We start from the raw sequence: 63,424 nt of genomic DNA on the forward strand, positions 1-63,424 counted from the left end.
CCCCCCCCCCTTCCCTGCTCCCTTTGAAGAAGTCCGGCTAGCAGTGCGACCCTCGAAAGTTTTCGCAGCTCGGCAGAGCCACGTGATATGTGTGCGTGTGTGTGTCATTCCCCCTTTCCTTCTGTGCGAGTGCGTGTGGACAATGCTGTTCTAAGTGCCGCTTTCTACTGCAAGAAAAAAAAAGTGAACGTACCACTGACTAATTGAGTGAATCTACGGCGTGAGCACAAGGAAACTGCATTTTTTCAGCGATGGTTTCGAACTGGATGAATATGGAAAAAAAGTACTGTCTTGGACGTGTTTTCTGCTTGTACCCCTTCGTGAGGCTGACGATATTTGAGTCCAGAACTGATGAGAGTGTATGTCGCAATATATGCGGCAACATATTCGAGTTCCGCCTGTAGCGGGTACTTTTTAAGAGAGCATCACTTCTTCAGAGGGTCAATGACGTCAAAAGCTCCTATTCATTGGTAAGGATGCGGATAAGGAATAGTGCAAAGGCTCGTGCAGATAATATTGCAGAACAGAACCTTCAGTCATGCTTCACATGTCACTAATTGTGTACCAATTGTGTGGCGAATCAAAATACGTTATTCATTACAAACGATTTTTTTAATTACTAATTTCAATTTCAATTACTAATTTTGATTGATTGATCGATACGATGAAAGAGCTCCGTATCGTCCGTTCCCTGGCTTTTATGGAGTCCAAAAGAGCCCCTCTCAGAAATTTCATCAAATTAGTCGCAGGTGGTCGTTGTGATTAGTGGCTTCCAAATCACTAGGATTCATAGGTGGTTGCGTTATGGCAACGATAAAAAAAATAGTGAGCCGTGAGGACACTCGTGCCTTTGAAAATGAAGGAGAGCGTATTGCCTTTACAACTACCTAAAATCAAGAAATCACTAACTAATATTTCGTAGGAGTGCATTAACATTGAAAATACACTTGTAAGTGAAAATCACTATTGGGACGCCCCTATGTGGCACGTTTCCTCCAATCGCCTCCTTCTGTTGAATTACCACCGGCAGTTATATTGGCAAATTGAGATTCCGTACAAAAACGTTCCTCGTAATGTTCGCATGCGAAACACGCAGTTTTAAGACGCGCATTGACAGACCTCCTGCCCTACCAGCGATGAACGGGAACTCGTCAACCCCGTGGACTCCCAGAAGAAGTGGTTTTCCCTTGAACGAAGATCTCGCTTCCACTTTCAACCACATACACATAGATAAGCCATGCTTTCATATTAGTGGAACAACGGAACAATATTTTTCTACTTCATTTTTTCACCATCGCTGCATTCTAAGTTCCTGTGCTTGGCAGCCAAGCTCGACAACAAAGCGACAATTACAGCAGTTTTTTGCACATGTGTGGGAACGTGTAATAATGCATATAACGTTTGAATGTCACTGAGGAAGATCGTTGGATAGCGATTTTATAGGGAGTTCTAGTCGATCGGAAGGTGTTCACGATAACGGTGCCGACAACATGACAGACCATCTTGATTCCTTTGAAGTGGATAACATCACGTCGCGCTTGTCCTTGAATTAATAGTTTCCCTTATTGTATCGTTTCCGTAAAATGCTTTCGGTCGACTAAATCTCCCCGTTATTACCCGGAGTGAGTGTTTGCTGAATTGTGCGATAAAGTCCGATGTGCCAACAAATATATTAGTCTAATTTAGTTGACCAGCGTTCACGAATCAGTGCACAACATTTTCTATCGTCTTGCTCTGCATTAGTAATTTCAGGACGTGTAAAAATATTGCTAGTAGTAGCATTCCTTGGTGCCAAATGGGACAAGATACAATCTCCATCCGTGCTACGTAGGACGGAGGCAACGGCAAAACCGAGTACAGGACTGACTTGAGAATCTGCCCTTATCGCACAACTCAGAAAACGCTGTGGATGAAACGACGTAAGTAATGCAATGCGTGGTCATTGTGTGACACTGTGCGTCAGGAAATGGATCGTCGATGTTGTTCCGATCGCAGACAGCTACGGGGCACATTTCTTTAATGAACAAGGCAAGTCTTTTGCTCCCTCTGCTGCAGCTTCTAAGCGTGTGGCGGCTTACTTGCACAATAAACAAAATACGCGGAAAGAAACAACGTAGATCTAAGAAGCAAACTAGAGCAAAAAGCGGGGAGCAAAGGAGATTAAACGGGAAAGAAATTGATTGACTTCGCTCCCACCGTGCAAGAAACTGGACATGCCGCCATTTTACTATTGTTGCTACCTGAGACTTCGACAGAAAAAAAAAAAAAAAGAAAAGTGTTCAGAAACTGATTACCACGTGGATACAAGTCGTTTGCATGTTGCGTGCAGGGATATGACGACGTGCTTCCAGTTCCATTTCGCTAGGTGTTGCTAAAGGATACGTCACCCTTTAAGTTAACTGCTACAGTCGTAATTCTATTGCCAACACACAGCCCCAGTCGATCGCACATGTATCAGAGTAGTTTGCTTTTGCGTGGATGCTCCGAAATTCGCTTGAAGGTCCTGAAAGAAAGTCGGCAATGTACCTGATATAAGACTTTCTCTGTGATGCTGACAGAAACAAAATAACAATAAATATCAAAATAAAACGAAAATTATGGATTAAAATGAAAAAATCCTCGCGACTATCAAATGAAAGGTTCCTCGCACACGTTTTCTTCTCGTCTTCTTACATTTGTGTGCGCACAAGACTGTCTTGTTCTTTAAAGAAATTGTTGTCTTTACGTCACTAAGTGAAAGTCTATACACTCCCACATGGTGTCTGAAGTAAGACATTTCCGTGCAGAGCACCCTCTATCACGGTAAAATGCAGAGGGTTTAAACGGCTGCGAATCTACAAAATATGCTCATCCAAAACCTCATGCAACCACGCTCAGATTATTGTTAAAATTAACCACATACCCCACGCTCTGAGTTAACAGTTGCTGAGTTAGTTTGTAGATGGACAGTCCAGTGTATCCTTATCTCGTCACGGGTCGTGAGATAAGAGTTCCATTGCGGTTCCGGGAGTTGTCACCGAAGTTGGCTGTATGGTATAGTGTGACTGTCTAGTAACATCGATAGAACGAACGCTCCAGAAATGGTATGCGGACTAAACCGTGAGAGCAACACAACGAGCTAGAAAAGATAAGAAGTACTTGTAATTCATGACACGTGTAATGATAAAGATGCATCGAAGTGCCCGTTAAACAAAGATGCCAGTTATTATGTACCAAGTACCAAGGGGGTACATCTGAAGCTTGTTTCGTCCGCGATCTTGTTAAACACCCTTTACCGAGGCATTTAGGCACAGCCTTCTTAATGTTTCATTATTCTCGGGCTTTTATGTGTTAAGTAACTGTACACACTTCCATGTTGCGTCGTCGACAAAATAAAGCGACACCTGATCCCGTTTTCAAATGTGAAATTTAGCCTCACTGTGCCTGATGTTTATGTAAAATGTTGTGGAAATCGGTTAAACAACGACATTGCCAAGATCAGGTTTCTTTGGGTGGAGCGCGAAGGTGCAACACAAATGCTTGAAACGGGCACCACGTTCTCTAGTGTTTAAGGCTGTTGTTTGCCCTGTTCATTGTAAATTATGAGACGGTAAGTGGGAAGTAAGTGGGAAGTATGAGGTGCTCACAGGCAGATAACGCATTTTCATGAACGTTCCAGGGTGCCGAGAAATTCCCTACTTGTCATTATTCAAACAATCTTGGGCATATTGTCTAGGCTACACGGCAAGTAGAACATGAAGCTATAGGCATGACATAAAGCAGCAGCACAACAAGACAAACAACGAGACAAACAGGACAACAAACGGGACAACTGCTAACTCTCAACTATATTATCATACCGATATGTGCCGCGATACTCTCCAGCGTCGTTTGCAGCACGCTCTCCATCTCGCCAAGTAAGAAAGTAGCGATGGCGTTTTCGCGCCACCCTTCCCGCAAATACCCGATATATGTGGAGGGCTCTGCCTGCAGCTTGTCTCCCACGTCCGCAATCTTGGCATCACAATTGACCGCGGGCTCACGTGGACACGACACATTAGGGCGATAGGTGTGTAGCAGCAGACGTCAACGACGATGACGATCAGCGAGACATTGCGCGTGGTCGTCGGCGAGAGTTCAAGATACTCGGCGACAGGCAGGCAAGCGACATACCTCCCCTGCCACCGCATCAAAGCAGTACTCCACGGGCCATGTCACCGTCCGACTCCCTCCATTTTGGCCACGCAACCCAAACATATGGTTTAGTCTAGCGGAGACTCAGTTCCAGCTGGCCGGCATCTAATCTCAGCTGACCATGTACCCCCACATCGTTGCAGGTCTCCCGCCGGACATCGCTATGGAGGTGTCCGATGTTCAATCTCCTCCTGCAGAAGATCTTTACGCCCGACTCAAGTGTGCGATCATTGAGCGTACCTCCATATCCGAGAGCATGCGTCTCCAGCAATTGCCTACTGCTGAAGAACTCGGAGGTCACCGCCCGTCCCAGCTGCTGCGGTCAATGGAAGCTTTGCTTGGGTACCGCGCGCAAGGGTTCGAAGGCATGTCCTCCGGGAGCTGTTCCTCCAGCGGCTTCCAACCCAGGCGCAGATGATCTTGGTCCCGACCTCAGATGCCTGCCTCTTCACCTTCACCTTCACCTGCCTCTTCAAGATCTGGCGCAGCAGGCTGACAAAATCATTGAGGTTGTTGGCCCTGGCGTTGCTTTTTTTGTTGAAGCTCCTTCACGCTGTTCGCCTCGCCTGCCTTCCGACACCGCGCCCCAAGATCCGATAGCCGCCCGCCTGGATACCCTCTCCCAGGACGTCTCCGACTTTCGCGAATGTGTAGCGGCACTCTCTCCCGCTCCAGGAAGATTCAGACGCACACCTTCCCCCGCCGCCGCCGTTCCCGAAGCCGTTCCTACCGAGCTCGTCGCCGTTCACTTTCTCCAGCATCCGGCTACCCCTCTTCTGCACCCCTGTGCTGGTATCATGATAGCTTTGGCGACCGTGCTGAGCGACGTACACGGCCTTGTGGGTGGTCAGGAAACCTGCCCGGGGCGCGCTGAGGGCGACCAACAGCACCCCCGTTCCAACGTCCAGAACTAGTCCCCTCTTCTACATCACCGACCGCGTCAGCAAGATGCGCTTTCTGCTCAACACGGGTGCCGAAGTCATCGTTCTACCTGCCACTGCCTGTAATCGCCGAAAGTTGCCTATCTTTCATCTCACGGCGGTCAACCACACGGCCATTCCAGTCTACCGCCAGCAAGTTCTTGACCTTAAGCTTGGCTTACGGTGAAGTTTTCCCAGGCTCTTCCTCGTAGCCGGTGTCACGCAAGCCATTTTGGGAGCAGATTTCCTGCAGCGTTTCCACCGCACTGTCGATCTACCACGCAAGCGGCTCCTCGATACCTCGACCAGTCTCAGCGTATCACTTCTTGCTGCGGCATTCCCGACAATCTCTGTCGCCGCTATAACGCTGCCCCCCATGCTTCCTCCCTATGCTGCCGTCCTCCAGGAGTTTCCAAGTCTTACTCAACCACCCGACTGGAAACGTCCTGTAGCCCATGATGTAATCCATCATATTGAGACCACCGGACCACCAGTGTTCGCTCGGGCTCGTCGACTGGGCCATGAGTAGCTGAAGATCGCTCGGGGCGGAGTTCGAACACATGCCCGCAATCGGTATTGCTAGGCTCTCCTCCAGTAATTGGTCTTCCGCCCTGCACATGGTACCCAAGAAAACCGGAGACTGGCGACGCTGAGGAGTCTATCGCACTTTGAACCTGGTCACAGTTCCTGATTGGTATCCGCTACCGCGTCTGCAGGACTTCAACGTCAACCTTCATGGCGCCACCACCTTCAGCAAAATTGACTTAATGAAGGCATGCCACCAAATTCCCGTCGCCCCTGAGGACATCAAGAAAGCCGCCACTACGACCCCATTCGGCCTGTTTGAGCTCCCGCGTATGCCTTTTGGTTTCCAGAATGCGACTCAAACCTTTCAGCGGTTTATAGACTGTGACTCGCGGTCTTCCTTTCGTCTTTGCATACATCGACAACCTGGTTGTGGCCAGCGCTAGCTTCACTAAATAAGCTTCGCTTCAGAGTATCGACACTGAGTTCCAAGAGCGAGCATGCGCCATCTTGTTTCCGCGCCATGGTAGCTACGCGCGCGCGCACTTTAGCGCACGACGCCAATCATCTATCATGTGTGGGTGAAATGTTCCTTTCTCTTGCAACTAGCTCATCAAGGTTGACGGCCTTGAGCTCCCCTTGACATCCTCGGGAGGTCCTGGTGGACAATACATGGATTATCGCACAACAATCATATACACGCTTCTCTTTCCCAAAGCGAGCATTATGTTTAGAGATGAGTGCGGGTATGAAAATTCGTACCCGCAACCTCACCGCAACCGCGGGGGCACGACCCGCATCCGCAGCAATGTCATTAGCTCAACCCGCATCCGCACCCGCACATCCCGACGCGTATCCGCATACCTGCCGATATACCTGCAGCCCAATGCGTACGCATGTTTCAGTTATGCCACATGATCGTCACAGCACGAAATGATTTATTGATGCGGGGGATAATGTTCCAACGTGTAGGCTGTGGCGACTGCTGGCAAGGTTGAAGCATGAAGGCATGGCGAAGAGTACCAGTCGTGGTGTCGAAATATAGCAAAAGTTACCATATGTGGCAAACAACAACAACAACTTTATTTTGAGATGATGAATTGGATATGGAACGTCTTGGAAAGTATTTTAGGTCAAATGTTCGCAATGAATCGGGTCATACACCAAAACCCAACGGGTTGGTTTTGCGTCTGCGGGTATTGCCTGTATACCCGCGTAATCCGCAGAGGCAGTGCGGGCCTACCCGCAGATTACCCGCAACCCGCGATGACACGAAGATGTGTACCCGCGAAGAACGAACTTGTGCTGGTACCCGCGGGTATACCCGCACCGCACTCATCTTTAATGATGTTAGCCATCTTTGATTCTCAACTGGGGATGGTACCGGTGTGGTGCGGAGACAAAATGGCGCTCCTGCTCTCCTTTGGACCTCAGTGTCGATACTCTGAAGCGAAGCTTATTCAGTGACTAGCCGGCGCCACTCCGAAGAAGCACGTCCAACATCTCCGGCTCTTGTTTTCCCGTTTTGCCGAGTAGTCGTTAATGTGCAGAAGTGCGAGTTCGGCGTCGATTCCACGGAGTTCCTCGGATACAGAGTCACCAAAGAAGGCATTGCTCCCCTTTCACATAAAGTTGAGGCCATCACCAACTTTGCCCGACCTCAAACCATTCGGCAGCTCCGCCGGTTTCTCGGCCTGGTAAATTTCTACCGGTGCTTCATACCTCACTGCGCCGCCGTTCTCCGTGCACTCTAAGCTCTTCTTTGCAAGCTGTCACCCCGTACGAAGTCCTTAGCTTGGACCCATGAAGCTCACTACGCCTTCCAGAGGATTAAGGCCGCCCTCTCTAGCGTCACGTTGCTCTACCATCCGAAGCATGCCGCGCCTACCGCACTCATGGTTGATGCCTCTGGTACCGCCGCCGGTGCCGTGCTCCAGCAGCAGTTCGAAGACTCCTGGCACCCTCTCGCCTTCTTTTCAAAGAGCCTCAAGCCTATGGAGCAGCGGTACCGCACTTTTGGCAGAGAGCGTCTCGCCGCCTACCTTGCCCTTCGCCACTTCCGACATTTTCTTGAACGCCGCAGCTCCACCATACTCACGGACTACCAGCCCCTGACTTACGCCTTTCGTTCTGCCAGCAGCCGGTACTAACCTCGTGAAATCTGACATCTTGCTTTCCGGGCCGAATTCTACGCGGACATCCAGCACGTCAAGGGCTCGCAGAACTCCCCCGCTGACGCCTTGAGCCGCGTCTCGACTTTGGCAGCGCTATCGCAATCAATATCTCCTGAGGCACTCGCTTCTGCCCAAGCCGTCGACGAAGACCTCAAGCATTTCCGTACGCGCCAGCCTTGCTCACTGAAGCTGCATGATATCTTCCCGGCTCCGACCTCAAGCCTCATTGTGACACCTCCACCGGCCGCACTCGGCCTTTCTTTTCCCTGGTGTCCCGTCGAGCCGTCTTCTCTTCCCTTCACGACCTGGCGCATCCTGGTATAAAGTCCCCCTAGAAACTTATCTCTGAGCGCTACGTCTGGCCCTCCATGAACACAGACGTTCACGCTTGGGTTCGCATTTGCCTTGCTTGCCAGCGGTCGAAGACGCACCGCCACACCCTCACCCCGCTTGGCTTGTTCCAGCCTCCTGATGCCAGATTCGTCGCAGTCCACCTTGACATTGTGGGCCCGCTTCCCCCATCATACGGCTATCGCTAGCCCCTCACCGCGGTCGACCGCTACACACAATGGCCCTAAGCCGCGCCCATGGCGGACATGTCGGCTGAGACTGTCGCCTCCACCTTCCTCACGATGTGGGTCTCCCGCTTTGGTGTGCCATCGCAGGTCATTACCGACCGCGGCCGCCAATTTGAAAGCCGCCTCTTCTCGTCTTTTGCGGTGCTACTCGGTACCTCTCGACTTCGAACGACTTCCTACCACCCGGCGTCCAACAGCCTTGTCGAGAGGTTGCACCGCCACCTTAAAGCCGCACTCACTGCACATGAAGACCGAGACCACTGGGTGGACCAACACCCTCTCCTGCTCCTTGATATCAGAGCTGCCCTCAAGACCGATTTCGGCTGCAGCTCCTCCGAACTGGTGTATGGCTGCGCTCTCCGCCTTCCCGCCGACTTCTTCACGCCCGGCACTCAGACCCTCGGTCCTTCACTGGTTCCGGACCGCCTCCGCCGTACCTTTGCGAGTCTTCGCCCCGTGCCTACCCGTTCCAGCTCGACCCGCCAGCCACATGTTTTCAGGACCTCAGCACAAACCTCCCACGTCTTCCCGAGCACCGACGTCGTCAGGAAGCCCCCCTCTGTCCCCCCTACACTAGTCCGTATCCCGTCCTCCAGCGGTCCGAGAAGACCTTCCGTATTTCCATCAATGGACGTGAGGACACCGTCTGCACGAACAGGCTCACACCAGCGTTCGTGGAAGACGCTGTGTCATCTACCGACACCCCAGCCAGTGGCCTATCCACCATCAACCCCTTTTCGACCCAGTCTCCTCCTGGCCGTCCACCTGTCGTCTGCGCAAGAGCGTCACCTGGGCAGACAGCTCTCCGCTGCCTCTAGCGGGGGTGACCCTGTAGCAGCAGACGTCAACGACGGTGATTATCAGCTCCGCCGTTACAGCACACGACGCGAGCATAATGTTTTTCAAAAGAACATTGCGCGTGGACGTCGCCTCAGACTTCGAGGCGTTACTGTTTCGCCCACTCGGGATCTGTCTACGCCTCAGGTGCAACAACAAGCTAGTTTGTCAATGTCAACCCCCCCTGGATTAGCGGACAGGTATCACGTAATATTGAGGTACTACGTAACGCTTTTGACAGAGGTTACTAATTACAATCAGACCTGTTTTGAAGAATAACAGCAACATCTGTTGGTTTTTCTCTCACCGTGTTTCCGTCTCGTCTGCTCATCTGGTATTACCCACGGCCCCTGACTGAGCAGAGTGACCAGAAGAACAAACCAAAGCTGTGAAAGTCGCTTGGTGGTCGCTGCTGTGTGCAAAACCTCGCATCCAGGCGATTTCTACAGATGTCTGGTAAATGTTCTGGAGTTCCAGGTTGCACAAACCGTGCACCTTCGACGACGAAGCGCACATTGCTGCTTGTCACGACCTGAGAGATGGCTAACCTAGTCTCAATAGATAACGCGCGGCACGCCTCAGGGTTACCCGCGTCTTGCAGCCCGCAAATTTTGCTTGGCGCAGCAATTTTTGAAGTTACATTACTAAAAAAAAAAAAAAAAAAGGCTCAATGTACAGCAGAGCTATTATGTATCTTAAACGTCGAAGTTACAAGCAGCGTTGGTTACCGAAAATACTATTGTTTCCGGTTCCGGTTCCGGTAGCTGAAAAACTCAGCTTTTCGTTTCCGTTTCTGTTTCCGTTTCTGGACGATTTTCGGTAGCGGTTTCTGTTTCTGTTTCCTTTTAAGAATTTCGTTTCCGTTTCCGAGGTAATTTCGGTACTGGTTTCAGGTTCTCATCCGGAACTCGTACTGTCTGGTTTTGGCTTTTTCATGTCAGATATTCTAGCTACATAATGGATGCAAAAGGACAGCCACACCAAACACAAACACTCAAGACTTTAATGCAAAGTTCGTCACGAATCTTATACACCGCAAGTAGATACCTCTCTAGGCGCTCGTGCGCGAAAATAACACGTCCTCCAAAACTTTCGCGTCCATCTTGCTGCGCAGCGCAGTGGGCTGAACACGAAAGAAAGTCCCGAAAATAAACGAATGAATGAATGAATTAATTAATTATGACTGGAAGAATAGTGCGGATATATATAATTTTCATATTAACGCGAAAACACTGAGGGAAACGTCCTGCGAATTTGGTTTCCGTTAACGTTACCACTCTTGAATTTCGTTTCCGTTTCCATTTTCGTTTCCTGCTGAATTTCGGTAATTACCGTTTCTCGTTTCGGTTTCCGGTAGCCAACCCTGGTTACAAGCTTTCCGAATAGTACTCAGTTTGTATATCTTTACCATTTACTTTACGGTCCCTTGTTCCTTGGGCTAGGTGTAGGCCGCGATAGCTTTGCAGTTGCTTCCACGACAACTGCAACGCCATGGCGGCCTGCAGCTAGTCGAAGGAACACCGCTAACCTGAACGAGTCCTGTATGCCTTATTCAGAAATTTTGAGCTCCTGTGTCGCTCCCACTGAGCTATGACTCGCAAGGAACCCCGTACCTCTTGTGCAACATGCTCCTCATTGCTGTCCGTGCTATCATCGCTGTGTCTCTAGCTTCTCGAGGACTTCCTCAGGTATACGCCTTTCTGGCCATGGAGCCTGTATTGAAGAGCTCTGCCTCCTTCGGGAACACATCGTACGACCATGAATAACCTGTACAGATAGACTACGATTGTGCAATGGAACGCTAGGGGGCCTGTGCAGCAACATGAGTGACCTACTGTACAAGTACCAGTTTCTAGTTCTAGTAAGCAGTGAAGCTAAAGTACAGTCAACTTTTCGCGTTTCACAGTACTTTACAAAATCTCCCATCGGCCTGCAGGCCCGAGCCGCGCCATGCTTTGTGTGAGGCAAGAGCTTCCTGCGATACTCGTCCAGAATTCACAAACGGACCCCTCTGAGTTTGCGCAGTGCAAGGTACGAATGGTGCCGTGAGGTCACACGTAAGGTTTGTCTGCCCAGTGTGGCGATGTTGCACGTGCCGCAGGGTAGAACTGCGAATAATTTCGAGCACCTGGGGTGCTTTTGAAATTGCGCCGGAAATCTCCGACACACGGTGCTGGAAGCAATGTTTACCTCCCCCACATTGCTACCGTCCTCGGCAGGGATAGAACCCATGATCTTGAGATCAGCAAGCCAACACGTTACCAAATGAGCTACCGAGGCCGGCTGCAAGGTACGGCTCAGCAGCACTATGACATTGACTATTGTCAGCGTTTACCTACCTCCAGCTACCACAATTCCTGAGAGTATGCTGCGAGAGATATTCTTCGGACTTCCCACAACTTTCATGTTGAGCGATGACTTCAATGGGTAGCGCTAGAACTGACACCAGGGGGCTGAGAGCTTAGCTCAATCCGTTCGCAGCTGCTGTGACCGATCCCCAACGAGGGCTGCCGTTCCGGCTGCAAGGCCATCATACAGTGGATCCAGAGTTTCAACGACGACTTCTCCAGCTGAGAAGACGAGTCGAGAGAATGGCGCGACGCTCAGGCCTACTGGAGGACATATTGGATGCTCGCAAAACACATGCAGTCGCAAGAAGACACCTGATCCGATTAGATCATGGGCAATGGCGGAACTTCTGCGACACCCTCACACCGTTCACGCCAGCAACTCGTATATGGAAGGTCGTCCGAGGGCTCCAATCCCAGCCAGCACCAGAGCTCCGTTCAAGATATTGGCCATGAACCGCGCTGCATCGGAAATCCAGGTAGCTGATGAGTTCTGCTGGTACATATTGCGGCCTTCTTAAGCGTCTCTTCAGCCGCATCATGAAACCATTCTTGCTGAACTACAATGAGCTCATGAAGACACAATACATCCTACTAATTCCGTGCTCGATCGGGAAATTCACCATGGTAGAATTACGATCCGCCCTTCGCCGCTCGCAAAATCGCACTTCGGCGCGACCCGACTCCATTTCCTATACCATGCGAAAGAACCTGAGCCAGAAAGATATCCGTTACTTGTTGTCTATCTTCAATAACTCATGGTGCTTTGGGAAGGTTCCCGAATCGAAGGAGGCCATTATCATTCCGTTGCTGAAACCAGGAAAACCTCAAAGGATATGATATCCTTCAGACCAGACAGCCTAACCAGTTGCATATATGCAAAGTCATAGAACGCATGATTCTTCATCTTCTGACGTGATGGCTCGAGTCACACCACAGTCTGCCATAATCCATCTCAGGATTCCGGCGCTCCCGGATGGAACCTTACCACCTACATCGACCACGAGCGCACACTCCGCCGCATAACAGTTGGTGTGTTTCTTGACATCAACAGGGCATGATTTCCCTTGCCAGGCCACATTCATTGAAGGGATGTAGTACGCACTTGTAGCGCTTTGGCCCATTAGCCTCCTGGAGGAACCGTTTTTTCAACAGCGGTAGCCAATCACGAATGAGTTTTCAGCGGTCGTAGCCATGGAGACGAACCATCGTCGTCTGCGAGTAGAGATTGAACGTCCCTGCCTACTGAATGGGAAAACTTTAATACAAAGCGCAAGACGGTCTCATATCTTTCTCAGGACTGATTTTCTGGAAAGCGTGTTACACTTTTTGTCTACAGGTTCCAAGTTAGCTGCAATAATTTCCGAGTTCTTAAATTCGCAGAACGGCGATTCGCAGGAGCAGACAAATTCTCACTTTATATGTCCACGTAGCTAGTGAAGGAGTGAGAGGGGCAATACGCATGCCTTCTGTATCTATAGGTGGCGTTGGCTCAGTCCGGTGCTATTTAACATATTTCATATTTCTCATATGCAGACGACGTTTGCATCGGGATGTCGGGCAACTCGCGGCCTCAAATACAGCAGCGCCTGCAGAAAGTTCTGGACACTGTAGCGAGATTCTTGTCAGAAAGAGGTATGGATATCTCGCCAGAGAAGACCGTCGTCCTATCTTTCACGCGCAAACGCACGACGAGATTCTTCTTACGCCTGGGAGACTCTGTCCTGAACACAGTCAAGCAACATCGTTTTCTGGGCGTGACTCTCGACGCTGGTTTTACTTGGTCACCGCAGAAAAAAGAAACAGAAAGAAAGGATCGCCACAAAAGCCAATGCTTATCGCACCATTCTGTGCTCCTTGGATGGCATGAGATGGGGTTGTTCCTGTCAGTCTCTCCTGAGGCTTTACAGATCTCTGGTGACGCAGACGGCACTCTATTCTCTTCTCGTTCTCCATGGGCTCTCGGCCGCATCGGAACTCAAGCTGCAGAGAACACTAGCCAGAAGCCTACGTACTGCTGGGCCTACCTCGAGCAGCTTCAGACTGTTGCACATTGTTGGAAGGAAATGAACCACCTGTACAAGTCCTCAGGGTACAAGAGACACCGCGCCATTACCTGCATCTGCTGACTCGTCATGAAAAACATCCACTAGTCCGGAAGCTTAGTGGCCGGTGCCACTCTAAGTTTCACTCGCTCGTCGCCGAACACGTAGACCGGCTACCCAAAAACTTTGAACCGCCTGCACCCCCAATGGCTGCACCATGGATATTGCGAGACCCAGTTGTATCTCTCACTGTGCGTGAATGTCCAAATAAGCAAGCCGCCAATGCGGATGTCATCAAACAGCGAGTCCTGGGGATAATGACAGAGGTTCACAGCTGCCACTGTCATGTCTACACGGATGGGTTACGTGCATCGGCCACTTCTTCGTCCGCCTTTGTGGCACCCGAGAGAGGCGTTGAGAGGCGTTATCGCCTATCCCACGTGTCATCATCTGCTGCTGTGGAGATTCACGCCATTACCCAAGCTCTTCGATACATTAAGACAGCAAATCGCAATCGTTGGGTCGTGTACTGCGACTGCAAAATCGCTCTATCTGCGCTACGCGCCATACTCATCGGGCGCTTCGATGGTGTATGACACTCTTCTTGTTCACGACGCTGTTGTCCAGAACGGTCACAAGCTAAGTTCCGGTGGGTACCCAGCCAATGCGGTATCCCTGGTAATGAAAAGGCTGACTGTCTCGCTACAAAGGCACATAGTATGCGCTGATGTCGTGCTATTCCGTTCACAGCGCACGACGCCTGCCGACGACTACGCAGCGTCACGTACGACGTTTCTCGTCGACTGTGGTTTGCAGACAGTGGCCATAACCTGGATGTTCTGCGACAGATGGACCCTAACCCAAGGTCTTTCATGCCTCGCGGCGTACCCCGATTTGCTGAGACTCTTATTCACCGTATTCGAGCTGGCGTCTCGTTCTGCCGTTCTTTACTGCACAGGATGGGTCTGGTTGAGTCTCCGCTGTGCCGCGAGCGTGATGTGGTGGACCATGGGGTCACGTCTTGCTGGAGTGCCGCCACTTCAGTTCAGAGAGACAGTCACTCCTTGCCGGCATTTTATGCATGACTGACCGCCCCGTGGAGCTGACTCATTTATTGGGTCCTTGGGATACTCCGCGCAATCAACAGAAGGCAATCAGTCAGCTGGTAGCCTTCCTGAGTGAGTGGTCTCACAACTGCATTGTGAACAATAAGTGCGAACATCCTTTTAGTGTGAACTGCCGACACCGTATTTTGTAGATCAGTGGTGTGCTATTTTGCTTTCCCACTGTATTGTTTGAGTGCCCGTGAGTATGTGAGGGATCCCGCTGTGATTCAGAGTATGCAATAGCAATACAGCTTTTGCAATGGAGCAGGTAGCACCTATGGTGAGTTGCTGAAAGCTTTAAGGTTATCTTATTTTACTAATTTCCTAACTAACTAACTACAGTCTCTTGAATGACCACGTCACGTCGCTTAAGAAATCGTTAGTTGTGACGTTGCCCGCCTTGCGATGCCGACTACGGCAAGCAGTTACATCACACCTACCTCCACGAAGTGATCAGGCTTTGTTTACTTAAGGTAGCGTTGGTTATGCGCTCGTAGCTCTTGTAGGCATTGTGGCGCGGTATTGGTGCGGCCATTCCGTCTACGTCTCCGCTGATCGGCAAGGGTAGAGAAAGATAAACAAGTCTAGGCATATTGCCGTAGCTTCGTACGTCAAGGGATTGTACCTTAGAACTCATTTCGCGATATACGTCAACGGAAGCGCTCAATAAGCGAAATATTTCTGAGCAGTGTTAAAATAAAGTCACATACGACTCACACAGGCAATATGTGGCCAACTAAACTTAGATATTCAGTTGGCGTTGTCCATGTGATGTGCAGGACTATTTTTTACTCATCAGAAAAGGGCTGCAGGTGCTTATAAAAAGCTTCTATGTCGAGTTTTCCTGCATACATTATCAAGGCAGGTAAACTCATCATTTACGTTATACGTTCTTTTTTTTTTGTAAATATATCCCCCCCCATATCTCATTCGCCGGATACAACACCAATAAAGTGCCCCTGTGCGGAATTTCGAGGGTTGACGATCGGGCTTGCTGGTACTGCATAATACTATACTCCTCATAATATAGTTCGAAGCGCAAAACGGTATACGGACACAGGGCGGAAAGACAGACAGACATACACACAGGCGCTTACTTCCTCCTGTTACTGAACACAAAATCAAGTTATTGCGACACTCCTCCATTGTATTCCTGTCCTAACATTCAGAGATACCACACTGATAGAGATACCCTGACAGAGAAACAGATGTTGTACTGATACAAGACTTCCATAGCCTCATTATTCGTTGGGATTCCACTCTCTCCCTCGCGGTTTTATTTCTGCTTCTCCCGTTAGTTGTGCTGTGCCAAAGTTGCGCGATAAAATAAGCGCAGTGCCACAAACAGTCGGGAAGGTTGCTTAGGCATCCATTGTTGGGAGTGTGGCTTTGATCCGATCCTGAGCGATGGCACAATTATCTGAAGGTGAAATTAAAACCACGAGTGAGATAGTGCATGGAAGCCAAAAGAATAACGAGGCTGGGGCAGTCTTGAATCAGTACGACGTCTATATATCTCTGTCAGATAAGGGAGTGTGGCATCTAATGGTATCTATGGCGCTCTGCATATGAGCAGATTTCTTCACTCTTGGCTCGCCTCCTCCTCGCTCGATCTCCGTATGACGTAGTATCGAGCGCGCAACGGAAGTGCGTAATTCCCGTCCTCATGACGACGCCCCTGTAGACAGAGGGCGCGTTAGGAAGGCTCCCGAGCGCCGTATCCCTGGTTCTCAGGGGAACGTACCCTTAGTGTCTCTACTTAATGGTGTTCGTGAGGATATCCGGAAGACGAGCGCCAGAGCCGCTGAGTGCGCGCCACCTACCGAGCTTTCTTCTGTCGTCTGCTTTTAAGTAAACAGCAGTAGACCATAGCAGTCCTCTGTAATCGTATCACTATTTACCGCCGACATCCGATGATTCCGGAAACACAAAGAGCATGGGCGGTTGCAACGTGTTGCAACGCTTGCGCCATTTCGAAAGTCAGTACACCGGAACATGCGTCACGCTCCGGAACTGGCCCCGCTCTTCCCCAGCGTTCTCCGTCTCCGAAGAAGGGGAGCGCAGGGTGCACCCGGGAACGTGCATCGGAAGTCACCTTGGAGGTGTTAAGTGATCCCCTTAAGGTGGGAACGTTCCTGGAGCACGGCCCTACCGAGCCCAGAGACGCTGCGAGCGCTGGGACGCGGCGCGGCGAAGTGAAATGAGTGGAAGCCACTGATCTCGATTGTAAAAGGCTGGATGGCGGATAGGGAGCGCGAGCGTGAAGAAACCGGCCGCCATCTTACTGTACCCACAACAGTCGCCGCAGCGATCATGGCAACTTCTTGCAATTACGGTCGTACCAACTGTACTGGCAGGGTTACAGGGCCTAAATTTATACAGGTGAGTCACTCTTCATCAAGGAATAAATAGGCGTCCATTCTGTATATTTACTTGACCATTATGAAGTGTTTTTTTTTTGCCCAAAACGAACACTGGATGCAGGTTGCTTGATCGCTCTTCCGACGTTCAATCGAGCACACTTGCATTTTACCCGGCGGCAAATACAGTTTGAGTGCATAATATGCTTGAAAGAACATGTTACACTACACAGGTAGTGTTGTCATCAATATATGTGCGAGCACTCGAGCGCTTTTTTGCATGCATTGCTAGCATGGTACACGGTGTTCTTTGCGGAGGCAAGTGCCACATTCATTTCTTTGAATTACCTTCGCGCACAAGTTCGGTATTACGTCATAATGAGACCACTATTGTCACAATTTTTCATCTATTGGTATTGTTTTGTGCCTTGGTTTGATTTGTGACAAAGAATCCTACGTAACGGTGGTGTGGCGCGACTTGAATAACGCCTTTGTGTCTGAGCTGTATCGTCAGCTTGTTACGATAGTAATAATTTGTAGCGTGTCGTGCTATTTGTAGCAGTTTTTAAGGCAAAAGTGGTCTCTCAATACAGGTTTCGTCATGGGGGCTACCTAGTGAATAATCTATGCAGTGTGATACGGCTGGGTGTACAGGTAAGTATCACGTTCCTCATCCACTGGTTTCTACTTTACAGGAAGGAACAACCTCAGTGCACGCACTGTGGTTAGCCTCTCTGAGTTTTGCATATTTTCTTACATGTTCACATCAGAAACACACCTTACACTTTAGGCTCCTTCACCGAGGAATATAATAGTTAAAGATTATAATTCTTTTTAGAAGAGTTCCCCATGTTCTTTGTAGAATAGTTTTTAATCTTTTTAATTTTTAGAAGATACTGGGATTGTAAACCATGTTTTAAACTGATGTTTTAACATTTGTCCAATGCATTTATTAAACAACATATTCATTTTTAACTGGTTGCACCCAAACCAATGTTCTGATGTATTATTTCCTTTGTTGTCGATGCACCATAAAAATTGGAATAATCATCATCAATGCAGGTTACTTCACAGCTGCCTCGACATACTCAAGAAATGGGTGCAGAACCTGCGTAATGCCCACAAACTCCACAGCACCTCCAGAAAGTAAAGGCATATGTGTCACATGGGATTTTTAAAGGCATTCACAGTATATAATACCTTGTATGAACTGCTGTAGATCTAAGCAGCCTCTACAGTACACTCTCAGAAATTAAAACTTGTCAGGGAACAGTGATAATTATTCCAGTTAATAGGCATGCACATGTACACTATAAGAAGAAAATTATTTATTGAGAATGCCCTACTGTTGATCACACTCATGCAGCTGTAGGTTTACCTTCGGCCTCTTGGAACTCTTTGTAGTTGCCTTAGCAGCAGGGGGAGTGTCATCCAGCATGTCAACTACTTGCAGAAATATTGACGTATTTAAGATTATGACACAGTTTGAAGGGTTTCAATTCAGGAAATTTGCAGTGGCAGAGCCTGCCAGAGTGAAACCTACTGAATATTTTATGGTGTCGAAGTGGCAGTTCCTCCAGGATAGGAATATCTTAGATGGGAGCAAAAAGCTTGAAATTAACAAAGTGTTGTTTGCATTAAGCAATTTGTAATACACTGAACACATAGGCAGCAAAACAAAAATTTAAAATTCAGCATGTATGAAAATTGGGTGCAACAAATTTGCATAATGTACGTGTACATTGTCATTCCTGAGATATATATTGCCATTGTAGCAAGGTCACAAAACAATAAATGTAGCCTTTTGCGACCTCCCTGCACGTTCATTGTATCCTGAAACGCATAAGTGCAAGAAATAAATCTTCAACTTGAATAAACTTGATGTTGTATAAACTTGACATAAAATGTTGAATAATATAATGAATGATATAAAATATTGAATAAACTTGAACTCGTATATTCTCTTTACTCATCATCAGTGATCTTCATTACAAAAGCATATCGTGTTAGACTTTTTTGTTTGCGTTTCACAGACTGAGTACACGAGGGCCAAAATGACAAAATCACAACTGTTTCAAGCTCCAAATACTCCTGTTGCAATTTGAAGACCATACGTGGAGCTGCATTTTTTGGAACATGCTCCACATAACAAGCATGACAAAGTCGGCACTGGATAGCAGGACCCCGTCCCCAAGCAGCTTTTCTCACGCTGCAGTTGTATTCAACAAAAGCACGTGAGTGCTGGAGAAGGACATTCAGTTTGGCACAATCGCGCCTGCAAATAATCAGAACAAATAAAGGGAGAAGCAAACAAACATAAAGGGCTGTACTTCAAAAAGAGACAAGGCCTGTGTCTCAAGGAGGTGTTACCCCTTTCTAAGTGAGTTAATTGATTAAGCTTACATCACTACCTGATTAACTGTCCTAACGAGTGTGATCTAATTGCGTGAAGTAATTATTTTGGCTGCTTCGGTGTGTCCATATTTGCGAGGCAAAGCACCGCTGTCGTTTACTAAAAGACTCTTTCTAAGGCGATGCTTGATATAAATCATACTAAACGCATACACGGCTAAAACATTGCGGCTGTGATTCTACAGAACGATCTCTTTCTGCCATGCGAGTATATCTTTTCCCGGACCATTCTTTATGGAACAATTTTTGTCCAGAACGCAGTACGGGATATTATATACATGGTTGTTGTTAACCTCAAGTCGTTTCTTATTGAAATATTGGCTGGGAAACGTGCTGTAGTACAATCCCCAGCGCTGCACTGCAGTGACGGTCTAGTTTCGGAATGAAAAACATAACGTAATTAAGAATCGAACGGCAGGTCACCTGTGAAACACTGTTAGGATACATCAGTATACTGGCACCTTACAAAATTGTGTGATGACAAACAACGACCAATGCTTGCAGCGCAATAAATACTCACAATCTCTGTTGCCTCCCATTGTTTTCTATGGGCACACACAGCACTTTAGGGCCCACCATCATGGCGGCCCGAAGGCACGCCTCTCCCCCACGAGCCCCTCTCCCATGCGCGATCCAGCCTTTATACATAGAGATCAGTGGTGGAAGCGATATGACGTAGAACCATAGAGCAACCGGCCAAAGCGTCACTTCCCGCCTACTTCATGGAGCTACCCGGCATCGCTTGGCGCCACGGTCGGCGGGGACCTCGGAAACGGGAGATTTTTAAAACTCGGTAGCATAAAAAAATATTCAATTCGCTAAACAGAGGTGGATCGAGACTGTGGATGCGCATTCAGACTGTGCATGTAAACAGACGATGCGCATCAAGGCAAGAAGAGAGGATTATGGGAAGCGGCGTTCGGCAGCGGGATAGTTGCGTCGTCTGCTACTCCTAGTCGGGATCACAAAATGATGATATTAGGGAGTTCGCAGCCAAGCTCTGTTTTGGATATGCAGGTTAGTCTACACTAAGAGAAGCAGCAGGGCTTGCAGCCGTAGAGCAGATTTCATCCTGAAGTACGCTTGAAAATGGGGCGTAGACACTACGTTTTCGACGTTTCAGCGATCGGTGCGAAGGTAGCGGAACACCGGAAACGGCAGTATTTGCGGAAGTGCGCCTCTAACTTTCCGATATGCGTGGCACAGCGTGGCGCCACCTCCGGTCTGGGCTCGATGCGCATTCATGTAAACCATGTAAACGGTGGCGTATCGTCTTCTCTCCGGTTTTGACTCGATTCGATACGCTTGTGTCGTATTCATGTAAACACGGCACGACACATCGAATGGAATGGCGTCGGATTTTATTGGTTGTAGCCACGGTCGTAGCCGTGTAGTCTACCCATATGTGACTTCATTACACAGTGTTTACGGGTTTGAGAGAGCTACTGCTGGGAAAACTCAAAACTTGTTTCCTCGGTAATTACAAATTATATCTTGACACGAAAACTCAGAAGGTGGAACAATTCTGTGTTGCGAACAAATCACGTTATTTTGAATGGAATCTGTATACGAGGAGCGTTCAAGTAAAACCAGGACTTTCTGTCTCCTGGTTGTAGAAATGGCTCACGCGACTTCTTTTTCGTCATTTTCACACGACAGGCCTCCGCGTTCACTACGTGGTGGTCCAAAGTTTGTGCAAAACAGAAGACACGTGCCGGACAAGATGGCTGACAACAAGGTGAGCGCGCACATCGAACAGCGAATTGTCATGAAGTTTCTCGTGAATGAAGGCGTAAAGTCATCTGAAATTCACAGAAGACTTCAGGCTCAGTATGGCCACAATACACTTAGCCGCAGCAAAGCGTTTGAGTGGTGCAAACGGTTCCGAGACGGCCGTACATCAGTGCAGGACGATCCCTGCCGGGGCGACTCAGAGCCCAGTGTCAGAGTTCCTGAGAACATCCAACTTGTGGAGCGCTTGATCCTCAAGGACCGACGGATAACATATCTCGAAGTGGCTCGAAAGACGGACCTTTCTGTGGGAACGTTGAGCACTATCATTCATAAACACCTCCAGTTTCGGAAAGTTAGTGTCCGTTGGGTCCCGTGCAACTCTCCGTGTTTGACCGGCAGAGAAGACTGGCAATCTCCCAAGAGCTACGGTACCGTTTCGACACTGAAGGGCAGTGGTTCCTTTGATCGGATCATCACGTGCGATGAAACGTGGGTGCACCATTTCACTCCTGAGTCTAAACGCGCATCAAAACAGTGGAAGCATCCGGTCTCGCCAGCTCCCAAGAAGTTCCGAAGCACCCCGTCTGCGGGTAAGGTCATGGCCACGGTTTTCTGGGACAAGGCTGGCGTTGTTCATGTTGATTTTCTGCACAGTGGTACCACCATCAACAGTGCATATTACTACCAGGTTCTCTGGGATGTGCATAAGGCGCTGAAGCAAAAGCGGCCGGGCCTCATCACCAAAGGAGTCCTCCTCCTACAGGACAATGCACGCCCGCATACCGCGCATCTCACGACACGCACGTTACAGGAATTTGGCTGGGAGTTGCTGCCACGTCCCCCTTACAATCGAGACCTCGCCCCCAGCGATTTCCATGTCTTCGGGCCACTGAAGGCGTTCCTTGGGGGCCGCCACTTCAGCTGCGACGACGAGGTCAAGAATGCGGTCCGATCATGGCTGCTACGCGCCGGTAAGGGTTTCTACGCTGCTGGCATCCAAGCCCTCGTGAAACGCTGGGACAAGTGCATTAGTGCAGCTGGAGATTACGTTAAAAAATAAAACTAATTTCTCGCCTGTAAGTTCAGTTTACTTTTGCGAAAAATTAAAAGTCCCGGTTTGACTTGAGCACCCCTCGTATATTCGAGATGGGACGAATCCAGAATCTTCCGAATCCGAATCCAAGGAAGGTTCTGCGAATCCACGAATCTTACGAATCTCGAATCTTTCGAATACTTTCTTTAAAAAAAAAGGTTTTAAAAGCGAGGGGGAATATACACTTCACTGAAACGTGTTTTGGCAGAATTTGATATCTTTGCTTAATGAAAACAAATTAAATAATAGTTCACTTTCAGGAGAAAACATACCCATACAATTCTTCTTAAATGTAATTTATTTAACACGTTGTTCATCGACTACAGGAAACCAGGAATCGGAACCGGTATTTTTTTCGGTTCGGTTCAGGTTCAGCCATACTGGTTTGGTTCGGGTTTAGCTCAGCTGAACCGAAATTATCAGCTTGAACCGGTTCAGGTATACCGGTTCGGTTCGGGGTCGGCTCAGGGAGACACCCCCCGCCCTGCACATACACAGACAAAAAAAATCGGTCAGCGGTCGGGACATTTACAGGGATTGGAACCGTTACTTGTTTCGGTCCCGGTTTAACCGATTCATGGGCAGTAATTTTGCTACATGAAAGCGAGCTGACGCTCCCCGTACACGGTTGAGAAAAGTGTGAGATAGCCGTTTCAGGTGGGTCAAAAAAATCGGTCAGTAGTACAATTATTTCACCTCTGAACCGATTCCCGAACCGGTAACCATATGAATTTTTTCGGTTCAGTTCCGGTTTGGTTCAGGACAAGCAAAAAAATTGTTCGGGTTCGGTTGGGTTCGGGTTCGTCAGAAAATAACGTTTTTTTTCGGTTTTCGGTTCGGGTTCAGTTCCGGTTCCGATCCCTGCAGGAAACACATAAACCTGTCGTGTCTGAATCCTGCCCATAAAACTAAGAAACAATCAAAAGCAATAAAACCATGTTACTTTTAAACTAGTAATGTAAGAGTTCCTGCCTGAACTCTTTCAATCCAGAGCAATGTAAACAAACGAACAAAAAAAACACATTTGAAAGTTTTATATTAAAGGTTATTATATAAAGGTTATTAAAGGTTAAAGTTATATATATTAAAATCATATTTATATATGAAAGAAGACATTTTTCTGAGTCTAGAACAGAAATTTTGCTTTCGTCGCGCGAGCGGATTTCTCGGGAGCGAATTTAAACGGAGCGGCGAAGGGAGGACAGCTAGCGCCGCGCCGTGGCGAGCTGCCGAGCGGAGACACAACGGGCAACTTGACGCGACCACGGCCGGCTCAGCAACACGTCATCGTGACGTGTCGCCGAGCCGAGGAATCCCGCCAGGAGCATGCGCCGTAGGATCCCGCTTATGCGTTCGTCGGGAGTGGAAATCTCCATGACAGTAGCTTTCGCGTGATCTGCAGATTTCGGCAGTGGCGGCAGCCACAGCGCGAGCTCGCGGCATTACTTGCCATTGTGCAACACCGGTGACGTAACGGGGAACCGAAGTGCGGTCCGTACAGTTACACCATCGGCAGGGAAATATGCGCGGGAGAGGAGGAACGCGGAAGAGACATTTCCAGCGCGCGCTCCTCGCAGAGTGGAGCGATTTCGTCCGGAAAAATTTGTGGCATATTAGTTTCTCTGCGGGAAGAACAGTTTCCATCGAAGAAAAGTATGGGGGTTCGGGAAATTTCATAGCCCCTTTAATGCTGATTTTTGTTCAAAAACAGCAGCATTCTCACACGCTCATGGTCTATCCTACTGCGTTTTGTTATCAGCTATGACACCCGATGTGCTGAAGGGTCCATCTGACATTTCTGTCGATGGGGGTGCGATCAGGAACTTTTTAGGCCAATCAGGCTTTCGGAGGACTCCAATTTTGAAAAGAGACCAACAAACGTGGTTGATTGATTCGAAGGGTTCGATTCGCCGTTTTGAGCACTGGGATTCGGATTCACGGATTCGCTTGGACCATCCCCAGTATAAATGAAATATCGACGAAAGTGCACTCGATACACAACCTCTTAGTGGCGGCACTAATCAACTACCTTACCAGTAGAGTATAATCTATGACAGCAATATCTTGTTCCGCCGTTACAGTATAGGAAGTAAAGTTGTGAAGGAGTTCCAAAATGAATTTGCGAAAAAGGCGTCTCCCTGGCAACCATGGTGGAATAGATATGGCGTGAGATATACAAACCTTCCAATACCTTGTGCTTCAAGAAAACGATACACGATCAAACTTTATTGGCCAAATCGTAAAGGAAGTTCCGCAGACACGCGCTCGATAGGACTCTTATCCAGTTATCAGGTATCGGTTGCACCTACGTGACTGCTTTCTAATGGCACAGTGTTTACGCTCTGCTTTCGTGGTGGATAAGTTACCGCCAAATGCATATGAGGAGGAAGCAATCTTACAATTCTAGTAGTTCGTACAAGAGGCGGATCTAAGATATTTATGGGGGGGGGGGGGGGGGCTCCTGCCCAGCAGCATCCTACTACACCACCTGCGGTCAAATGAAACCCTATGTAACGACAAGAGTTGAAGGGGAGTCAGGACACCTGGATCCCAGATCAGACTCTACCCCCTACGTGACTCGGGAATATTAAGGACTTCCAAGTTCGGGGTATCAGCAAAATGTAGGACTATTCGAATATTCGAACTTTCCGGATACCGAAGCGAATGGCTGTATACTCTATACAAATTCCCAATCGAATACGGAATGCTATACTCGAATTTCGAGTCCAAGGGCGGCCTCTTTCAAACCGAATCTGCAGCATACCTCACCAGGAGCGGACCAGATCTCGTACAAAGCACTTCAACATCTTCCCTATGCGGGGCGACTATGTCTCGTCCCGGCCAATCTCCTCACCACCTGGACTCCTTCCGCCCGATAGCCCTTACCAGCTGTGTGGGGAAGACCCTGGAACGAATGGTCTCCAACAGGCTCAGCTGGTACCTAGAGAGTACCGTTTTCTTTTCCCGGCCACAATGATGGGGTTTCGCCCAGGCAGGTCGTTACTTGATAGTGTTCTTACCCTCGTCAGTGAAGTGCAACAAGCTCGTGCGGATGGCTTCCTGTCCGCCGCTGTTTTCCTAGACGTTAAGAAGGCGTACGACAGTGTGCAACATAAGACAATTTTGCGAGCACTCCAAGATGATAACGTAGGAGTTCTCTTCCCGCCATGGCTCCGAGACTTCCTCACAGAGCGTTCTCTCTTTGTACGCACTACGGACGGTGATACTGCTTCGCATCGCGTCCAACGAGGTGTCCCACAGGGTAGCGCACTCAGCCCCCTATTGTTTAATCTCGTCATGGCCTCTCTTTCAGCACAGCTGCCAAAACACACTCACGTTACACTCTATGCGGACCATATTTGTATTTGGACATCTGCCCTTCGTCGGGATGCGATCCAACGTCGTCTGCAAGGCTCCTTGGACACAATATGTCATTATCTCGCCGACCGAGGCCTAACGATCTCATCTGCCAAGACTGTAGCCATGGCCTTTTCAATGAAGTCATTTCACAAGTACCCATTATCCCTTGCTGGGTCGCCCATCACATTTGTCTCAGCCTGCCGTTACTTGGGTTTTACCGTTGACCGAGGCTTGACATGGTCTCCTCACGTGACGGCACTTGTTGCCAAAGCTTCAAGCCTGGTTAGCGTCCTTAAGCGTGTCGCAGGCGCGTCCTGGGGCCCCTCCTGCCATGGACTCCCACCGAGTTCATACGGCTCTTATCTTGGGCACGCAACGGTATAGCTTCTCTATCCTCCATGGAATCAGCCCCACCCAAGACCGAGAGCTTCTCAACCTTCAAGCCCGCAGCCTACGTGTCTGCCTAGGGGTCCCTCGGATAAGGGAGACCTACTCCGTCCTCGCAGAAGCTAGAGAACACCCTGTTCCTACTCTACGGGACTCAACCACCCTGCGCGTATACGCCCGCTGTCTGACCCACCCTTCCCATCCCCTTTGTCAGATTGCAGAAAGCTGCCCTCCTTCCGCATTCGGTACTGCCATTGCCCGCCTAAGGGGTTTTCTCCCGCCAACGACATCTACTCCCTCCTTTGCGCCAGCTATGTGGACCCTTGAACGTCCCGTCATTCAACCTGCAATCCTGGACCTTCCTCGAAAACACGAAGCTCCTCCAGAGCAGCCCATCAGCTCTCCTTGGCACATATCAACTCTACCTACCCTTGCTGTCGTCAAATCTTCACAGATGCATCTGTGATGCGTGACACATCAGAGGGAGCCTTTTAAGTCGCAGATACGGACCACGAACAAGCCTACACATTGCCCTATACTGTGTCCTCTACTGAGGCGCAACTGTATGCCATCTTCGCAGCCTTAGAGTACATTGCTGGCCTTCCACTTGAGAAGTCCTGGGTTGTCCTCACTGACAGCAGGGCGTCCCTCCTCCTTTTGCTGTCTTCCCACCCCACCATCATACGTGACCTGCCCAGCATGATCATCCAGGCATACAATCGGCTCTGTGCAAATGGTCACGTTCTTTCTCTTCAATGGATTCCCGGTCATGTGAGCTTATCTGGTAACTCACGCGCAGATGTGACTGCACGACGTGCTTCACAAGTTGTGACTCGTGCTACCGTACATCTGACCCTTACTGTTTCTGCTTGTTGTATGTCCATACGCCGCCGGTGTGCTGCTCGGGCCCAAGCGTTCAGAGCTGAGGCTGCCTCATACAACAGTCACCTGCAATCAATCGACCCCGCAGTGGACTTCTTTATTACGTGTCGCTGCACTCGCCACGAGGAATGTACGTCTCTATGTACGTCTCTTCCTCACTTTGGAGTTCCCTTTCAGTAATTAATAAAAAAAATCACTGCACTCTTTAATGCACCGCCAGACGCATACGAAACGCGATAGCATTGCAGCAGAAGAAGGGCGATCCTTGCGCCGTGACCGTACATGACTTACGTGCGGCGCAACCGCAAACCCGACCATATGTTGGCATGGGCCTCGTCCAGACGACGTAGGCGACATCATGTGAGATGCTCTGTGCAGCCACACTGAGCGATCAGTGGCATGGCTGACAGCGTAAAAGCTTCCGTTCGTTGGTGGTAGCCAAGGTCGTGCGGATGATTTGGTTTGAATCTACCACCGGCTGTACTGTCTAAGGGATTCCTTGGGTTTTTGTGGCAGACTTCCCAGACGAATGATCCAGGACGCACACCAAACCCCCTGTGTCCCCCGTTCCTTCCTGCTGTCCTCTCTCCACCTGTCCACGTCTGTGCGGTTGCTTCGAGGCGCTAACACGGAATTAAAAGAAATCACACATTAGGGCGTTTTAGCACATCGAGTGCGTTCCACAGAAACAAAACAAATAGATATATACTGTAATGAAGAAATTAGTTTGAAACACATCGAAAACTCTGACCAGTGTTAATCACCCTTCTACAAATATATCACAAACATTTTAAAAAGAGGTTTACAGACCGACATGGCAAGTGTTGCGACATTTAGCTGCAAGTGTCAAAATTCTCCTCAGCATCAACAAAAGTGGCTAACAGCCGGCGCTCGAAATCGCTCGGCCTTCTGTGGTCGTATCGGTATTTTTATTTTACTTTTATTTTTGTTTCGCTGTCTCCTTCGTGGCTTCGTTTCTCGACTTGCAGGTTAGTGCCGAAGCCCTTTCTTGTCAAGTTTCACCTTGCCGGAAGCCCGCACCGCGGGTTAAGTCATGTAAGCTTATCGTTGCGTGCGCGAGTTTGACAGAAGCTCCCGTATGTGTGTTTCCTGTTACTGTTGTCGTGTGACACACAGTGAAACATTCACGTCATGTCCGCAATACGTCTTTCATTCTTTCTTTTCTTTCGTTCTCCAATCCAATCCACAACATCGCCTTCGTGAATATTGACAGCATGCGTTGCAACTCTTTGTTTATACGCACGTTTGCTGTTTCAAACCTGTACAGCCCGACCAGAAACCTGACTATCCATCTATGCGGGAAGCGGAAACCCATATGTTAACTTAAACGGTATCCCGAAACCCGATGCCTCTTCTCCGAGTGCGCAACGGACGTCAGTGTAACACTGCGCTTGGTCAGACTACATTAGCCACAACAGGTGCCGGCAGTGACCAGATGTGCGTTTGCCTGGCCCCACAATGCCTCAGGGGTCGAGACTGCTGTTATACATTTGCTGCACGCTCATCTTCTCAAGTAAGTCAGTCTCCGTGCTTGCCGTTCTTGAAGAAAAAAATGCCTCGCATCACTCTTCGAACTGTGAAATTCCATTCACCTAATTATCCTCATAAAATTATTGATAGTATGTACGCGTGGTTGAGGGGTACATACGTGAGATTAAGATCGTTCATAATAGTGAGACTTAGAACGGGGCGCAATTTTAGCGCACCCAATAAACGGGGCATACGCCGGACGCAAACGAAAGCAACGCGAGAGTTTTTTGAATGGGGTTTCCCTACCGAGAATTTGTAGCAGCACTCTTAAATGAAGCGACGCATAACACGCTCAACAACACAGACGATATCGCAACCTTCAGCCACTGTTTACTGCATAAAATACAAATAGTGATATTAAACGGTAGGAGCAACTTATTTATTTACACATGGTAAACAAGACTTTCGTGCACGAGACTGCACCTCTTCAGGTTACAAAATTATGAACATGAACGTGGTACAGGCACATGTTCATAATTTTGTAACCTGAAGAGGTGCAGTCTCGTGCACGAAAGTCTTGTTTGCCATGTGTAAATAAATAAGTTGCTCATGCCGTTTAATATCACTCTTTGATTTACTTAACACCGGCAACTTTATACCGCCTTTTTTTTTTTTTTTGTTTATCAAATACACCAAGAAAAGCACTATTAAGCGGTAGCCGCAGTATTCATTTTGCGTGCGCAAGTTTTGGTCCCCCCTGTCCCCCACTCCTTCCTCTTGTCCTCTCTCCATGTGCCCACATCTGTACGCCGGCCATAGCCATAGTTGCTTCGCGGCGCTAACACAGAAATAAAAAAAAGTTTTGGTCCCAAATGTCATGATTGACTCTATATTATGCTAAACGATGTGCCCTTCTTTTTACCGTTCTTTTCCGTGGGTCTAGCTCTTTCGCGACATATGTTGCGCAGCTCAAGGGCGACGTAGGTTCACTTTGAGGCGAGTTTGCGTACCCACGCTATTGTTGTAAAGTAGCGTGCGTCACCAAAATCCAAAGCACTGGTTTGGGTTCTGGGCATGCGCAGTTGTGACCCCCAATTCCATTGGGGTCATAATTGAGCGCTCGCCCCTGTCACGTGGGCAGTCTTCAATGATCATCGAAACCAAAGGTCATCAAATATGCGCGTAACGCCATCAAGCGTGAAACGTGTCAACTTCCAAAGGGCATTTATCAATGAACCTCGCTTGGTAAGACTTGGTACGAATATAAATGCCGTCAGTGAACATTACGTGCTTACACGAATTTTCGAAGGAACCCACAAAACCTCGTAGTTTCGGATTCTCCAAGGGCAAGTGACGTCACCGTCAGCTCTGGCGTCTGTCGCCTAGCAACGGCGCGCGTTTCCGCTCTCCACCACACGTTGGAAGACTTAAAAAAACTCTGTTGGCTAAAATTAATATACCGACCCGGCGCTGTGGTGTCAGTCACGATCACAGTTCTCTCGCGACGTAAAGACACGAATTATCGTAGCTTTTTCCTTGGCTAGGCAGTGGCCACTAAGGCTAGTCATGTTGCGCTTGGAAGTTAAATCACATCGACATATTCAGGATCCTGGTCATGTCATTCTTTCTGAAAATGCAGATTCTGGAGATGTTATTACTAATTTGTCGCGGTGTATCACACATGCTCAAGTCCAGATCAAGATCAAGTGACAGTACGACATCCGTGGTACGCAGGGGCGTCGGGAGAGGGCGGAAGAGGGGGCCGTCTCCCCCTGAGTTTTCGGTCCGAGGGTCCTGTCCCCCCTGAACTGTCGATTTGAGGGTCCGGGAACGCCATTTTCCATCTGTACGTGTCGTCCGAGACACACTTGCTTTCAGCTCAGTTACCGCGCTGAGTGAAAATGAACGCCCGAATAGGTACTGCTTGCGACATGGTTGTCTGGAATCGCCTTCCAGTAGTTGTGCAGTTGATATTTCCTTGGTTGCCATCGGAAATGTTGTTCCAATATTGTATTAAAGAAATACCATATGCTGCACGTGTTTATTACTCAAAATAAATGACCTTGCAACACCTGGAGATTTGAGCACCTGGATAAACCACAGGGGGGTGCTGATTTCAGACAAGCGTGTCGCGAGCAGTACTATCCACCCAATTACCCTATATGATACTGTATGTGCGGACCTGCTGCGCGAGAAGTAGCGACACGCCATTTCAGTAGCCTTGCTTAGACGATACATGAAAACGCAGATTCCGCTGCAGCGAAGGACATCGAGTTGCTTTTGATCAACGCCGGGAAACAGAAGAGGCTAGAAATGGAAAGTCTTATCCTGCGCCAAGGAGTCTTTAAGCAGTTCCGCTGGTGTGCTTGATTATTCATGTAACATATCTACTGTCTTTGCCTGAGCCATGACCACAACACTCGGCAGAACCTTTTTAGTGCAACAATAATGACACCAATTGACACGGTTGCGCTTTCGACGACAGCAAAAATAAAAAATAAAGGAACACGCTACCGCTCGCTTACTTCTATTTGTCTTATCGCACTTGGTGAAACGATCAACCAATATTTCAGTTCGTGTTGCTCAAACGCGAATTTCTTTTTTGCCTCAAGGTAATCAAGAACGCGAGGTGGCCGTCGCATATTTGTTACGACCAACACAGTCATCGGATTGCATGGACGAGTCGTTTCTAATAAGCACATCAATGGCTCCTCTGGCTGAGGTTAGGGCTCGCCTCCCCTGCCGTGAGGGACTTCCGACGCCCCTGGTGGTACGATTACCTGAGAGGAGCTCAGCTCATTTTATGCGATATGAGGCCTGCATACCACTGCCTCTACAATTGCACACTGCACAGAATTGACTATACAAGGGAAATTGGCTACTTTCGAGGCCGAAGAACACAAATTTTGTGTAATGTTACCTTAAGCAGTGATCCAACTATGTAGCGTGAAACAAACGTTCCATTTTGCTCGTTCGTTTGATGGTTGGTTATGAAGAAAGATATGGAAGTATTGTCCCAACTACCCACATTTTGCATGGGATCACCCCCGTTCTAGAGGAACAAGCGAACTCTCCGTGTGTCTTATGAGATCTCCCGTGTCCGCTTCGTTACTTGTGTTTCTGTGCCACTTGTGGCGTCCCCGTTTATACATGATCTCCGCAGACTCAATGAAATGCTGTCCGCTTCAATCATGGCTTCAAGTGAACTCCATCTGGTTTAGGACAACAACAACAACAACAGCTAGAGGCATGACGATGGGATGGGGTGTAGCGTTACCACTTCATTTTGTTTTCGCCTTGTTGTTCTCTTTCTCTTATACTAGTACTTCCAAACTAGAGCGAAATTTGCGGTGTGCATAAATGAAATAAATTAACTTTTCTTTTGGTATCGTTACAGAGGCTGTTGTTGGCTCACCGCAGGAGGCGTTCGACAATGATTATGAGGAGGAAGAGCGTCTCTCGAGAGCTGGAGCGGCAGTCCCGCCTGGTACAAAAGCTTTCATGCTCTAACATGCTCGATTTCATGCTCTAACCCAAGGTCCACAACGATGTATAACAAGAGGCGCGTCACAGTCTATTCGAAGAACGTTGGTTTAACATTTCTGACATACCGACCAACATTCAACGTTTTTGTTTATAGAACAAATGTAACAAACAAATGAAAGGGTATACGGAGGCCATGCAAGATAACATCCACTCCGTCTTCATTAGAGCGCACTTTGGGCGCCATAGTGTAATAATGCATGTATTCATTTGCTAATTCATAGAAGTAGTAATACGCGGTTTCCTGATTCCCACGTAGGTACCATTTGCATATCTCTTATTCGCTTAGGCTACCCTGCGTAATGCGACTTGGTAATGCGTCTCATCACGCCTGCAATGCAATGTTATTCATGTCCCTAGTATCTCGCGTCGGTAAATACTTTTGCTTCCCTGTACTTTTTTTCTTTTCTGACAGCGTTTCTTTCTCATTGCAATTAGCTATATTATACCAACTGTAGTACGCTGCAAATCCCGTTGTCACTGTAGTCCCTTTATTGGTTCCTTGCTTGACGCTGATTTCGAGGGGGCTGTTCACGTCATTACCACGATTAATTTCTCATCACCCTCCCGAATTACGTATGTTAGTTGAAATAAGGGTGAGCAGGCAAGCGAGCTGGTGAAGGTTCGACGACGGTGGCATACCTTCAGCTTGAGGGAACGAGAGGGCACACGAAGAAGTAGACAGTCTGTCTAATGTCTACTTCTTCATGTGTCCTCGTTCCCTCAAGCTCAAGGTATGCCATCGTCGTCGTACGTATGTTATTTTGAAATTCGCAGCATTTAACACGCAACACAACCAACGGTTGGGAGACATAGCTGTACAGTGTATGCTCGCGTGATATCCTTATGGATGGGTGCAAAAAAAGCAATAACTTGTTTCGGCACATCTATAGGCTGTATTTTGGCGTTTGGTGTATTTGGTGCAAATGGTGTATCGTACCTAAATTTTTGTCTGACAATAGTGCTGTTTCCGTTGGTATATCACGAAAGCGTGAGTCTGTTTAACGTTGCGGCCAAAGTTTCTCGCTGACATTGCTCTTGGCCGCGCAAAAGATCGAGTTGGAAGCCGTTGTCTACGATTTAATTTTGAAAGCTGCTCGAGGTCATCAGAAATTCTTGATGGCTTCAATGAAGCGCCTACTCAGAAATTTATCAACTACGGTAAATTTTCTTTACGATATCAGCGGAATTATCCGTGCTGCATTATTTTTAAAAAAATGCATGGAGGATTTTTTGGCAAAACACGCACGAACGTTTTAGCGAGCTCTTCCTCAGACCGTGAGGAAGCCCTCTTATATAACACTGTTCTCGTTTGGTGAGAACTTCCTTACAAATAGTGTAATACATAATATATATATATATATATATATGTTTATAAGTCCCAAACATCGCCACACCAGCATTGGACAGCTGTTTCGGCCTTATTGGGCCTTCGTCAGCAATGCGTAGGCGGGCGACGTTTGAGCAAGTGGCGTCGGAAGGTCACGTGGGACGTGATGTCCTCCCGTCAGGGTGAGTGACTCACCTCTGAAAGCCCAGTGCGAAGCCAGTAAAGTATTAAATGAAGAAAAATAGCATACGCTCTTTGGCTGCACGTTGAACATATGTTTATAAGTCCCAAACATCGCCACACCAGCATTGGACAGCTGTTTCGGCCTTATTGGGCCTTCGTCAGCAATGCGTAGGCGGGCGACGTTTGAGCAAGTGGCGTCGGAAGGTCACGTGGTCATATATGGTCACGTGGTCATATATATATATATATATATATATGATGTATGCTTTCTAATGGCGATTATACTAAAAGCTTTTCTTTTGTAGTAACGCTGGATGCCTTGCAGCAAAAGGCACCACACGTTATTGCCATAGGAACGTTTTGTAAGCTGCACGTATGGGACGTGAGCAAGAAAATATTGGCGCTAATAAAGAGAAGGGTGAAAGACAGATAAAGAAAGATAAAGGGAATCGTGCCATGTATTATGCGTTTACTTATCGGAGTGCCACACAAAAGAGTACTAATTGTCAAATACTGTTCCTTCGCACAAAGCAGTGTGGAAGACACATGTCAAGAGTCCACGACCATTGCCTGAACCGTTTCCCTGGCACACGTACGCAGAAGTTAAACGCAGATTCAGTAAATATGTGATCGATTTTATCGCCAAGTATGGCCATGTTCCATACTTTATAATGGACAGTAAGAATAACAAAATCATTAAAGACTTCCTTGACATAATGGACGAGGCATCTATAAAGGCAGCACAAGCAGCCTTGGCTCAGAACGGCAAGAGAAAGAAACGTTCAGTGTTTCAAGATACTGCAACAAGCGTGAGCCGCCTTTCCTCTTCTACTCCAGTGCTCAGTGAGAGGGCAGAGAGCTTCACCGCTGCTGGAGGTACCACAGAGATGACCGATACTACCACAAGTCACATAAATAAAGCAGAAGCCGCATCTGTGACACCAAGTGGAAGAGACGAGCCACGCTCAGATATCAATCCCATATTAGCGGGAACATCAACTGCAGGCGGAACGTCGCAGACATCGTCAACTGGAACCACTACACCAAGTGCGACGAAATCCGATCTTGCAAGTGATTCAACCGCAGCTTCAACAACAGGTGGTTCGTCTGGTGCCAGTACCCGTCCCCCTTCAATCACGACGAGTGGCACAATAAGTACAACTGCAATGTCTCAGAACACCAGAACTACTGAAAACCCTAAGACAACAAGCACCGAAACTACTACACAAAGTGCAACGACATCCGACCTGTCAAGTACTTCAACCGCTCCAGAGACGGGTGGTCCGTCTGACGCTAGTACTCGTCCCCCTTCAACCACGACGAGTGGCACAATAAGTACAACTGCAATGTCTCAGAACACCAGAACTACTGAAAACCCTAAGACAACAAGAACCGAAACTACTACACAAAGTGCAACGACATCCCATCTTTCAAGTACTTCAACCGCTGCAGAGACAGGTGGTCCGTCTGATGCTAGTACTCGCGCCCCTTCAACCACAATGAGTGGCACCACAAGTACCACTCCCCCAAACACTCCGATGTCTCAGACGACCACCGCTCGAGTAAGTGACGTTACGCAATCAACCAGCACAACTGAAAACCCTAAGACAACGAGCACCACAATCGACGTGAAGCCAACAAGTACACCGTCTCCCACAACCACCGATCAACCCTCTACAAGAAAGGGCAGTGAAGAGCCTACAACCTACCCCTCGACATCTGAGATGACTTCATCTCGAACAACGCCACGGGAGACAACTTCCTCTGGAACGATAACTACTACACAAGTGCAAACCACGACGGAAGAGGTTACGACACAGGATGGCCAGACGACAGTTCCTTACCTTTCAACTACTGAATCGTCCAGCGTAATTCCCACGTCAACAACTCTCCGACAAACCACGTACTCGGGCGCGCCACATATATCTACTGAGGACAGCTCCGACGACGGACACCATGCCACATCAACGCCAAGTGGTAACCCAACTACTACGAGGCACGACAATGAGACAACGACACCGGCCAGTAACACAACGGACGACGATGAAGGCGGTCGAGGTGACGACGAGGTTACTACGGTGCACCCTTTAGATCCAACAGAACATCCACCACGTCCTCCGCCGCCGGTATACCCAGGTATGCAATGTACAGATTGTGGCAAAAGTGAATAGCAGGTGAATGGTAGGTGATATGGAAGACTGTAGTGTGCTATATAAGGCACCATGAGGCGTCCCTGGTGGTGAGGTGGCCTGGTGCCACCGGCCTCTCGACCAGCCTCTAAGGCCTTTTTGTGTATCTCTCTGTGTGTATGTGCGTGTTTCTTTTCTCTCTTTTTTTAGTTTTCTTTCTTTCTTTTCGTTTTCTTTTTATGAAAGGAAGCAGGATTTTTAGCAAGTCGGTCTCTGCCTGACTAACCATTCCTCGTTTTTTTTTTTTCAATAAACATATCCCCCCCACCCACCTTGGTGGAAATGGTCTGCAATCCGAAGTGGTTTATGAAACCTTTTCCACTCTAAACACTTACGTACAACGTGGTTCAAAGTGGTTTCAAGTGGGAAAAGGTTTCATAACCACTTGGGATTGCAAACCATTTCCACCTGGAGTGGTACCGTAGGATAGGTCTACCGATAACCCAGCAAAAAAAAAATCTAATTCGACACTCTACATGAGTTCGCATCACAGGTGGCTTGGCATGCAATGCTTGTTCACAAAATACTAGGGATGGGCCAACCGAACCTGCGAATCCTCGAATCCTTGGTAGGGATTTGAGATTGCGAATCCCAGTGCCCAAAACGGCGAATCGAATCTTTCGAACCTACCAACCACGTTCGTTTGTTTCTTTTTAAAATAGGCGCCTCCGGTGTCTGCCGAAAGCCTGATTGGCCTGATCCGAATCCCAGTGGCCAAAACGACGAATCGAATCTTTCGAATAATCAACCGTGTTTCTTTGTTTCTTTTTAAAATTAGCGCTTCCAGAGTCCACCGAAAGCCCGATTGGCCTGACCGGACTGATCTGAATCCCAGTGACCAAACCGGATAATCGAATCCTTCGAATCTACCAACCACGTTTGTTTGTTTCCTTTTCAAACTCGCGCCTCCGGCGTCTACCGAAAGCATGGTTGACCTGATCCGAATCCCAGTGCCCAAAACGGCGAATCGAATCTTTCGAATCCTCCGATCACGTTCGTTAGTTTCTTTTTAAGACTGGCGCCTCCAGAATCCGCAGAAAACCTGATTAGCCTGATTCGGGACGCGCCAGAACCACATCATAAAGCTCCGACGCTACAAGTTTAAAAGTAACATGGTCTTGCTTTTGATTGTTTCTTTCAAACACGAGAGTTTATGTACGAGTGTTTCCTCGTATTTCCTGTAGTTGATAATAAATTACATTTAAGAAGTAGTATATGGGTGCGTTTTCTCCTGAAAGTTTTAATTTCATTTGTTTCTCATTAAACAAATATGTCAAAACCTGCTTCAAAACACTTTTCAGTAGAAGTGTTTTCTATACCACTGGCTCTCTAAACATTTTTTTTTTTAAGAAAGGATTCGAAAAATTCGAGGATCCGCAGAACCTTCCTTGGATTCGCGTTCGGGAAATTCTGGAATCGTTCCATCTCTACCAAATACTCTGGTGGTAATGATACGTTCAAGTCGTCATTCTTTTCTCGTGCTACGAGGCTCCAGAAAGTTTATTGGTTTATATCAACTCACGTGCACATGAATTATGGCAGTCTGTAGTACACGTAAGGCTTGTCTAAAAACGTGAACACCTTGTCATGTGGAGCTGTAGAAGGCTGGTTTATGCGCATCGATCCTAATTTCTTTATCATTATCTGTTAAAATTATTCAGTTGCCAGTACGGTGAGCCCCTGTCCTTTCTACTTCTATGTCCATGCCTCAAGCGCTTTTTTAGTTATGTTGGACCTTGAAGACAAACTTTCAGTTGCAAATCAAGCCCCCCTCGCGCCTCCAAGATTTCGCCGCTCCATGGCTACTTTTTTAGATCGCTTGATGAATTCACCGGGGTTTCGAACAATCGATTCCTTGCACCTTTAAAAGTTATACCCCTGTCACACGGGCATTTTCGATCCTGCTCGACCGAACCTGCTTGAACCCAATGCAGATCGGATGGTGCTACACCGCCGCTTCCAAGCAGGATCGAACTTTGATCCTGCTTGACTCAAGACAGTTCCCATAACAGGATTGAGAATTTCAAGACTGCTCGACGGCCGCCATTTGCATCCTCGACCCCGGTGAACTGTCATAACTTAAGACGGACATGCGCGCGAAGCTACAAATGATGCTTACATCGGTATACGATAAATTACCACTAATATCGCTGTTATATAGGAAACGCGAAATTAATGAGTTCCGTTTATTCATTTGCACAGGTCAACCATTCAATGCGCATTGAAAGTGGCCGTGTAGCAGCGTCAAAACTCGAGCGTGCTCGGGAAGTTCAATTCAGATCGGATTCGAGAAGGATCGAAATGCCCGTGTGACAGGTGACATGACATAAGAAGCTTGACGCTAGTTAAGTTACTCTTGTAAAAATGTAACTAAGTTGCTAACGAAATTACAAATTACGAAAACAAACTCCAACTTCCCGAGTTGCTTTGTTAACGTAACAAGTTACTTTCAAGTTACTTCCTACTTTACATGTGCTCTTTAGTTCTTGACCTCTGTATAATTATAGTCCAGATCCTGATATCACAGCGGAGGCTCAAGACGTAGTTTGGTACGTCAAAATACCAACGTCCATATGATGAAAGATGTCATGCCTTTATGTCCTTCCTTAGGTTGGCGTTTTATGATTTTGATGTCGTAAAAACTTCTTCAACAGAGAACAAAACAGGCATCAGAATTTTAAAGGGGCACTAAACAAATATACAAGGTACTTTTTTTACAGTGTTGTGTTGCCGACGGTGAACGCTTTCCAAAAATATTGGCGCAAGAAAGAACATAATGCCCCCAAACCAACGCAATATTCACTGATCTCTTCCGTGCTCATGCCCCGCCCTGCCGACAATAGCCACACATCACTTTGACATGGCGCGCAATCAACTAGCCAAAGTAGGGGACGCTTATACACTAATTTCGTCCAATATCGGGAATTGAGCTGAGCTGGAAACATGTGTCTAGTTGAGATCACCAAGATAAGCAGTTCAAGCCAGTGGCGTAGCCAGACCTCCAAGGTAGGGGGGGCTCGATACGAAAACTCGCCCCCCCCCCCCCGCTGATCCTGTATCGACAACACACACATACTTGTGCACACTGCAAACTGAGGATTAAAAAAAGGAACGAAAATAGTTGATTTAGACGTTCACAGTACGATTACATGTATAGGCTGTCATGACCAATGAGGTGGTGTCACGAGATTGGAAGTATTTTGAAAAGCTCATACTTTGAAAACTACTCGAGAGTGCTTCTTAGATAGACGCCATGGACTGCAAGAACTTTCGCGATCGTCACACTGGTCCCCCCCCCCCCCATATATATTATGTTCTCGGATTTGCACGATTTATGTGGGTCGGTCCGTGGCAGGTAGGGGGGGCTCGGGCCCCCCCTAGCCCCCCCGTGGCTACGCCACTGGTTCAAACAATACCAGAAGTCCGCAAAGTTCCATTTCATGTGCGCACTATGTTCTCAGTGCTGTATTGCTTCACGAGGTCACTGCGATGTCCCCACAACTGGTGCTCCCCGCACGCAGCAGCTTATCTCATCGGGGACCGTTATTGGCTAGGAGTCCGAAATGTACTCGATCTCCAGTGCCTGGAACGCGGCGCTGCTATACGTCGGAATATTGTGACGTAGTTTCGCTCCAATTATAAAGAGAGACTCCCGCGGATAATGCACTTTAAATGGCATCGTTTCCTGGTAAATGCGCTCCTTAAGAAGTAAACCAATTGCATATTTGGATGTTATGATCCACGTTCTTTCATGCGGCGTGATAACTGGATATTGTTCGGCGAGATGTTCAGTGCCCCTTTGAGATATATCAAGTCATATAATATTAAGTTATAACTTATAAGGTTCCGTCATATGCGCACATTTCGTAGAACCACGCAAAGTGTGATATTTTTGCTACAGCCTCCACTATAAGAAATATATTACTCGCCGCTATGAACGTCACTCGAGTCTCCGAATACACGGCCAAAACTGAATGTGTAAGCTCATCGCGCAACGACATTGTATAGCGGAGCCGCAGGCGCCATGTTCGTGCAATCGGCGCGCACATAGCTGTCGTCTCATTAGAGACGGAGGAAGCAGCTCGCGTTATTTGCGCGTCAGAATTGGACAGAAGGAACTCGGAGCTTGTCCCCAAGTGTCAAAGTTACGTAGCAAAGGAACAAGTTCCTCAAGAAGTTACTGAAACGCCTCGCACACCTTTTCGTGCGCTTTCGCTCTACTTTACTCCTACTTCATTTTGCTCTCGTTTCATCCCGGAGCGCCCTCTGAAGTCAGCCTTTTCGGTGTTCCGTATAGAAGTCCGTTCCACATTAGTGGAACCACCACCTCTATGCCATATTTTTTCTTCGATCCAACACAACAACGACAGCTAGCTGTCCACAACCCTAAGCATCCAGAATAAAATTGAAGTTGCGTATACACGTGTCCCCCATAGAGGCCTATCCATCGCGTTGTTCTTTTCGAGAGAAAAGCTGCGGCTCGTTTCTGCAGCAACTTCGAAGTGAAAAACGTCCTAGCTTCATTGCATTTCCTTTTATTTCTAGAGCCACCTCCGCCGCTACCGAATTATCCCCCTGGTGCCATATATCCCGGTAAGTACACAATCCCACACAGCAGAAAAAGGTAACCCCCGTTTGCTATTTCAAACCGAGTTGGCTTGTTCAGAATTAACCTCTCTAGATCTTCCGTCCCTTCTTTAATTTATCTGTACAAGGACTGTGAATTTTTTATGTATAAAGTATGGTTTTTGCAGGTCCTGTGTATCCTGTTGGGCCACACGTACCACGTAAGATGAACGTACAAAAGCGATACTCATACGACGCACACCTTTCAGAAAAATATAATTTATGTGTCCCCTTTTCTTTCAGCTAACCCCGCCGTATACCCGCAGCCGCCGTACATCAGTAAGCTTTACTTTGTTATAACTTGTTATAACGTAAGATTGCTATGTTTCTGCTGCAGACACGACAGAAATTGTGCTAGAGCACGAGGCATACGGTGAATTTGACCTCCCGCTGTTTGTAGGTCACTTTTCTTCCGTCGGCGCACTTGCGTATTGGTCCAGTCAATGTTTTATAAAGAAAACATTGACTAATTGTAAAGAATCCCTACCTGATCCTAATATGCTGACATTGACACACCACCTATTAAAATGTCCTGGTAGTCTATCACAGGAGGCCAGGGGACGTCATGAATCTACTAACGCAGAAAGATATAACGTTCAAAAGCAGGTCGATGCAGGTGTGAATGAATCAATTGCAACCCTAAGCATTTTCGACCAACTGGCTGCTGTGTGCACTATATTTCGTTTGAGTTCAAGAGGTTCTGTGGCCGTATTTTGGTCGTAAATACTCTGCAGTGCTGCTGCACCGTGGCACATGTTATCATATGGCATACGTTGCCGCATTGCACGTTATTTTCACTGTCACTTACGTGTTTGTTTCTTCTTACCTTGTGGTTTAGGTCCAGGCCCACCTCACTACCCACCACCACCACCACACCGTCCCCCATATTATCGTCCGCCGTATTACTACCCTGCACCACCAAATCCACCTTACCACCCTCCGTCGCTGCCTCACTACTACCCTCCGCCGCAGAATTACCCCCCGCATCCCCATCACGTCCCACCTCCGCACTACAATCCATCAGCCTCCCATTACTACCCCCCAACTCCCAACGAAATACCACCGCTTCCCCACTACAATCCCTCACAACCCCAATACTATCCCCCACCTTCTATACACAAACCGTCGCACCCTAGTTACAATCCCTCACCGTCCCACTACGACCATCCCCCTTCCGGTCTTCCTCATCCGCCTCCTCCACATTACTACCCCTCACCAGCGAATCACTACCCGTCACCGTCCAACAATAAACCATCACCTCCCCATTACAATCCCTCACCAGCTCACCACGATCATCTGCCTCCTCATTACAGCCCCTCGTCATCTCCCTACTATCACCCTCCTGCCAATTCACCGCCTCACGTGTATAATCCATCACCATCTCACTACAACCATCCGCCTTCTGACACTCATCCACCGTCTCCTTACTACCACCACCCACCTCATAATTACAATTCCCTTCCTTCCAATCACAACAGCACGGGTCTCCACTATAACCCGCAACTGCAACACCACGATAACCCACCGCATAGCAACAAACCATCAGTACAGCACTACGATTCCTTACCACCACCACCTTCAGCTTCCGTTCACAACCCATCGTCTCCCCACTATATTTCCTCAGCTACCCACCACGACATTTCGCCTATTCACTACAACCCCCCGTCAACGCATTACAAGCCTTCGGCCCCGCACCAGCACAGCCAGTACTCTGGTCCACCTCCTCCAATCCCCCACGTTGAATATTCAACAGAAAACCCGCATGCCCAACACCAAGCACCGTCGGGAGCTCCCCTTGGACAAAACGAGCACGGACAACAAGGAGATGCCTACTCTTCCCCGTGTAATGTGCGTATCTCTCACATTAGGAGAATTGTTATTCGCAAATCGTTTTAATGATACGGAAAATGGTGGAGCGGAATATTTGTGTAGCAGGGAAAGTCATGCAGAAAAGAACCCACCACCGCTCAGTCTTTAACATTACTCTGGACTGGTGTCACCATCAACAAACAGATACTGTGTATCCAATGTGCCCCACTTCTAGTAGAGCAAACACATCTATGATAAAGGGGCCCATGGTACACACAAAGCGAAAGTACGTTATAGTAGGAGGAATAATAATTTGGAAGGAAACTTGATTTCTCCATGGGAGCTTACAAGAGTAGCAAAATTAATCTTGCACGTACCGCTGACCCTGCCGCTGACCCGAGTAGGATTGCACTTAGTCCTCCGAAAGTGTTATTCAGTTACGTTTACTCACTGATTTTTTTCTCGAGCAAAAGTCTCGGTCAACCTCGAACGACCATTGTACATGTACAGATTCGAAATGTAACTCTATATGAGATCATGAGAGAACTGATGTTCTGAGGCTGGAACAACATAGAAAGGACAAACACATACAAAGCCTCAATTTGCCTAAGAAATTAACGATGAAAGATGAAAGCCACTGAAAAGGTTAGCCAGCTGTAGGACTCGAACGCACATCTTCTGGATTACCGGTCCAGGGCTCTACCAATTGAGCTAAGCTAACACACCTCCCCAGCGGCTTCCAAGGGTGCGTCAACTGCAGGGACAAACCAGCCACTCTCTCTCTCTCTCACTCATCCTCCTTTCACTTTTACATTTCTTGCTCACTCATACACACATTCATACGACGGGATCGACGCAAGCGGCAACTGCTGACAACCCTTGGAAGTCGCTGGGGAGGTGTGTTAGCTTAGCTCAATTGGTAGAGCCCTGGACCGGTAATCCAGAAGATGTGTGTTACAGCTGGCTAGCCTTTTCAGTGACTTTCATCGTTAACTTTCATCTGTATGTGATGTTTGCCACAGCATACAGCTGTTACAGCACCTCAACTGCCAATAAATACTTCCAGTTTACGAGCACTTTTGCTTCCAATATTGATATGCTCGGGTTATTCTGCACATGAAGAGTGATGACTATACGTATTGAAATAACGCACACAATCAAGCAGCGCTCACTTCAATCACAACGTACTACGCACAATCCATTTCTTTCCGCTTGCTAACTTGCATGTGCCACATCTTAGTTGTCAAAGCACTATCGCAGAAGTGGCATTACCAGAATAATCGACGTGCATATAAGACACCAGATGTTGCCCCGTTATATCGAACAGGAATTCCATTCGTGTTCCGCTTTCAGGAGGGAAATGAAAGTACCGTGGCGCCATCTCCCAGAAATAGCAGGAAGTAAGTGAATAAAGTTCCGTTCCGAAAGGATTCGGTGGAGTTTCCATTCGCGTTGAATCTTGTTTGTAAAACAGCCCAGCGTCACAAGGCCTAGATTATGGTCTTGGAATTCGGCCTTATGGTAGCGGAGTGGTATTGCTCCTGGAAAGAATTTTCCTAATTTTCCCCGAAAAGTATCTTTGGCGTGCACTATATCGCGATTAAGTGAACGCAGTGGTCTCCATATAGCGTCAGGAAGCAGTGTCGAGATGGCGCCGGTGAGCTCGGGTCACGGAAGTGAGAGTCACGCACGACGTGCAAGTGAACTATACTTTGTTTTATAATCTTAATGTCTTGTTGGACTCCAATGATCAAAAGACTACGACTAGGCCTGTCACCAGGTCATGAACTGAACAAAAAGGAAAGTGCCGCACTACACTGTTTGCTTTGTTTATACTTGATCCAATGCAACTTCTATACTAGGCGTACGTGTAGTGAATAATTTAAAAAGTATTTTAGAGCATCAACAGATTCAGCCACTTTTTTGCCTTTCCATATTAAAAAAAATTGTGCGCACGGTTTAGCAACGCAATACGCAATAGATCGCACCTGATGAAGGACGGACTCCGTCCGAAAGCTTGTTTTTCAGTAAAATAAATGTTTCAATCTCTTTAAATACATATTCAATACTATTCACTAAGGCATAGTCACACGCTCCCGAGTATGTCCTATAACGGTGACATATTCGAATGACAGGTGTGGACCTGATCCGAAGTAAACGTATGTCAGTGGAACTTCATCACTGGTGATTTTTGTATTTTTCTTTAACTCCCAACTCATCATCACTCATTATCTTCTGCAGCATATAAAGTGCCCCACTGGAACTCGTTGCTTTGTGAGGATCGACTGCTACGAGCCCGGGCCTTGCAGACGCGTCCCAACATGTGAGTTCACACATTAAATGATGACCCCTAAATGGCCTCCACGCCAGTCTCTAAAGTGGCCCATCCAAAATTACAAATACATACAAAATTTAGCGCCATTCTTTGATCAGACCGACTCGCCTGAACAGACCCCTTACAGGACACCAATGCGCGGCAAGTCCATTGAAGCACGGTCAAAATACTTTATAGGACTATTTCCAGCAGTCATGTCTATTTCTCCTGTAGTGAGAACTATATAGGCAAGGCAATGTTTGAAGAACTCCTATTTCTTCAGGGCGTTTTCTTTTCTTTCTTTTTCTTTTTTATCCTTTACAGATACTTTTACAAAAAAAGAAAAAAAAAACTGGGAGGCATGACGCAAGTTACAATGGCATCCAACTCACGACAGTCACAGAGCTGTCCATGTGACCGTGGTGCCTCCTTCGAAGTGAAACTACGCTCGCATCGGTATAGACGATCCTTGTCAAAATCAATGTGTTTTAGGATGGCGGTGGCTCCGCTTACCATCCCGTCGGAGTCATCGAAGTTGCAAGTGATCAACGAGAAACGAGATAAAAGCTGCCGCCGTAAAATATCTCGTCCTATCTAGCTGTTATCTCGTTTCTTCGCGTCATCTCGCTGGGTTTTCGGCGATGCGACGTACAGGACAGGATCTTCCAAAAATTGAGCCCTTGACGGCTGTCGCTGTAAATAAAAGCTATGAGAGCAGCATAGATGTCGTATTCGTGGTTGAGTTACACAGGCGGACATCCTTTCGAAGAAAGTATGCGGGGCTATATGTAGCTGGTCGCATTATATAATAACAAGATGACTAATTACTTAAAACTCATTAATTAACTCTTTAAGTAGGGGACTTCGGGCAAAAGCTAGATAGGAGGATGGGAGACAGACCTCGTTGAAAGCCATTCCGTCTTTAAAGAAGCCTGAAACGCGCACATGCGTTGAAATATCCATCGTCAAATTTTGATATGCAGTATGCATTATATGCGAAGTATTCGCCTCTGTTTCGTAGCTCTCACATTCTTTGAGCACGTGCTCAGTGTTCTGCAGTTGGAGCACAAGCTTTTATGTATCGCGGTATTCGATCCTGTATATTGAATTGTTGAGTGAAGGCTACATTGAGGTGAGGAGGGCGCCGAGGGGAGAAAGAGTAACGTTAGGGCTATGGCAGCATGTATTATACCAGGCGTGAGGCGCTGACGATTCTCCCACTGAAAACTTGTGCCGAACTTAGTTTACTTGCTTACCGTAACGGCGATTGCTACGTGGTCCAGCATTGTAGCGATGTGGTTGGACGGCGCAAATTGTAAAATGGCATAATACGTCTAAGAGTAATAAAATAGTGCTAAGTAATAGCACGTATTTTGATGAATGTGATTCTAGGAATAAATTGAATATCTATAAATACTCATACACGTATGTCATAGAAAAGTGTGATGACGACGGTTAAAGTCGTCTGCTACGATCACCTGGTGACACAGAACGTGCAGGACGGCGGCTAGCATTTCAGTGAATTCAAACTCGAATTCTAAGTCAATTTCTCAACTTTCGTGAGGTGTAACGTGTACTCGAAAAAAAAATAATAAACACGGCGTGAACGAATTACGCAGGAGTGGTGTACACAACACTTTAAATCGCATTGGGAGAAACTGCAGCACGCAATTGTCAGGGCGGAAGTGGGGAAGGGGGGCTATAACTGCGTCTCGCAGCAAATCGCGGTCTGCTTAACAGCTTTTTGGACCATGTAGACCACGCCAATGTGTCCAATGGCGCCACTAGGGGGGTGCGAGGGTGCAGTCCACACCGGGCGACGAAACGCACCTGTATCGCCGCTTCCTCTCTTTCTCTATCGCGTGATGACGCAAAAACGAAATGAGGAACCCTCGGCGAGCACGTGTTATTTTTTCTGCGTGTGGTATGATATTATTATTCATCGTGTATCATCTGTGGTATGGAAATCAGGAGCCTATGTTTGGAGGGGGTGACGCAAAGAGCTCCTCGCGCTGGGCGACGCATGGCACAGTGGCGACACTGTGGGCGGTAAGCGAATAGCCTTTTCCTAGGAGCATTCAGGCCAGCTGTAATACATGGAGGCCTAGGTGAAGCTCGTACAGCGTGTAAGTCATGCTGATTCAGTTCAAGCAAAGTATACCGCAGGAAATAAATGACACATTATAGCGCGAAAGCTTTGACACATGCGTTAAATGTGCTCTTTATCTGCGACTTCATTGCATTTTGTTTTCTGCGCAGGTTCACGATCAGGATCGCAAGGATACAAGTAAAATGAGGAACGTGTTTGCAGAAAAGATGATTTATGTAATCAACAGTGCGAGATTCCAGAATTTTTAATAAATACTTTATATGTGTAGCGATATAAGTTGGCCATGCTTCCTTCGTGGTCTCTAGCGAACGCCAAGGAAATTCTCTATATATTTCAGATAGCGCAATACGCTGTTGCCAAAGCACAGTGTCATATGAAGTACCAGCGATTTGTGGCCGGTCATACTTGTTTCGGAATGCTCGCTAATTAATCTGACACCGTACATCCGAAATAGGGAAGATACATTGTGCGAATATGCACCTCCCTCAAAGTGCAGATGAATGAATGTTTCTGAAGAGTCTCAGAGGTCGGCCCTCCAGACTGAATCCTGCTAGTCCTTTCGGTCACTTACGTATACGCCACGCCCACTCATTGAACGGATATACCTAAGTAAATTGAACCATTACATGGCTTACCTGTGAGGAGTGCGACCACCGTACAGTTCTTAAACACCATGTTGGATTGCCTAGCATCCCAAACCTTTTGGGCCTTGATAGGTGAATTCGCGATTATTCTAGCAGTTGTCTATAGCGCTGTTGTATCCATCCATGTGCCTGCACAACGCTTGCAGTTGGCAACAGTTAGATACCATGGAAAAGCAGCGGACCGTACTCTCACAGAGAAAAACTGCTGTTGCTTTCTCTTTCTATACTGAAAACGCGACTGATCCTGTCGAAGCCGCCGTCATCACTGAGATCTCAGAAGTTAAAACCAACCGAGACGAAGCACAGTTCATTCACAGAGAGACCCACATTCAAAACAACTGTAGCGCCCTCTGTGGACGCAATCATGATGACGACGACGCAATAAACGCGCCGGCCAGTTGTTACCTGGCAGGTGCACAGCACGGACCTATGTTCCTTATTATCTGCTAGGTATCCACAAACTTGGTGACCCGACTCATGGACACCGCCGGGACACAGAGCGGCCTAAGCGGTCAGGGTGAAGCCTCCGACGTATCGTCAGGCCCAGCTGTCCTACAAACCGTCCAGCAAGTCCGCCTCCCGCCTTTTTGGACCAAAAACCCAAAAACTTGGTTCCGTCAAGTTGAGGCACTCTTCCACGCCCGCCGGATCCAAAGTCAAATGACTAAATACTGTGAGGTACTCCCCTTGATTCCTCCTGACCTGGTGGACGACATCGACGACGTACTCTCCACGGTGCAGGCAGATAGAGCTTACGATACCCTGAAATCCGCCATCCTATCTCGTACTGAGATATCGGAGCGCGTCAGGATCCAGCAGCTCCTAATATCCGAGGACCTAGGAGACCGTCGCCCGTCGCAGCTTCTCCACCGGATGAAGCAGCTGCTTGGACACTCCGCAGACGACCATGCACCGATATTACGGGAATTATTCCTGAATAGGCTTCCGCACGAGGTCAGGATGATCCTTGCTGGCAATGACGACGTGTCGTTGGATCGACTCGCCGAACCCTGCAGGGCCGACTCGCAGACTCGCAGGGGCCCAGGTGAGCGTTATACCGGCGACGCCTTCCGATCGGAAAATTCGTCAATGCCTCACACCCCCTCTTCAAGCTGCGAACAAATCTACGATCCGCACATATGGACTGCGTTCACTAACTTTGGACATCGGCTTGCGCAGGACGTTTCGTTGGCTCTTCGTGGTGGCAGAAGTCGACCGGGCCATCATTGGAGCCGACTTTTTACATAATTTTCATCTTGATGTCAGCATTAGGCAACGAAAGTTGAAAGACAACATCACCAAATTAACCACTGAAGCTGGCATCTCGACGATCAACTCAACCGGCATATGTGCATTTATTCCCGGTTCGCGCTACGAAAATGTATTGGCTTCCTTTCCCGAGCTGCTCAAGCCCTGCAATCTTTCAGCGCCAGCCGCGCATCATGTTACACACCGCATTGAGACCACAGGCCCTCCCATCACGGCGACCTTTCGACGACTATCTGGCGAACGCCTTTCCATTGCTCGTCGTGAGTTCGAACATATGTTGGACCTGGGCATCATCCGTCCGTCATCTAGCAGCTGGGCTTCGCCGCTGCATATGGTGCCCAAAAAGGAGCCCAACGACTGGCGGCCCTGCGGGGATTACCGCGCTCTTAATGCAAGAACAATCCCCGACAGATACCCGCTGCCACACCTCCACGACTTCGCGGAACGCCTTGCCGGTGCCACTACTTTTTCAAAGATAGATCTAGTAAAGGCGTATCACCAAATCCCAGTCGAGCCTGAAGACATACCCAAGACAGCAATTACAACGCCTTTTGGATTGTTTGAGTATGTGCGAATGCCTTTCGGACTAAGAAACGCCGCTCAAACGTTTCAACGTTTTATCAGCGAAGTTGTCCGAGGCCTCGACTTCGTAATTGCCTATATAGACGATCTTCTCGTTTTCAGTCCCACCGAAGAACAACATGAGAAGCACCTCCAGCAGCTTTTCAGCCGTCTCCAGACATACGGCTTAGTGGTTAATGCCAAGAAGTGCACTTTTGGAGTCTCCGAGCTCGAGTTCCTCGGGCATCACGTGTCCTCCGACGGAATCCATCCTCTTGCGCATAAAGTGAAGGCCATCACCGATATCCCCAAGCCAACGACGATCCGTCAACTACGTCGCTTTCTTGGCTTGGTGAACTTTCACCGTCGGTTCATTGCTAAATGTGCCGCCATCATTCAGCCACTCACGGACATGCTCCGCAACAACCCGAAGCCATCGTCAAGCGTCCCTTGGTCGCAGTCCGCTGACGCCGCCTTTGCGAATATCAAGCAGGCCCTAGCGAACGCTGCTATGCTAGTCCACCCCCGGCACGACGCCCCAAGCCGTCTCATGGTAGATGCGTCTAGCACCGCTGTGGGCGCAGTTTTGCAGCAGCATATCGACGACGCCTGGTACCCTGTGGCGTTCTTTTCGCACCGACTAAACGACACGCAAACTCGCTACAGTGTCTTTGGTCGCGAGCTTTTGGCCATCTACGCAGCAGTCCGTCATTTCCGGTACTTCCTGGAAGGCCGCACATTTCATGTTTTAACCGATCATAAGCCCCTCGCATTCGTCTTTCGTACCAACCGCACCGACTACCTCGCCCGCGAAGTCCGGCATCTGGCGTACATTTCGGAATTCACGACGGACATACGTCATGTGCACGGTGTGGACAACAGTGCCGCGGACGCCCTCTCTCGCATTGATTCCATTTCTACGCCATGCACCGTCGGTCTCGAGGACATCGCAGCGGCGCAAGCTGACGACTCCGAACTCCAACAACTGCTAGCCACGCAAGACACGTCGCTGGTGCTGCGCGAAGTCCCTATCCCGGCCACACCGACGACTGTCATTTGCGATACCAGCACAGGCGTTAATCGACCGTTCATTCCCGTCACGTTGCGCCGGCCTATCTTCGACTCGACCCACGGCCTTTCCCATCCTGGAGTGCGCGCGACCCAAAAGCTCCTGACACAACGCTACGCCTGGCCGCGCATGAACAAGGATGTCCAACGCTGGGTCAAGACCTGCATCCCTTGTCAGCGCGCGAAGGTCGGCCGCCACACTCGAACTCCACTTCAACCGTTCCTGCCCCCTCGCACCCGATTTGACCATGTGCATGTGGACATCGTCGGTCCCCTGCCACCATCTCAAGGTTACCGGTACATTCTAACCTGTATCGATCGATTTACGAGGTGGCCCGAAGCAGTCCCGCTGACCGACATCACCGCTCAATCAGTCGCTGAAGCTTTTGTCGCATCATGGATCGCGCGGTTCGGATGCCCCTCCATCGTGACCACCGACCGCGGACGGCAGTTTCAGTGCTCACTGTTCACTGCCCTTACGCAGCTACTCGGAACTCGCCATATCCACACGACTGCCTATCACCCCGCGGCGAATGGGCTAGTCGAGCGACTACACCGTCAGCTGAAGGTCGCACTCACTGCTCACGATAACCCTGCGCACTGGAGCCAACACCTTCCCTTCGCGCTGCTGGGCATCAGATCCTCCGTCAAGGAAGACCTTAGCTGCAGTTCAGCAGAGTTGGTGTACGGCTCCCCGATCCGGCTCCCAGGTGATTTTCTCACCCCCAGCCCCGCCGAGCCCCATCCATCCCAGACCGCGTACATCGACAAGCTCCATGACTTGTTCCGCTCCATCACCCCGGTTGCGCCGCGCATGCCGACGCGGAGAACCGTCTTCGTCAGCCAGGACCTCAAGAGCGCTTCGCACGTGTTCATCAGAACCGACCGCGCCAAGCCACCCCTTACGCCACACTACTCCGGACCGTACCCTGTGCTCTCCCGCACCTCAAAGACCGTCGTCGTTGACCTCGGTGGCAAACACGACACGGTAGCCCTGGATCGCGTGAAGCCAGCGTACGTCTCCTCCGTCATCCCCTTTAACAGCTACTTGGACCTTCCCGCCTATTCAGCCACACTGAAGCCCGTAGCCCACACAGGCCGAAGGACTGTGACATGGTCTCTCTCTACCGACCGTCTCCAGCCGGACGACGCTCTAGAGGGGGGAGCCCTGTAGCGCCCTCTGTGGACGCAATCATGATGACGACGACGCAATAAACGCGCCGGCCAGTTGTTACCTGGCAGGTGCACAGCACGGACCTATGTTCCTTATTATCTGCTAGGTATCCACACAACCATCCTCGTTTCACCCATCAATATTTGCAAGTACATTGAAAAGAATCCCCATGTTATTGTGTCGCAACAATATAAGATGTGCTCGCGTATCTACATCCCCTGTCTTGGGTTAAGGTCTCCTCCGACACTGCTCCTCCCCTACGCTTCCCGAACTGCCCCTAGTCTTTGTCGGACTGTGAATATGGTAACAACTACTAGTAGTATAGGATAGTGTCGAGGGTCAACGGTGTCTAGCGGGAAATATAAACAACAACAACAGATAAATTAATGATGATGATTGGGGAAATTCGCCACATGAGGTGCGGCCCACTACTCCAAGGCACAATGGACAGGGTGAGATGTGGCTTGACGACGAGATGATGAACGATGCTGAATAGGGGTTAATAATCAGTGGAATCAGTGACAAAACATCAAGAGAGCGCTGGGCAAAAACACACATAGCACACAGGTAAGCAGGCACATCACAGGGTAAAGAGGAAACTGGTGGCCCGGAAAAAAATCTGAAAGCACTCAAGAGCTTGGCGATAGTCGATCTGGTTAGACCAAGGGCCAGGGATGGTTGCCAATGTGAATGGTACGGCCGCGATCGATTGCAGGCGACACTGCTGAGCTCCTCTTGGGAGGTGTATAGATGGCAGTCGGGAAGCACATGCTTGGTATACGCCAAAACAGCCCAGCGAGAGCAGAGCATAGAGTCGGAGCGGCCGATAAGATATTTGATGCGGGAAGTAACGGCAACCCTGGACGAAGCCTGTGCACAAGCGATGCAAAATGGCGAGGCACACGATAGGGCATGGTGAAGCAGGCATCAAAACGCATGGAGCATTTTTCCGAGATTTCACGACGCGCACGCGCTCAGCAAGCGTGCGACCCTGGGAAAAAACAGCTTTCCAACGCGCGCACAGAGTGCATGCTGGAGTCTGTTGACTACAGATATTCATGCACGTCAAGTCGCATTTTCCAAGGACTGGACAGGGCGACGGGCGACGTACAGCAGACAAAAATTGTGCAAACATATATCCTCACAAGAGACTGGCTACAGCACATTCGGAAGAAGACTGCTTGCCATCAATACGTTGAAGATCGCGCATTCGCTTTAACTCCATTCATCGGACTTCATGCGTCCGTCCAGAAGGGGAGCCTTCTACGGCCTGTAGAGGAGGTGGAGTTCCCCTACACGAGTCCTGACTGGCGATGATCCAGCGGGCAGATGATCGTGGCCTCACGCTAGGACGGTTGCAGTAGAACTGAGGAGACAACGCAGTAGTGCGTGGCAGCAGGGGCACATCGTCGTTGGCAACATCGGTGGTCAGCAGTGCTCCCTCCTCAGACGCGGAGTGGGTAGAGACGCGGCGACAAGAGGCATGGTGCAGGAATGAGCGTTCACTTGATGGTCGCTAGTGGTTGCTGACGGTCGTTGGGGTACCGGAGCGTTGAGGAGGGTCGTGAAGGCTGGCAGGGCGTGTGCGGTGCAGGGGGGGGGACGTGAGCCGTAGTCACGAGAGTGATCCAAGAGTTGCAGCGTCGTCAGGGCGAGGGACCAGTGGCTTGGCAATGCGGTAAGGTAGCGTGTTGTTTGACCAGGTGCTGCTGGTAGATATGGGGAATACCATCACGATGTACGTGGAGGCCTTGCAAAGTGTGAGGGACAACGGCGTACCGCGACCGGTACATGGCGTCGAAGCCAAAGGGTGCCGGGTCAGAGCGAGAAGATGGTGGTCTCCTATTACAAGCCCACGTTGGAACGTACATGCTCGGGGACTCACGAGTTGTGCCGTAGTGCCATCGGCCGCTGTCTGCACTGGGTTTGGTGGTGGCGAGGTGGGCCGAGTTGTTGCCCAGTGGTGGCGGTGGTTATCGAAATTTGGGAAGGTAAGAGGCCGAGTTACGCCGAACATGTTGTTCTTCGTTCGGGTCACCAAATGTAGAGGAGGTGGAGCTCCCCTACGCGAGCCCTGGCCACAACAAGCTCGAGCCCAAAAGCGAGCGTGTGCGTTGCCCCGCTTACATATTGTTACATATTGCTTGTCTTAAATTCAGTCCTCTTCACGCAACTTATTTGTTCCTGCAGTCTTCATTTTTGTTGTCTAGTTACCTTGTTTTTTCTTCTTCATTGTACTCTTTCAAATATTGCCTGAATATTGCGCATCTGGAGCCTCTTCCCTATCATTTGGTTAATGTCCCCCATATGTTTTTCTTCTGTATGTATTTGTGTATGTTCTTTTAACCTCCTAGTGCCTTGGATTGTTGCCTTCCTGTCATTTTCTTTATATCATTATTTCGTGTTGCTGTATATACAGGGTGTCCCAGAACGTGTCACTGAATTATAATAAAAAAAACTCCACCACCTAGAGTCATGCGGTCAACGGCATTTGGTCTTACTGGGTTTTTGCCACCTCCTGATGTGAATGTCGCCCCCGCCCCTTCGCTATCGGCCCTTCATATAATGCAGGTTAGCGAGCCGTATCACTAAAGCAAATGATAAAAAAAGCGGAGAGAAGAACAACAAAAGAAGATAAATGCAATCACCAAGCGACCCTGTCACTGAAAACATGACGGCGTTGAGAGGGGAATTAAAAGGGTGGGGCGACTGTCTTTTATGCGTCGCTTCCCGGGATGACGGGATGCGAAGGGCGAGCGGCAATTCGAGCGACCCCAAATTGGAATATTTCCCAAATTTTTTTTCCGCTCCTTACTTTTGTGCCACGAAATGAATTTTTCCGTGGTGGACTAAACACGACCCGTGCTTCCCGATATATGTCGAAAAAAATGTTAGGTTGACTAGGCAATTTCCAGACTTTAATTTGGAAAAGTTAAATTTCTATGGCAAAAAATTCATAAAAGTGTCTCACACAATGGCAAAAACTCTCTGGAGGCGAATACCGTTGACCCCATAGTTTTTCTATGCGTAGATTTTTAAATATAACCCAGACAACCACAAACGTCCGAAAGACGTCCCAGTTTGGTCGGAACGTCTTGGTCCTCGGCTGATATCTGCGAGACGTCGAGTGGACGTCGCTCTGGGATATTTTTAATGTTCCAATAATGTCGGGAAAAGGCAGACACTTCTGATATCCTGAGGATGTCTGTAGGCTTTAAAAACTGACTAAGAGAGCACTGTGAGCTGATCTTCATTGTCTTGCCCGTGAAGTAGACCTGACCAGGAATTTGGTTCTCCCACCACTTATTATGGATTTAAAGAACAGTTGCAAATTTTCTAAAGCTCGTACCCCTTGATCGCTTGTCGGCCATGACAGCACAGTTTCGCTCAAGGTGAAGGGTTAGAAGGCTGCTCTGTAAGACACATCCACTATCTGACGTGGATACTGTAAACAGCTCTGACATAAAGTTTACAAGACCATTTGGCGAAACGCAGATGGGCCCTTTGAATGTACTTAGGAGCTACTCCGACAGGCTCGCCAGGGAAATTTACGAAGGAGCACAAATTCATAATAGAGGTGAAAAATGTGTCAGCAAGCCATCAGTGGACCTATTGAACACAGAGATTAGTTATTTTCTAGAGTGTTCCTGATTGTCCTCCTTTCCTTCTCTCCTTTTCGGTTTTGCCCCCCTTTGGGGAATAAAGCTTCAGTTGCTAGTCAGCGCTCTGTGTTTGCACTTGTTTCTTCTTCGTGTCCCGTCTCTGCGCTGTTTTCTACCTAGTTATGTACCAACTTGCCCAAATCTCCGCCTTAACCCTTTGAATGTGTTTGAAGGTTTGTGCGATGAAATGTGCTAGATTGCACAATTACCAAAAATTATGTGATGAAAAAAGTTGAATGAATAAAATGAAGAAAGTTTATGTATATTTTGGTAGAGCATCATGACCTTTCACAGGTAAAATCATAAACACATGCTCACAGGTGGAATAGATCCGTGATACAAAAGCCAGAGCAAAACAAAAGCTGCCGGCCTCTCGCTCGGTATTTTTGTTTGGAATAATATATATGCCGTGTTCTTTAATTTTTGCATAGCCACTTTTACCGGTGTCTGCGATATTTTGATATTTTGTGATTACAGTCATGTAAGCGAGAGAGAGAGCGCAGTGAAAGCATTTGGTCGCACATCCCCAGGCTGTACTGCCTGGCCTTTCGCCCAGTATTTTTGTTTGGAATAATATATGCGCTGTGTTCTTTACGTGTTACATATAGTATGATATTTCTTTACATTGCAGAGCTGAATTTTGGAGAAGTATTGTTATTACACATTACAAGTGTTTGGAATTTTCATTAATGAGAGTTCGTACCTGTTATTCTAAGCGTTAGCACAATTGCCGTCCTGAGCTGTACTGGCTGGGCTCTCCCATGTTCTGTTTGTTTAGAATAATATTGGTGTGTTCTTTGTCCCGTCACTCGCAGAGTTGAATCTTGAAGAAATGTTGTTCCTAGTCAGTACAAGTGTGTGGGATTTTTATTCATTCATATCTGTGATAGCCTAAATCACAAGTGCAATGGCAGTCTCCAGCCTGTGGCACGCGAGTGTTATTCTGTATGCTATATAACTCCAATTCATGCACATATTATCATCTGAAGGTGAATATCATAACATATTAAGTACCAGACAAATGTAAAAAAATACATCTCAACAACAACAACAAAAATTAAGCTAAATAACTAGAAGAAGACAACGAAAAAAAAGAAGAAAAGGTAATTGCAGAGGCTGATGCAACGTGAAGACGCCACGGCGGATACAAATTCAAACTTCAAAACGGCGAGAGGCGAGAGGGAGAGGAGAAGGGCGAGAGGCGAGAGTGGAAGGTGGCAGTCAGTGTTGCCACACCTACAGATTTATCATGAGATCTACCTACTTTTTGAAAAATCTACAGATCTACAGAGATTTCTGGAAATCTCATGATTTTTTGCTCCAACGAATGGATCACTCGACACAGTACGTGCGGGTACGTGTTTCGCATCAGTGCACAAAACGACGATGAAAAACGTCAGCAGAACGCGGGAATGAGTGTTGACCGTCTATTTCTTAGAATATTTTCTGCAGTTAATTGATGAGAACGAAGCAAAGAAACAGCCTCTCAACGACCACCATAACTGGCCTCCTGCACACAAAACGCGTGCTGCTGGGTCAAGCTGCTTCGCCTTCGCCGTTGACAAAGATTTGATCCGTCGATCACGAAGCTGGCGGGGCTCGCCGGAGGAGAAGGACGTCAACAGCGAACGAACCATTGGCGGCCTCAACGCTAAATCAGTTTTCTTGAGTATTTGTGTGCGCGTTACCAGTTTGCCTCACAGACTTGATTTGGCTGGCTTGAAGTGAAACCACAACGTTTACATTTCGCGTCATGCATGTACGCTTTCATTATGTCTGTGGAAATAATCTATCGAGCTTGTTTTTGTGTTCCATTGTGATCCTCACTCATCACTGTGATAGTGGAACGAGCGAGAGAAATGTTCCTACTACACGCGATACGTTATTCTTGCATTGGAGCGCCACAGCTGATGTGAATACACACGTCAAAGTATTAAAACCTACGTGCAATGACACTTTTTGTTGTGATTGTAGCGGACACTTAAGTCCGCTGCAATCACAAAAAGCGCGACATCGCAAACCGAAACCGAGAGTTTCAACATGTAAATGGCAGTGCGCCGCAGCAATAAATTCCGGTTCTGGTGTTAATCAGTGGAATGAAATAAGCACTTGCTCTTCCACTAATTTAGAGATGCAGGCAGACATCCCAGATTCGAAGGCAAAACGTTTCAAGTCACTGAGTTTTGAGTCGCTACAGATTTTTTGCTCGATCTACAGATTTTTCGGACTCGGATCTACAGATAAATTTTTTTAACGTGTGGCAACACTGGTGGCAGTTGGGAATTTGGACGCGTCGGAGCAGGTTGGTCTTCTCTTCAGTTGCCGTCGCAAGGATGGTGTTCCTGTGCAGTATTTTCGTGTGCTTTAGGGCGCTTTGTAAGACAATGCGATGACAATGGTTTCTGTGCAACACATTGTCGATTTCCCGGAACAGTTTTGACGCCCAAGAAGACGTAAACGGCGTAGGGGCAAGAACGCACTGTGAAACGCGAATCGGACGGCACATTGCGAATGTTTGCAGGTATGAGTGATGACCGTGATGTTTTGATTACTATTAATTAGATGTTTCATTTAGAAACTTAGAAGGAACTTGAAGAGAAACAGGATAAGGAGACTCCGAACGTACGGTGAAGAGGAAGGGGAGTATGTCGCGACCTGCATGGAAAACAAGAGTGTCATGTGTCATCTTCTCTAAGAAAATACAAGATGTGAGGCGGCCAACGAACGAATGCTCCCTGTGGTCTGTGAGTGCGTCGCACAGTCAGGCGTATGCTTTGTCTAGACACAGTGAGTGATCAGACTTGTACTACGTAGTATGAACATGTAGAGACGTATTGATTGATTTCTTTCTGCTCAGTGTGTGCTTTTAGCAAAATAAACTGTATTTATATGAACAATATGTGTATATCTACGCATTATTTTCGGTCATGCATTCAGTGGTCCCAGCTGCTAAGTGGCCGGATCCCGGACCAGTAAGCAGAGGGGACCACTGAATCAATTCCACTGGTTCCACTTGAAGTGGGACCATCGTGAAGCTGGTTCCAATTTCAACTGGTCCCAGTCACTAAGTGGTCCCACACTCAAAGTGGGACCTGTCCAATAAACCACTTTGAAGTGGCCCCACTCCAGATTTTCGCCTGGGATGTCAAACGAGAATAAACGTGCCAGCTAATTAAGCATATGTCAGTCACTTTGAGAATGGAGGTAACACACCAGGGGGGGGGGGGGGGGGCTACAATATGGTCCGGATGGGCACACTTAAAAATGTCCCAGAAAGGTTCGGGGAAAGTCGTTCCCGTCCTGTTTGGGACATCCGCCGACCATCGTAGGGTGTTGCAATGCAGTCCCGCGGACTGCCAAATGACCGTCTTTTGAACATTCGCGGATGTCCATACGACATACGAATATCCGGGTCGTGACGTCATATAGACGTCCTCGGGACGCCTCTGTGTTGTCTGGGTAATTTTTTGACACGTTACGTGAGACACTCTGTATAAGGCGGCACTCATGATTTCAACTTTGTGCGTGTGCTGCTCTTGATCGGTCTTCATAAGTCAGAATTCCTCCGAGCTTTGATAAAAACCACTCGAATGTCCACTCCGCATAACAGCAACATTGGTTGCAGGAAAAATGTCCGAGTTGATCTTGAAACGAGGTCGGCGGCCTTACCGCCCCGTGTGGCACTGTATCGCTCGGATGGAGCGACATCAAGGGGAACTGTGCAGATCTGTGTGTCTGAAAGGTCTGCCGAAATCCCAAGGAAAACGTCAGACAGAGCCCAACCGTTGGTAGGATTCGAACCCACCACCTCCCACTCTTCAGCACCACTTGGCTATCACCAACGAATGACCGCTTTAACCCGCTCAGTCATGCCGCTGGTCAAATGATACTGTAAACCCTTAATGTTCGTGAGCTTCTAGCTTTTCGAATTAAAAAGCCGCGAATTTACGAACACGGTGAAATTTCGAGCAAGAGTTGGGCGAGGATTGTTTTCGAAACTATATGCTGTAATCGCAAACTTTATCTTCGCAGTCGGTTGTAGTTTATAGCGCGCTAGTTAGCATTTGAGCTACTTTGCAAGCACAAGCATGTATAGAAAGTCTCTTTTATCCAATGCAGGACGGGCAATTTTCGGCTCATCAACAGTCAAACCAGAAATTGTAGCATCCAGGTGCGCGTAATGTAGTGGTCGCGATTATATGTGCCCTCTGCACGATTCACTAAATAGTAAGGCTGCGAAATTAAATGGCTTTATAGTACTCTAACGTGCTTCTTTTTATATTGTGCTCTTCTTAGTCAATGTTATACCTAATGAGGTAAATCATTAAGTAGAACACCGTGTTCGGCTGATTGGTGCTCTAGTCCATCTGCAAACAAACACCGCACCTGCCCATTCGGTGGTGGTGGTGGTGGTGATAGGGCTTGCCGTTGTCGGCCTCACGTATGTGGGCAACGTCACGACTCATGCCCTGGGGGAATGTGCGTCCTGGGCCGGCTTCTAAGGGAACTGTGCCGACATATGTCTGAAAGCGTCTGAGGAAAACCCAGGAAAAACCCCTGCCCATTCCTTCCTCAGAGTGACACGCTAGCAGCGAATGGGACCGTGGGGAACAGGTGCCTGGGTTACCTCAGAGTTGGGACATCTATTGTTGCTGCGAGCGATACTGAGGTGGAAAGGAGGCCACAAGGGTGGAGCAAAGTGGCCGGAAATTCCAGGGCGAGCGCGGCGTTTTATTCCATGGAGGAAGGAAACACAGGAGCGGCCGTTTCGAACAGATTTCCGTGGGAACCCTCTGGCGGTCGCTCCTGTCAAAACGGCCATTACTTCCTGTCCACCACGTGATCCTCTCTAAAGTTTCGATTTAGCAACGCTTTGCTGCTCGCCGCTGCTTTCTGTGCTTTTCCAAAGTCATTTACTCTTAAAATGTGAGCACCATTGCGGAAACAACGTTTTGTTAACGTGTTCTTCGTTTTGTTAACGTGTTCGGTTGCGGCTGCCATTCAATAGAAATCAGCTCTGTTTCGGGAATAACCTTTCATTCGTAAGTACGTACTTGATCGGTTGTTTCGTGCCCCTGTCTGTGAGGATCATCTTGAATCATTCCTTTACAAACGGGGCGCTGTACTACAGCTGCAGATTCATTTGATTTCATTCAGTTTGATTACTGGCAAGCTTTACCACTTCAGCAAGGAAACAGACAAACCGTGGCCACGTCGTCACACAAAGGTCGCTGCCACGAATGATGTTTCTGGTCCTACGTGCTTGTCCTGCAGACCGTGACGGTCTTGTAGCAGAAGGGGTAAGCCGAGAGTAAACTGCCGAACACACATAAAGAAAACTGACGCGCGGCGTTCATCACAATGCAGATATCTGAACTGCAAGGACAATCACGGACCTCGTCGTCTGCTAAGTCAGCTGGCCTGCGCATGCTCTGGGGGTCACTGTGAGCGGTCACATGGTAGAAAGGAGCATCCCAGAATGCAATGCGAAGCTGCACGCCCGTCCAATGACAAAAAGTTGGAAGGGCCGCTCCTGTGTTTCCTTCCTCCATGTTTTATTCCCTGCTTGAGTCTTGGTAACGACTTCCTCCTGTTGCTATGGGGAGGGCGCTGGCGTCCCGAGTGTCGGTCGCGTAGAAATGTCCCGGTCCGTTCCTTCGCTTACCACGTGGGCGTACACGAAGTTGCGCAGCCGCATGGGTGACTCCCAAATACCGAGCACAACAGAAAAGGGTAACGCCCCTTGCCATGCAAGATTGCCAGCGTCGGGGATAAGAAGAGACAAAAATAGATTGAAGTAACAAATCCAATGCATCTAAATTTTAGGTATGGTTTCGGCATTTGATTAACAATAACTTTAACTTTATCGTTAACCCAGCATATGAACTTTCGAAAAAGATTCGATTTTTAAAGAGTATTGGAAGGTATAAGAGAAAAATTACAGGAAAATATAAATATAAAAATATTTCGATACTTCGCAACTTATTTTGCTAACGAGGAATGATCTAATATTTTCGGTTCAATCATTCCAGTAATAAGTTCTTCGCGTGGATTCGCGAATGTTCTTTCTTTTGTTATGTGGTTCCGATACTTCCTCCATGATTATGAGGTTGAACTCGGGTAAAAAACTGAAAAGGGAAGAGGAACATCAGTATGTGCTGGAAATTCGTGTTCTAGGTATTCGAGAAGGAATTTTGCGATGTTCCGAATTTGATCCTAGGTAGTAGGCCAGGCGCGAGGATTTTCTGCAGGAACGGCTGATCCCCGTTATTTCCCCTTTATTTTGAGTATTTAGAAAAGCAAAGGAGAACATGGACATCATCATCTGGTACCTCTGTGGATCTCCTGAGAGCTTGGCTCTGAATACACGCTTTTGTAAAAGAGGCCTCCGCCATGTGAACCATGGCTCAGTAAGCATTATCACGGGTACACATTCATAGAAACAAGGAGTAGTGTCCAATAATTTTAGTTCAGAAATAGCACAGCTCTCAGTGAGTCAAGCATCATGGAGCAGCTAATCGCACCAGCGCGACCCATACGTCTCCTTTCTTTTTTTTTTTTTTTCATGCCACATCTATCTATCTATAGTTCAGAAACATACTTCATACATATCGTAAAATATCAATATGTAAGATAGTCAATTACAGAAAGAATATTGTGTTGTACCGCACTCAAATGTGTTGGATTATTCGCGTCGCAAAATGTGGTTAATTTCGGCTTGTGCCGTTTGTGAACCCGCACCTTTGCATCCAAACAACTTTAATAGAAATAAAGAAAGCGGCCTCAAAACGTCTAATGAAAATAGCAACCGAAATAAAATATATGGATAATAAATTAGTAGATGCCAGATGATGTCCCATGCAAGTATGTAAACAGAGGCGCCGCCGACAGCCTGCCGACAGGACTGACAGCCTCCGCCGACCGTGTAAAGATGGCGGCGAGCGGCAGGAGAAGGCGAGAGCTGGGCGACGCATTTTGCGTCATTCATATTAAGCTCCTCCCAGTGACCGAACTCTTGGAAGCTCTGGGCTACCGAGGCACCTGTCTGAAAAAGTTCGTACGGTTGCCATCGTTGCCAGCGTGTCACTCTGAGGAAGGAATGCGCCAGTGCGGTGTTTCGCAAACTTTTGTCGATCGTACGAACGTCTTTCTCCTATGATTTCATCCCCGATAGGGGGTTTTGGGTTCTGTACGATTCTTGGCAGGAAAATGAAACATCAAACCTTAGTAGTATAGAAAGAAGTCCTATAGCCAAGAGTTTTCTCTAATCCAATTCCAATCCAATTGTAATCCAATTCCAATCCAATTCTAAGCCATTAATCCAGTTATAATCCAACACAATCCAGTCCTAAGCCAACACAAGCCAAATCCAAAGCCATCTGATTGGCAGCCATTAGCTCCGGCCCACTTCACACGTTGATTGGGCCATGCTAAGCCTACTGATCTGATTGGCCGCCATTAGCTCCGCCCACTTCACGTTGATTGGCCCATGCTATGCCTACTGATCTTTGATTGGCTTACCGTAGCTCCGCTCCTTCATGCTAGTAGTTGGCTTGGCTCCGCCCAGTTCACGCTGAATGGCCCGTGCTAAGCCTTGACTGATCATTGATTGGTTGTCTGTAGCTCCGTCCCTCTTATGCTAATTACTGTCTCTGCCCACTTCTCGCTGATTGGTGCATGCGTATCGCTGAGCACAGCTCCGCCCCTTTATGCCGATTAACTGGCTCCGCTGATTGGTCCATTCGAAGCATACTGATCACTCTCCACATTTTCCCGACTTTCTAGACCCTCTGATTGGCCGTCCCCCGTGTTTAAGCCACCGATTGGCCCCATTCTAAGCCCATGATTGGCTGACTAAGTCCGCTGAACTTAGCCTTCGTTTAGCGCCCGCCAGATGGCGCGCTCGGCAGCGACCCTGCTGCGGCCTTTATCTCAGACAGACAAGAGGAAAAATACCTTTCAACGTTTATTGAGTACATGTTTGAGAAAAAGCATGGCGGTATTGGAGAGGATTGATTCCTTGATGTGGCATGGTTCCCGGAAGTGAGGATCATGTAGACGTCTCCCGGACAGCGGCTGAGGAAAAATTTCGTCCTCCGCTGAGCTGGCACATCCGCGTGCACTGGATATCTCGTAGCTGTCGCTCACGTCCAGCGAGTGAAGGCACGTACGCAGCGATCGAAGTAGCGTTCCTGTCCAGGTTAATGCCGGACCGCATAGGTACCACGTGCCACTCTCTGATGGCCAAGATGTCGCCAGGGCATTCGTGGCGTACGTGTGCTTATCCTTCTCCAGTTGATGCTCGCAGTACAGTTGCCAGCGTCCAGCGCCAGCGCGCACGAGACGAGCGAGAAGAGAACGAGGTGCCACATCCTTCCAGTGAATGCAGGTCAAATGATGCTACTCCATATCATCACTGCATTATCTGTGCGGCGGGGGGGGGGGGGGGGAAAGAACGCAGGTGAAATCTCGCTATCTACGTCATCCACTCGAGCTTACCATATTCGCAGCTTCCGT

At 48.2% G+C, this 63,424-nt stretch overlaps 1 protein-coding gene across 2 annotated transcripts; it reads left to right on the forward strand.

The window, feature by feature from the left end:
- Nucleotides 1–28,336: 28,336 nt before the first annotated feature.
- On the forward strand, nucleotides 28,337–46,799 carry LOC135384029 (uncharacterized). 2 transcript variants are annotated; one of them, XM_064613277.1, is made up of 9 exons: nucleotides 28,337–28,468; nucleotides 31,823–31,912; nucleotides 34,319–35,617; nucleotides 40,216–40,263; nucleotides 40,425–40,457; nucleotides 40,540–40,575; nucleotides 41,135–42,144; nucleotides 44,347–44,428; nucleotides 46,679–46,799. In XM_064613277.1, the coding sequence occupies exons 1-9, from the start codon at nucleotides 28,414–28,416 to the stop codon at nucleotides 46,708–46,710; spliced, it is 2,685 nt and encodes an 894-aa protein (XP_064469347.1). In that variant the 5' UTR covers nucleotides 28,337–28,413; the 3' UTR covers nucleotides 46,711–46,799. The 2 variants fall into 2 exon arrangements, with proteins under 2 accessions (XP_064469347.1, XP_064469348.1); XM_064613278.1 differs by lacking the exons at nucleotides 40,216–40,263; nucleotides 40,425–40,457; nucleotides 40,540–40,575.
- Nucleotides 46,800–63,424: the final 16,625 nt, after the last annotated feature.

This window comes from Ornithodoros turicata, chromosome 2, assembly GCF_037126465.1.
Source record: "Ornithodoros turicata isolate Travis chromosome 2, ASM3712646v1, whole genome shotgun sequence".
Lineage (NCBI taxonomy): Eukaryota > Metazoa > Arthropoda > Arachnida > Ixodida > Argasidae > Ornithodoros > Ornithodoros turicata.

Excerpts from the sequence above, each read along its gene's own strand:
- LOC135384029 (XM_064613277.1), top strand. The coding sequence starts at position 28,414 with ATGCCTCAGGGGTCGAGACTGCTGTTATACATTTGCTGCACGCTCATC. Across the intron at positions 40,264-40,424 it reads CCCTGGTGCCATATATCCCG|GTCCTGTGTATCCTGTTGGG; the intron begins GTAAGTACACAA and ends TGGTTTTTGCAG. Across the intron at positions 44,429-46,678 it reads TTGCAGACGCGTCCCAACAT|GTTCACGATCAGGATCGCAA; the intron begins GTGAGTTCACAC and ends TTTTCTGCGCAG.